General features: G+C 42.6%; 1 protein-coding gene across 2 annotated transcripts; it reads right to left on the bottom strand.

Annotated features, from left to right (window-relative positions):
• Positions 1-24,384: 24,384 nt before the first annotated feature.
• Positions 24,385-54,845, bottom strand: LOC143164736 (transcription factor SOX-3-like). Of its 2 annotated transcripts, XM_076347661.1 has the most exons (2): positions 53,860-54,845; positions 24,385-24,462 (listed from the first exon to the last, which is right to left on the bottom strand). In XM_076347661.1, exons 1-2 carry the CDS (start codon positions 54,791-54,793, stop codon positions 24,425-24,427), a joined length of 972 nt encoding a protein of 323 aa, XP_076203776.1. In that variant the 5' UTR covers positions 54,794-54,845; the 3' UTR covers positions 24,385-24,424. The 2 variants fall into 2 exon arrangements, with proteins under 2 accessions (XP_076203776.1, XP_076203777.1); XM_076347662.1 differs by lacking the exon at positions 24,385-24,462 and having other exon boundaries at positions 53,035-54,845.
• Between the last annotated feature and the right edge of the window lie 17,244 nt (positions 54,846-72,089).

The following is a 72,089-nucleotide window of genomic DNA, read 5'->3' on the forward strand; positions in this document are numbered from 1 at the left end:
AGCCAGCTGTCAACCAGCACCCCCAGGTCCTTTTCTGCCGGGCAGCTTTCCAGCCACTCTTCCCCAAGCCTGTAGCACTGCATGGGGTTGTTGTGGCCGAAGTGCAGGACCCGGCACTTGGCCTTGTTGAATCTCATACAGTTGGCCTGGGCCCATCGATCCAGCCTGTGCAGGTCCCTCTGCAGAGCCTTCCTACCCTCGAGCAGATCAACACTCCCGCCCAACTTGGTGTCGTCTGCAAACTTACTGAGGGTGCACTCGATCCCCTCATCCAGATCATTGATAAAGATATTGAACAAGACCGGCCCCAAAACTGAGCCCTGGGGAACACCGCTCGTGACTGGCCGCCAACTGGATTTAACTCCATTGTTTAAAAATGATTGAAAACTGGTAAGACTTTGGTGAGGTAAACATTATATCTACTTTACTGGCAGCAGCAGCAGCCTAGTAAGCACAGGGGTGGTGAGTGACTAACTAAAGGTGGTTGTGGAGAAGCTCTGCTCAACTTCATTAAAGGGGAAAAGCTGCACTAACAGCCCTGTAGTGTCTGCCCAGTGTCTTGGCTGTGAAGTCAAATAAAATGTAAAACTTTAGACGCTGCTTTCAAAAGTCTGAACTTGCGTCTCAATGGGGAATATCAAAATAAAGGAATTTGCCCCATTCTGATAGCAGGCAGAGCATTTTTTACCAGTCTGTTCTGATGCTGGCACTGAATCTACACATTTAGAGATTGCTATTCTGACAGGAAAATCCAACAAATGTTTGATGTTGGAAACACACAATCTAAAGTGAAAAAGGCTAAATGTACTGGGATTTGTGCTCATGAGTCACTTTCAAAGCTCAAAATGCTCAGTGAGTGAACAAAACATTCCAGAAAGTGCCGTGTACAGCATGAAGCATCCAGCTTCAATAAACAGATGATTTTTTGCCAGCTGATGAGCAGTGCCACGTAACTATTCAAACTTTTGTTTTGCACTCTGGAGAGTTTCATTTCATAACTCTGCAAGAGATGTGCATGAGACTCACCTAGAGATGAGCCAATAAAGCACTTCATTGTGTCCAGATTTTCCATGGTCTGAACATACCAAACCCTCATATTTTCACTGTGCAAAACAAACCAATCCCTCCTGCTTAGCATTCGTAGTTTTGAGGATAGGAAATCATTAATATGACAGTGGTCAGCTGCAACCTGCTTGTTGGAGCGTAAGAGAGCAGAACTTCAAATCTTACACCTTTGCACAAACTATTCACTTGGCAGAGCTGAGAGCAATTGGTAAGAAGGGAGAAGAACCAAGTCAGAGCAAGATAAGGGATACTCCAGGCCCTTCCCCTACTGAGCCATGGTTTCAACGGGAAGGAAGCTTGAGAGTGCAAGCAGGAAGGCTTCTGGCAGACTGACCGAGTCTGTGCAGCTGAAGCCTGCACCTGCTCCAGGGAGACTGCTATGCTGCCAGGTCTAGTAACGCAGACATAGTCTAGAACACTTGTACAGTGTGCCTTTACCTGTATCACTCAAGACATGCTCATTTTCTCAAAGTCTGCCTTTAAAAGAAGGCTAATATTAAATTTTACCATGGTTTTTCTCTGTCAATACACGTTTAAGATTTACAAATATCTATTTTTATTCTAAAAGAGCCTCAAATCCTGGAAATGTCATACTTCTTTACAAAGCTCTACTTCTGAACCTAGTTACCCACCACCATTAAATCTCTAAAATTGATACAGATTATCTAAAATATAGAAGCAACTCCAAAATGTTTCTAATATAAATTAATTACATTTCCACAGCAAAGTTGGCCCACAGACCTGTATGTAATTTCTAACAATAGCTGGTATGCAATTCTTCCATACAGAATTTGCTCTCTAGAAAGCCTCCAAATTAAACCTACCACGGTAATAGCACTGGGGGTAGGAAAAACGTTAGGAAGTGAGACTGTCTTCCTTGCACAAATAATTTGGGGTTTAGAAGAGTGAGATATCTCATAACATGTGCCAAAATCTTGTGGCCACTGTAAAACAAACTCTACTTTTCATTTTCTTCTAATGGAATGATTCAAAATGCATATTGATACAAAAAAGAATAGAGTTCAAGACTCCATGCAGGCAAACTATACAGTTCTTTTTCATAGATATGTTTACCTTTTATAAGTGTCTCACTAAGCTAAATGCTTTAGTAACTGTGGGCAGCTTCAGTTACTCATTATCAGATCTTTGATGCAATTCGCTAGTATTCAGCATGTGAATTTATTCTGCAGTTTGCACTCAATGCTTGCAGTTAGCTCAACATGTACAAAGACAAAATGCTGTCAACATTTATCTGCTGCTTTACACATGCCTGAAGCACAGCAAAGGGAAACTGGCAAGCATTTATATTCCTGAACACAAAACAAGCTACATATTAACTTGAGACAGTGCAGGATAAAAGACAGAGTAGCAGAGATGAAAAAGTAAACAGGAAGTGAAAGAGTAAGAAAAGGATAAGAATAAGAGACAAAAAAAAGAAAAAAATCCAAAACCGATTCAAAAGAGAAAGAAGGATAAAATAGAATGTATGGTCAAAGAGAGAAAGAAATCAAAATCTTAAAAATAAACTCAGACCTGTAACATACTGAGTTCTCCCAGGAACAAGCAGAGCTCCCCATCACTACAAAGAGGAGCCCAGCAGTAGCAAAAAGGCAGGTCTGACCACTGCCAACCTGGGTGACTGCAAACACCAGCAGTTTCAGCTCCGTTCTGAACATATAAGCAGGGAGTAAGAAAGGAACGATTGTCTGCCAAATGGGCATGCACAAACTTACACAGAGAAAGAAATTTGATTCTCAAACCTCTGAAAACTCACCAAATTGCACAGAAAATGTCCAGGTATCTCTGCAGTATAATAAAAAACATTCTGGTAGAGTTAGGAGAGAGAACATCACAGAATGAGTAACTCAAAGGATAAGCCGTATGGGTCCTGTGTAACTATGGCTAGTTCAAAGCACAGTTTTTCCTTGGAAATTGATACATCTATAGTAAAAATCCTAATGGGGATGTACAGGTTGCTTTTGTTCATCTGGAAAATTGTTGAAACGTTATTTCTGTAAGGTGAAAGCAAATATGTATTTTTAGAAAATCTCACCAATTCCAAATTCAAAGATTTTTACTTTTTGTTATACGTGGTGACAAAGGTTTTGGACTCTCAGAGTTTTTCCACTAGTAGAATTTTCATTTTTATTCCTATTCTATTCCCTCCTTCCTTTCTTAACAAACAGATTTTTAAGGAAGGAAGAAATAGATAAAAATCCACTGCGCTTGCAGAAGAGTTGAATCACTAATTACATCTTACAGACCAATCCTATAAGGTGCCAAATCCCGCTGAAGTCATCCAGCAGCACTGGGACTGGATGGTGCCCAGCACTTTGTTAGGAAGATCCTTGCCAGTATGGAAATGGGCTGCATTGTAATATTACATACTTGCTACTAGAACTGATCCAGAGAAGGTCTAAGTGTTCTCAGCTCTGATTACCTCTCATTGGGAACTGAGAGCACTTGGCAAGATCCAGCCTTAAAGCTGTCTGGCACATTACCCTATTTCATAGAGTGATTTATTTTACATAAAAGCATATGGATAGCAAGTGTCAATGGTGCAACAGTGCTAATGTCAGCTGATGCACCCATCATACATGAGAAGAAATGTGGTCTCTCCAAGCAGGAGATAGTCATGCATATGCTTCTGTCAATAAGATCCCACACACATTCCCGATGAGCACATTTATGAGCTCCTATTATCATTAGTGGGAGGGGGATGGGGGATGTCCATGTCTCTACGTGTTTTCTGTGCTAATCTGAGAGCTGGACCAAATCCCAGTACTTGGGTCACTTGTACACAGAGTTCTCATTGTGAATCAGGGGTAAAATGGCAGCCTCTCAGTTGTGCTTTGAAACTATGCATTTTTTAAAACTTGTGTATGCATAAGCCTCTTATTTAATGAATGACTCCCTTTGTATTTACATGTTCCACCATCCACAGAACAAATAGGGTTTAGTCATCTGAGAATGAAAACTTCTAGTCCTCAAGGGAGAGAAGGGAAAGGGAAAAAATAGTTGCAGCTATTTTATGGAAGTGGTAAAAAATCAATTAGCCTCTTAGTTTTAGATCTTACCTGATCTTCAAGGCATTCTGTGGCCACAAATGTATTCTTTCTTAGGTTACATATTTCACAGCTTCGATCAGAAAAAAATTCTGATATAAATGTAGCTGAAACCTATTGGTTTCAGTGCAGCTGAATTCAGATCAAAAGTGGTCAGAAAAGTTATTTTACGCTGCTCTGGATCATTATGCTAAATTAGAAGGGTCTTACCAGACCTGAAGGCTTCTTAATCTTACGTCTTTTTTATTCCTCCCTTTAAATTCAGCTGATAAATGAAATATGTGAAATAATAAATAAATTAAAAATATATGGCAGAAATAATTTCAAAGGATTTAGCAGCCAAGATAGGAATGTACTGAAAGCAGCATTTTAAGTTGTCTTGATTTCCAAAAGGAAATAGTTATAAATTAGTTCTAGGGCACTCTTACTCATTTATAAGAGTGGTTCAAGAAACTCTTCAATATTAATTAGTAGCCTGTGAATTCAGCCTATGCAATTATGATGAGACAGTTCTTTGGGTATGAAAGAACTAACTTATCATATTTTTGAATTCACCATCTATAAGCTTGAATATTTTTGTATTTCCATATTTCTCAAGTAGCACTTAATTTAATCTTATCCCCATTTCTTTCAATAAACCATTGTTGCGTCTCTTAAGCAGCACAGCTTCCTCCTCTAACTCATCTCCCCGTGAAATTGGTTTAATGAAGCAGAAAGGTATGAAGCATTAACAACACTGGAATTCATGTGGTAGCACTTCATTTTTCAGAGGCACTCACATTTCCTACCTAATTTATAAAATCAGCACACAAATGATTTTTATCACAGCCATTACATCAGTATAAATTACTGCCTTTTCTATAACACGGCAGTTAGTCAAACTGTTGAAATTATATCTATTAGTCATAGAGAGGAGGAGGGAAAAAGAAAAACCTGTAGGAAAGATTTAGTGTAAAATAAGGACTGATAGCAACCGTATTGAAACACTAATATTAATTTACCAAATGAGCCCGAAGTGTGGATATTTTGCAAAGGAAAATTAAAACCACACAAAATAAAGCAAATGGGTCAATTTGTAAAGAACCAAAAAGGAAACTCGGCAAACAAACTATGCTGTATCAGAGGCAGTCAGAAATGCAATTAGGAAGAAGTTCCTCACATCCAAGAAGGCAAGACATGCCTCACTTCCAGTCATAGCCCCACATTCCTCCCAAGCTTTCCCATTCACCTCATTGCTCTAGCACTGGTGTTCTGCATTTTGTGCATGGTAGCTCCTCCAAAATCATCGTTATCCTCCTAACTTCTTCCATGTGCACCGCTACCTACTTGCATCCTGGCTGTTCCTTTCCAGGCTAGTGGGAATCAGCCCCTACCACCAATGTTGCCACACAGCAAAAATATAATGATGCTTACTGGGAAAATCTTTTAGCGTTCTCTGCTTTCCCAGTGAGTATAAACTGCTTTTCCAGAACCTACATCCTGATTTGCAAATTTAGCCCGTAAGAAAATAACTGCTCACTGTGCAGATGCATCACATATACTTGAAAATACTTTGGTCTTGTACTGCTCTGTAAACACCACCTGTCTCCCGCTAGATCTGCTGCTGGTCTTACAAGTGTGTCCTGGGCCTCCTTTCCTGTTTGCTATTCTTCAAGCATGACTCCTTCCAAAATTGTTCTGTAAATTCTCTGTTACCTGCTTTGTCAGATCTCTCCTCCAGATCTGCCTACGTGAAATAGCCATCTGATAGGGGGCAGACAAAAGGTCAGCAGGAAATACTCTTTCAGAATCACGAAGATGTTGCAGAAAATCTAGTCTTCATATAACTTCTATTCTCACTCTCCTTTTCCCAATTATTTCCCCCGATGTACTTCCTCCCTCAGATCGAACAGGAAACGCTCGGAGGCAGGGACCACACCTTCTGATTTGTCCTCTCACAGCAGCAAACATAATAGGACACAAGGCTTCACAGGCACTGCTTGATGTCATTAGGGACACTAAGTATTAAAATCAGGTTTAAAAAAAAAAAAAATCGGAGCTGATTAGGTTGTCAGTGCAAGAGCATAAAACATGCAAGGTGCATACAGTTCAAGACACCTTTCCTAAGTGTGTTTTGCCTTATATTTTTATCGCCTTCTGTTTACAGTTTTCATTAATTAGCCTTTCCCTCTATATAACATCAGAGACTTTTTGCCTGGCTTTCTGTATTTCCAGCAGATGTAATACTGGTGTAGAAGTGTCTACTGATGGCACCTTGTGGCTAAACCAGAGAAATGCTTGGGAATAGGAACAAGCATGAAGTAAGCCAGGAAAATATCAAGGAAAGGCTATAATATGAAGAGCATATCCCTCCTCCCATAGTGACTGCTGCAAAAAATGGTGCAACACTGTAAAGCTTTGCAGTCACCTCCTTGGCAAGGCACTGCACAAACCCTGCCTGCCTGCCGAGGGCTCGAAGAGCTGCTCCCCTGCACCCCCCAGTCCCTTGCAGAGTCCGGGGTGCAAGCAGGAAACTTGGCCTAAAACCTCAGCCCAGCAGGAGGCAGCAGAAGGGGGAAGGGGTCCTGAGGCTTGCACTAGGCGAAGTGAACTGGCAAATCCAACTAATCCAGTGTGTGTCGGGGAGAAAGGACACAGGCTTTATCTACTACCCAGAGCCCTTGTGAGTCTAACACCAGCTTTGTTGGGTGCCCTTCGACTCTGCAGAAGAGAAAGTCAGCCTGAACCCAGGGATCAGTTTCTGGTCTGCACTGGTCAGCAAAAACACTGACCTCCATGGCAGCCCTTTCTGCATCCCTTTTTAGAGGCATTGCAGTACCTGCTGCCATGGGCTGGGATGTAACCGCTCTGAAAAGTTGATGGTATTGGAGAGACCCTGAATGCCTGCTGATCACTGTTTCTGGAGGCACACAGTGATGCATTTGGTCCGCATCTCTCTAGATTCTCCCCTAAAAGCTCAAGTCTGGGTGGCAGGTCCTAAATGGGCCCAGACCTGCAAGTCAGCTGCTAGTTTGCAGTCATGGCCAGGACTCAGCATGGTGTGACCACAGCCAGCAAGGTTGCTGAGTCCTTGCTGACTAGTTCAGGCACAAGCCCTGATCAGGACAGCCATCAGTGAGGCACAGCCAAAGCTGAGCATATACCAGCGCTGGCTCTGTTGGTATTATTGCAGTCATGTTCCCACACACAGAAGTAGCTGACAGGATTCCCACAATGTGATGAGTAACAATGGTGGGATTAAGAGACAACAAAGGACACAGATGTACCATACAGACAAAGGATGGTTAGCATCAAGCACTATCATGTGAGATATGTCCTAGGTAGAGAGCAACAAACCAGGAGGGTGTGTTAAGGTACAGACAGATGGGATACCTAAGCCAGCCAAAGATCTCCTGAGAAATGCTGTGACCACATGAAGAAAGCATGACGTTGTCCCAACCAGTAAGTGATAACAAAGCTGGTTTAAAACAAGGCTGCCTCTCATTTACCACGTTTTCTCAACTTTGGTGGAGTCCAATCATTTCTCTCCAGCCAACCCAAGTATTTATCCTGCATGTCTCTCTAGGTCCCACTCTGTTTTATATTATCTTTAATATGTCATTAGCATAATTCCCAGATTTTTTGAAGTCCTTTTAAGACCTGGCTCCAAGTTTCTGCCCCCAACAGCTTTCAGAATAAGTAAGCAGCATACATATCATTTGGAAAGAGAAACAGGAGTCCTGTGGTTTGCCCAAGATCACCCAACAGATCAGATCTCCTGCATTTCAGAGATGGGAACATGTAATTGCAGGATCTAAATACAAGTCCTCACTCTAGAGGAAAACCTCTCCGATGGAAAACCAGGGAGGTTCATTTCAAGTGTGAAGGCCTGGAAACAAATCATGCTACAGCTGGATATATGAAATCCTGAAAGAGTAACAAAAAAGGTGAAATTCATCTTTGCCAGGTAGACTTACAGATTCTCAGCAGTAATTCTCAACAGCTTTTATACACACAGATTTTGCATACAACTTTACAAAGGTATCCTGTCAGGCAAATTTTGGGTTTTCCAATCCAGCAGAGACAGAAGAATTCTCTTTTACTGATTAAAAAAAAAAAATAACTTAATGAAAAAACATGCTGTGATATGAAAAGCAAAATGACAGACTAAGAGACAAGATTCAGCAGTAGCTGGTGTAAATTTTTTTTTTAGAAAACCTTTTTTTCCTTCCCTATAAAACCACTTTCTGCCATAAAATGACTCTTGCAACTTTAGTACTACTTTTTGTCCTATCTCTACTTAATACTAAAAGGAAATTAACACCAACAGATAAAGAATAAAAGCCTCACATCAAGGAGAACTTTTACCTGGAAAAGAAAGAAGAGTGAGAGATTCAGTGAAGACCACAAAAGACTTCACTATTCCATATTACCTGGAAGATGCTCAGACACCACTGTGATAAGCAGCCTTACAAAAACTTGGGAAAGGTTGATGGCTGAAATTGAAATAATTTTTTTTTCCCAAAGTAGATGTTTTACAGCTTTTTTGAAATAGTAAAGCTAAAGGCTCGTCTTTACCTTTTTGTGTAAATAACTTCCTTTGCCTGGGGTGTTCATCATCGGTTTGACCTTAAAATGCATGGCAGCGTTCTTAGCAATATTCAATCAATGGTAGGATTAAAGGTGAAATCAGTTACACAGAGGAAGCCTACTGCTGTTTCACCAGTGTGGTGGCTCTAATCTCCCTCGGAGAGACTAAAGATCATAACTGATTTACTTCTCTTCCCTGGGGAACAATTTTCTGTAGCCTGAAGCAATCAGGAAACAGACTGAATTGGCTTTAATACCCATCTGCCCTAGGGGGGAGAGATTGTGAAAAGCTACTAGGTTGTTTCTTCTTCATACTTGTAATTAAATAAACTATGACAAATTTGACAGGCAGAATTTCTAGCAGTACCAGTTGTCTTAAAACTTCCTACTCAGTGTGTAATTGATATATAGCAGCTATTCCCAAGCAGTACTGGAGAATATTTAAACATTAAAATCAGTGATCTTCACTCTATGCCATGATTTAATCTATCGGCAACATACCTCTAATTTTCACACCTACCAAGAGACAAAAATAACTTTTTCAAAACTGTGATACATGTTTAAGCACAAGTACATGGGGCTTACTTTGATTTTTTTTTTCCTTGACTGGGATCTTTCTGTTATTTCAAGAATGCTAGGTATGTAAATGAGATGGTATTGATACAGTGGAGAAACAAATCTTAGAAGTGGTACCTAAAAGTTTTTATATCAGAGAAGGACAACATGGGACCATGAAAGCATTTTCATATAGATTAATATCAAAGTACATATTACTAACAGCTTAGTCAATAAACTTTCGTTACTACTACTTTTCAAAACAGTGCCAGAGACAAAGATGACAAGTTTTTCTCTGACAGACTTTCTGCAATTCAACACATTTTTCAGAGTTGTCATAACATAAAAATAATGAAATTTTACAAATAAAACCAAGGTTTGTATTTTATAGTATATAGAAAGCATAGGAGAGATAACAGGGTTGCTGTGAGTACAGTCATTTCAAATATGCTGCTGTCTACCTTTCCTATCCGTATTACCCCAGCATGAGACATTTTTAAATGCTCCATGGGGAAGGCAAGTGAACTCATGATTTTTCAGTTTATCGTGTTAGAACCAGAGACATCTTTTTTCACGAGCTTAGCTGAGAGAGTTTACAGTCACAGACAATTCTGATTTTTTCATAATTATTTAACTACTTTTAGGCTTATTCATATATTACTGGAGGAAAGCAAAGAATTTAAGAAATGCTTTGGTTTCTCTGCCCAGACCTGTTGTCAAACGATACTGAGGCCTGACATCCTGGCATTCAGAGGTAAAAGAATTGCTACTACGCCTTCTAAGTGTTTTCAAAGCACAGTACCAACCCTCCAACGGTGCAGAGGATGCCATTGCTTACCTGTTTCACAGATTAAAACATAGACGTGGAAATACAACAGAGGCTTTGCCAAAAACATGCACTGATATTTCTGCCCAGCTTGAGGCAACTCAGTGATAACATCCCAATAAGCGTCTACAAATCTGGTTATGACACCTTTGAAAAATAACCCACATCAGCTGAGCCATGCTTCCAAAAATCAGAATTACTGAAGAGTTTGCATATGAAAATATTTTAATCCTTTGTAAGACCAATGATGAGAAGCTGAATTATGTTTATCAATGTCAGGGGACAATACAGCAGAATTATCACCACCTCTTTGGTCCACACTGCCTGCTGCATCCAGTTACTAAGGAAATATAGAGGAGATGACCCTGGTAATCAGCTATCTAAAGCAGATTTACAGGCTTTAGTTTTAAACAGTCACCTATTACAACAAAACTACCTAGTCTACTCAAAGCTCTGAAGTTAGGATTGCTCTCTGTGAAGATGCCTGGGCTGCTACTCCTAAATACATTTTCCAAAAACTATCAGTCAATGTGCAATTACAGACTCTTAACAGCAACTTACACAACTATCTGAAAAACAGAAATTCTGTGCTGTAACACGCACCAACATGGTAGCATGGGACAGATTCTGCAAAAGAAACTTTTGTACTTCTCTGGTGCCTGAAAAACTGTGGAGACATCTGAGGGGCACCAGTCCTGAACTTGTAATTAATTCCCAGTGCTATTATGGTGAATTCTTCCCATCAAAGAAATAAAGGAGCTTAAATAAAACAAACAGCAAACAAGAACTGAATGAGAAGCTAAACACATAAAGCCACTCACCTGAAGATTTTTACTTCACCAAATTGATAGTAAGGAGAATTGGTGGACATTTTTCTCTGTACTTAGTTTTTATACTGTTCTTCCAAAACAAATTATGTTTCAAAACATGGCAAGTGTTTAAATTGGGTATTGTATATTTTTTATTTCATTAAAAGAACACAAATATTTAGCTACAAACACCTAAGACAGGTGAGTCAATTTCCTAAGAGTTAAACATTTACCTGTGTGTGATTAAGAGTGATACAAAGAGCCAACAGTGACTGCTAAAAATCTACTTCATGCTGAGATTGCTGATAGAGAAAATTATGCTGCAAACAAAATCTATTCTGTCAGTTTTGTACTAAGATTTGAAGAATTCAAATATATTCCAAGACTTATAGCTAGTTTAAATAAAATGAGTGTTGACATATAAAAAACCAGCCATTTTTTAAAAATTTCCCATTTCCCCTATTTCTGTTCTGCACCTGCTTTTTATTGCAATAGCCACAGGCTGTAATAAGACAGCAGTGTGGCTTCAAGCCTTGATACAAAGGAAGCTCTGTCCGAGCCAGTTACTCATCCACATGACATGATAGATCCCATTTCCTCCTCAGTCTTGCTTTCTCAGAGCAGTGACAGAAACCACATTGCAGAACTGTCAAGATCCTAAAACCTGATTGTTAAATGCCAATTACCTTGATTAGGTTTCCTAAAAAAAGAGTGAGAGATGCGGACCGAAGATTTACCTGCTATGCTCCAATTTGATAAACTGGAACTCAAGCATATCTTGTCTGCGCACAGATCCCACCCGTAGATCTGCTCAAAAAACATAGTTGTTTCACTTCAGCTAAGAAAATTGCACCCAGAATCAATCATAAGCTTTCCCATTATTTTTAAACAGCAGTTTGAAAGTCACGTTTCTCTTCAAAGAAGAATTATCTGTAAAAATGGATGTAAAGATACCTGGATTTATTCAAAATTTTCCAAGGGAAACAACAATACCATCTGGGTGAGAAATTTAAAATCAGACTGAAACTCATACAAAACAGGAGGCAGCCAAGAATAAGGCTGTTGGGCCTCTGAAATTCACAGGAGCTGGGGGGTGCTCAGCATTTAGAAAGACCAAACACAAGTCTTTATCCTTCACCTGAAAGGATTTGCCAATTCCTCTGAAGACCAACTCCACCACAATCTGCACGCAGAGGTTGGTGTTCAACCCCCAAATCTATTTACTCAGTGGCTAATGCCAGTGTGATGGTGACAAGAAGCTAAGGGAACGAGGTCAGAGAAGTACAACTGCTACCTTGGGGCACGACTCACCCACCATGACGGGTGCACAGCCCTTCTTGCCTCCCTGAGTGTAAGCAGAGAACGACATTGTGAGGGGCATAACATAACACCACGGATGGACAGATGTGGCCTCACTACTTCAGCACTCAGTCCTGCTAAGTGCTTGGCCTGTCACCTTCCTCCTTGGTTACTGGGCAGGAGGTGAGAAAGAGCATCAACACGCTTCAGCTGCATAAGCAGAGCAACAGCACACACATCCTAAGGCCTGGCTGGGAGGCAGAGCATCGCGGCAGAAATCATTTTTCAGTTTCTTTACCTACTGGCCTGGGATAGCCCTGGCCAGGGGGAGAAGGGGAAGGAGAGCACAAGGAAGCACCCTGGTTCTGGCTCTGTGGGGTGCACATGGAGCAGCAAGGAAGGGAGTGTGGCACTGAAGATCTGTCCCTGCACAGCAGACCACGTTCTTCTTCTACATGCGCAAGAATTAAATAATTCTGAAAAGCCTTGAGCTGGCTGTGTTTTAACCCTCAGCTCAAAAAAATCCATGCTCAGCTACAACCACCCTAGATCTTGGTCTGCAATGCACAGCTATCTTGGGTGACAGGGTGCCAGTTAGCATGACATTACCATCATTACAGCAAAATCATACTTGCCCTGCTGTGACCTCACTCTGTGGGATGTGTGGATCTACAGACACATCCCATGTGCAGTTCTAGGCAGTTCTAGGTTTCTCCCACAATCAAATGCAAGTCAGTTATTAATTCTTCCATGAGGTTAGGGGAAGTCATCGACTAGCTGAACTCATCTTCATTACAGCTTCAAGCTCTGACATCTTACTACAAATATTAAAAGTTCTAGCCTAAGTTAAACTGGGGCCTGGACTGTAACCCTGCACAGGCAAAGCAGGAGGAGCCAAAACCCTTTTCTATTCCAAGAGGATGTTTTCCTGTAGCAGCTATAGCTGAAATTCAGGTAAAGGCCCAAGTTAGCTGTGCAGTCTGGTAAACAATTGTGACGTGTATTTTCAAACAACAAATTTAACTGTAACACTTACTACAGTTCTGCACCACAGAGTACAAATTATCCCATCCTTCACATCAATATGCCTTTCCTGACCCTCTATTTCTTTTTCTTCTTGTAATTAATCACCTTTACTTTCTGTGTCCCCCTGGTCCATCTATGCAGCAGTGCTATGAATGAGCCACAACTGCAGTTGTAAAATGGAAGGGAAAGTTTATAATTTTTATTTAGTTCTGTTATGTGGCTCATTGTTGAACACAGAAAACCATTTTCTATAAAGAAGCGTTCTGGCTCATCAGCTGAAAATAATCTAATTATTGTCCCTTCAATTACATTTTAAATAAATTATTTTTAAGAGTCCTTGCAACCACTTTATCATACATGCAACTCCCGCTGCATATCAGGAGGTGGCAGACCAAACAGCTGGGGATTTCTGTATCCACTGTCAACCTGTTTCAGAGACAGTCTCCAGCACAGAAAAACACCAGACACCTGACTAGATGTGATTGTCCCCTGGGAAGAAGCATGCACTAATGTTTTGTCACCAGTGGTAAAATTTCAGCAAATTCTTCAAGACAGAAAGTCTAAGAACACCAACTGTACCCAGCCTGCAGGGTCAAAACTTCTCTCTTGTTCTCTCCAGAATGACATCTGGATATTACCACCAAAGATAGCTCAGTATGATTCATTCAGACTGGAAAAATCTACAGTTGATCTGATCTGATTCAGAGATCTTGCTAACAGGTTGCTTTAATGCTCCAAGCCCCAACCCTTCCAAGCAGGCATGTCAGAAATCTGGATCTGAATCCTAACCTTGGCATCCAGGAACACTGCTGAGTAACCTGACATGGAAGGTTGTATTGATCAATCATCATTTCACCTAAACTACCAGTGTTACTAAGTAAAACAAGCACTTTTGTAGGACTTGAGCAAGGGGAAATTATACAGAAGATGAGCATCAACAAAAGTTACAGTTCAAAAACCCTTTTCCTTCTGCAAAATAAGATGTCAAAAATACTACCACAATAACTTTTTAATAGCTATTCAGCTTTGTAATGGAGTTTTGGAGAACAAGTTTCTAAACTGCAACTCTGTTCTGTGGGAAAAAAAAAAGTTAATTTTGCAATCTTTAAAATCCTGGAAACATCAAAAAGTCCCTGCATGCATATCTCTGTATTTATAATGGGTTAATGCTACAAAAATTCAGATATTTTCCCCAGTTCCCTCCACCTTTGGCAGATAAAACAGGGAGATAAGAAAGTTGTGGTGCTCTTCTGACCTTCTGCCAAAGGTAAGGACCACCTGTCGATCTGAATTTCCCTTGCAAATCTGGTGGAGCTGCAATACTGAAACTGCACTGCTGGTGCCTGCTTTATCTCTGATTAGCCATCATTTGGGACAACTGTTCAACTGATGGAGCAAATGACTGCACTGAGCTGGCATTTCCTACCTCCCCATCACACAACTGTTTAGAATAATATCTCAGTGCAACTGAAATGCAGTTTTATTTCTCCTCTTTCATCCAATCCCAGAAGAATGAGAAAAAACTTTATACAAAGGTTTATTTTTATCTTATTGGAGAAGGATATTGTATACTCTGATGAACAATACTAGGATTAAGGTGGTCTCAAAGAGGTGTTTGTGGCTCAGGATATATCCACAATGCTCAGAAAGGATGTTTCTCTCCAAAGGGCACAATATTGCCCAAGAATATAGTTTTAGTCTGGTGGCAGGATTTCTCGGGGTTTTCTTGAATAGCTGCCAAAACCAGACCTAATGGTCTGCTGTCTGTATTAAATATCAACTGGCATTCCCCAGTTTTCCCTAGAGATGGCTGCATTTTCTGTGGTAGACAGAGCAATCCATGAGTACTGTCTGCCAGTCTTTGCTCCCTGAGATTGCGACACTGGAGTCAGGTTACTAGAGTGATTACAGGTATTACTTGTCATCTCCTCTCTCCTTCTCTTTATTTCCTTCTTTCACTAGAATTTATCAGTTTAAAATGGACCTGATCCTTTGTTTACTGTAGTGTCCAACCCTCAATGTGTGAGTGTGCTCAGACAAGTCTGTCTATTCTGCTGTTCCCGCTAAGGTCAGCTTCACCTTCTGCCACAAACTCCTTCACTTCCCTGCCCATCCTCTCTGCATGTGGCCCCAGATAACAGACACTGGGAAAGCAGGCTGAAAGTTTGCAGTGCCTCAGATATCTGGTCCTATTTTGTTGGTATAAGCAAGCTGCTCCAGTCCAGGAAGATGTGCAAAGAAGCTGTAGTGAACTGTTCTGTTCAAAAATGAACAATTGAGCCCTACCTTGAACTCAGTGGAGTTGATTCACAGCAGAACTTCCAATAGTTGTAACAAAACCAAAATACAATCTTAAATAGAAAGGTATCAGAAAGCATTGGAAGTGGGATCTGGAAAAAAAACCCTGTACTCATCTGCGTGACTCATTTAAGTAGTACACCAGTAATAATCAGGAATGCATCCCTTCTATTTATTTTTTTTTCCCAGAGGAAGAAATGACAAAACTTGAAATGCAGAGAGCTGAGTTCCGCACTTTAACTTAGTTGAGTGAACCCAGATCTAAACCAGGGTGATTCTTTTGATCTGCATTTCTGTCCCAATTATTTCTTACTTGTATGAACACAGCACCCATCAGCCCAGAGAAGTAAATAGGTCCCTGCTGGGCTACTCACTGAAAAAAGCAGAAACTAAAACAGTGTTTCCTTCCTCAATGATTTAGAAGTCAGTAATATTCAAACTTCAAGAATGAAATACATGTGCCAAAAAGAGATCAAAATATGCAAAGCAACTATTCCTTCTCCCATACACACTGTAGCCCCCTTTCCCAGGTAGTTCAAGGCATTTGTATCAATACTTCATACTGACAAGATCACTCTGGTACACAGACATACCATTCAATGTCCGTCTAATTTTTGCTTTCCATCACTTATTTTCTTACTCTTATTTTACTACATTGACATCATTCACTGACATAAATAGCATCCTCTCCAATGGACACAGGTAGCAGCTTCATACATGCCTGGGGCAGGGAACAGCTGGCAAGGGGTGATCCAAGGGGTGAAAGGACCCGGATACCACATTGCTACATCTGCTATATGCTTCAGTTTCCTCCCTGTACAGATGGGGTAATCGCCCACCATTGTGTATATCTATGGACAAGAGTGCTATAAAATAGTCAAATATTATTTCATAAAATTGGCTTCTGCCTGTGCAGGTGCTTAATAGATACATTAATTTAGCAAACATTTCTCCTGTTGATTCTCAGCATTAGTAAGTATTTTTTCTTAAAAAAAAAAAAGTCACTTGGAAACATTAGAAATATGCAGAAGATTATTTTGTTTGCCATATTCATGGTATTAAAATCTTTTGCTTAAGACTTCCATTCATTCAGATGAAAATAAAATATTTTATTTTTAAGACACGATATATCACACAAATTAACTATGGAAAAAGCTTGGGGAAAAAAGCACTTCTGGTGCTTTGAAATCACAGGAACTGTATTTTGGCTAGTATGGTCTTGTCAGTCAACTTTTCTTCCAACTGTTTTATGTACAGAGTAAATCTGTTCAAACCATGAGTCCCTGCTCTGTCAGATCTAAGCCCCAATATTTGCAAATACACATTTGACTGACAAGCCAATGAACAACATCCTCTTTCAAAAAATGTCCTTGCACACTTAAAAAGGAGAGAGGTGTGGTTTATACATTTCTGGTTTATAAATCAAATAGGACCCAGGAGCTAGTTAAATAAAATCTCCATGGAAACTTGTATTTCACACGGTAAGCCTGTGAAAGAAAAGAGCAATGACAGCTTAAGAAGAGAAAATAATTTTAACAGATATAACCTCCTGTAAAAGGTCTACAAGACAAAATGAATGAAAAATTCCACTTATAAAGCTGAAGCAAGCAGGTATTCACTGCAAATGTTTTGCCAGAACTGAGATATTTTTAAAATAATTAGCCTGAACCACCAGCAAGTTGTACACACAGTGGAGGACTCTTGTTTTGAGGACACCACCTAAATGGCAAAAGACATTATCAGTCTACTAATATTGTAAAAATAGTGTATGCTGAAATGCATTCTAAACTTATCATTACAGGTTCACCTTTTTTAATGTTTACAACAATAGCAACAACAACAACAACAACAACAACAACAATAATAATAATAATAATAATAATTGTGGCTGCAACTTCCTCTCCCTTTGGGAAAATTCACTCTGTCCCCAGACTTGTACTCCTTGTTGTATTCCCACAAGCAGTATCCACTATCCTGGAAGCTGCCTTTGGCTAGCTAGCCGCAGGCTGTGGTGGCATTTTCTGAGGTCAATGGTAGTGTTGCACAAAAAACAAAGCTCCTTATACAGAGTAAAAAGTTAACTGAAAGAGCTTACCCCACTGCTGGTTACCAGCACAAGACAGACAAGTATGAATGAAGGGGTAGAAGGGTGAGAATTCACAGGCATTGGGACTCAAATAGGGAGCTCAGTTCTTCAGGATACCCTCACTGCAAAATCGGTAGGAAACAACCTTAATTAATCACAAGCCTTAGTCCATAGTCCCAACTGTGTAAGCAAATCACAGTCTGCGGCATACACGTGACATAAATGTTCTGCTGGGAGATACCTGGCAGTAAGTAGACTAAATACCAAGGGTAATCCATGGTATGTACACACTTACTCAGGAAGAAAGGGTTTGCTTCTATCAGAATGGAAGTCTGAGAACAGTACTACATCCTAAGACATAAGATAACAAGAGTAATTACATTTATGTTAAAAAATGAAATCTGGCTTTCCTGTTCAGGCAAAGTTCCTTAATTACTCAAAATACCAGATAAAAATATTGCTCATGCCAGTCTCATCTCACAATGCATACGTGAATTGTGCATCTGGAGTCCTAACAATCACCAGTGTCAGATGTTTGAGGAAGCTGTTGACAGTTAGTTAAAAATAAGTTATCATAATAGTATAGAGCAGCACTTCACAATTGCCAAAATTGTTACAGTGCCACAGAAAGATGATAACATGGCTTTCAAACATTTTCTTGGAAAGGAGAAAGTACAGTTCTTTGATCCATGTCTGAATTATTTTTGTCAATAACTCTAATGACCTTTATAACCTTCTGTTTCATTTCTAGATTTTTCTGTGCATAAGGTGGCCATTCTGAAACGTAATATTAAGGCTATAACAGGAAGAAATGAAAAGTGTGAATAAGTGCCAGAGAATTCTCCCAAACTTTGGTGACTCTTCCACATCAGACACCATCCATATATTGTGAAGTATTCTGAAATTACGAAAAGTAAATTGATTCCCTCTGCAGAGACATACAATATTTTCCATCTATTGAAGCAGAGCCAGAGTCTCATCCTGGTAACTGGCCATAAATCTGAAGTGACTCTAGCAAAAATAAAAGGAACTACTTCAGATTTCTTAAAGAAAGAGAGAAGAGTTTTATCCTGTACCACATTTTTCCTTGATTTCAATAGTTAAAACTTACTTGGCTCTGTTCTCACAGCTCATAACAGACAGTGAATTTTTCTAATCTTTTTCTTTACTGAAGAGTAAAAAGCCACTGAACTAGGGGCTACAGCTAACAATTGCCACTAGGATGAGCCTGAAGGACTTCAAACATAGTATCTGTGAATGAAAGATGAGATCTTAATTATTATAGCCCTTTATTATAAGCTAGAAATTACCAGTGCAATTCTCTAATAGTTATCTGATATTCTTCAGTAATTTTAGATCATGAGGAAATATACTCTCCTATTCCAGCCAACAACATTGAAACAAATAATGCTAGGCACACTTTTTTTCTAAAATGTGACACCAAGCAGCTAAACTCACTATTGTGGTTATGTTACTTTTCCTTCTGTAAAAAATCCTAGAACTTCCTTCTAAGTTTTGATTTTATCTTTTTTTTCCCCTAGAATTAGTCTATCATGATTTTTGAACTAGGAATTAATTCCCAATTAAAAACTGGATTCAGACCAGTTGAGAGTCAGGCTTTGATCTCAGAAGATCACCTGCTTAGAGATGTAGGATTTTTGGTAGCTTTAGAAAGACTAGTTGTACATCCATTTGCAAGAACTTCAAATCTAATTTGTTAGAATTAATGTTAGAATTAACCCCTGAAACTAAGTTAATACAATTAATAAAAAACATGTATTTAAGGCTTGTGCTTTAGATAGCAAGACCATTTCAGACTAACTCCTGTCGCTGACAGTTTGCACTACCTTCTGTGAGTTATGATTATTTTTGTTTGACTTGCTGGACTCAAAATTCTCACCTTTCATCAGTACTTTTCAGAATGATATTCACCATAACCCTTATTTTCCAATAACCTTCTCAAGCTGACCATTTGGCAGAACCAAATCCCACACTGACAAGATGTATCTTGCAGGGTATCCTTCCATCACAGAGCAATACCTCACTGCTTCACCCACGGTATAGCAATGAGAGATTTGGAGGTGATGTGGGTAAAACCAGTGAATCCACACCTCCTTGCACACTGGCCCCAACACACGGGTCTGGTATGTAATGTAACACACTCCTCCCCTGGAAGCCAGGCTCCTGAGGAGGAGGCAGGTGTTCCTGCTTAACTGCAGGACTTTTACAAATGGATTTTTAGCAGATGGAGAACTTAACAAAAAGAGAAAAAATAGGGTGGGGGTTTCTTTTGATTTACAAGGGACAAGTTCCACTCTTCAAACACTGCATCTATGTGGAATGAGTTTTATGATGTGCCTGTTAATTAGCAGATAATTATTGAAGAAATATTTATCTTGCAGGAGTATTAAATGATACCATCGCCTAGCATGAATGACGGTGCAGGTCAGGCCTCAGTACTAATTGATTTAGCAAGGAATCCTTTGAAGAACTGAGGAGTCGCAGTAGCAGATACATTTGTAAGTGGAGAGACAAGAGCAGGGGATCAGCTTTGGGCCACTGTGCTTCCCATGTGACGATGTTGCCTGACTTCTGCTCCAGACAGTGGTACAGGAAGCCACAGAGTGAACTCTTTCAAGCCATGTGGCCTCTTCCAACTGCACTTGTGCCACTTCAATTAAAACATCAGTTAGCAAAAAACCCCTGTTATTTTCATTACTTAAGCTAACACAGCTTATTTAGACTAAAACAATAAATACTCACACAAGCCTTGATCAAAAAGGGCTACCAAACACTAATGGTGTTTGCACCATGATGCAGGTTGAGAAAAGAAGGGAGGGTAACATCCTGCATCTGGAATAGTTGGAAATGGAAGATGGGTCTCCACAGCACCACTTCCATTGATTCTCTAAGTACAGGGATTTAAGTTTTTTCCCCCTAATTCTGTTACAGAAATCTGTTGTATTCAAATGAAATAGATTATTCTTCTTGAAAGGCACAATTATCTGTTAATACATGGAAAGCAAAGGGAATTCCAGTTACCCTCCACATGTTCAGAATATCTCCAGCTCCTGCTTTCTGCATGAACCTAGAAGTCTTGTCAAATTACACCATATTAAAAGCGAGAGTCTTTTCTTACCTGGTTATTTCTAAGAGTCTTAGAGACTTAGTCATTAGCAAGACAGTAGGTACAATAAGGCTTCTGAAAGCAAATTCTTGAGGATTGAATTTATTGCTTTGTCACAGACTGCAGGTTTGAATGTTGCTTTACAGGATGGTTTCCTTCCAAAGGGGCTCGTTGGAGCATTTTGATTTATGGATGCAACATCATTCATGGACTCAGAGGCTAGCAGATTCAGTACTTTAAACTTGGGCTTGAGATCTCCTTAGGTACTTTTATTGCCTCATCACAGTTGCATTCAAATGCTTTAGAAACACCTATAAACTGCAACAATGGCATCAGTTACCCTTTTTTCTTTCATTCGAAGAGTATCTGGGGCAGACTTTAAGTTTTGTCGTTGTGTGTATATGTATATGAGCAAAAGAGAGAGCCCAAGAAGAAATGCTCAGGAAAAGCCATTTACATATGACAGAAGCCCAACCTGTCTTGCTTCCACAGCTCTGATATCCCCACAGAGATTTTCATATCACCTCACATTTTACCACTGCATCTTTGCAACAGAGCTGTCCTGGGGCAATGATCAAGCCCGTGCCGCAAAAGGACTTTGAGAGTTAAGGCAGAGACCTTGAACTGCACTTTGCATTAAAGAGTCAGTCCTCAGTGCAGAACATCAGGCTGATGTGCTCACGGTAATGATTGTTGCTAAGCAAAGGGAGCTGATAGCTGTCTTTTGTACTGAAGTTTTCAGGATGTGTGGCCTCGCTGAATGGTCGGGAGGTCAGGAATGCATAGGTCATCCTGGTCAGACCCAGGCCCAATTGAATGGGACACCTCTTATGGCAGATGGAAAGGGGAAATTTGCTGCCATGGTTGTAGGCATCTGTAGCAGCAAGGAGTTCAAAAGGAGCACAAGGCTGCATACGGTCCTATCCCAGTCCCACGCTTCCCCACCTTAACCTCTAAACACCTCTCCTTAAAGTATGCAGCAGAGGGATGTCTTGACTTAATACAACCTCAGCCCTGCCAAATTAGATTTAACATAAGGTCAGCCAAAACATCATGCTGCAAATGGGTGACATAGAGGAGGCAGAAAACCGATCTAGTTAATTACTTGCTGGCTCTTTATTTGTTTCACCAATTCTCCCACTCTCTTCACACTTCAGAGAAGTGTGATTATGCAAAGACAGTCACAGAAGATGGCTGAGCCAATCTACAGACCTACTGGTACTGTAATCCCAACGTCCCTGTTCCTATTATCTGTCACACAGTCACTCCCCATCATCTGTGCTTGTTATAATGCCCATGTTTAGAAACCAGATCAGTTCACTAAACTGAGAGAAAACTACTATCTTTTGGCACATTACTTTCTACCAAAAGCAGCCCCCACTGGGTCAGTAAATAACAGGACTGCAGAGCTGTAAGCAGGAGAGAGGGGTATAAGGATCAGCACCTCCCATTACCGCAGGGCTGAGAGTTTAAACTGTACCTGAGCCCTCTGACAATGCCCGGGGCAGGAGTTCTGATCACCAGGGAGCCGTCTGAGCTCAGAGGGGCTTCTCTCACTCAGTCTAAGAAATAAGGACTGACCCACTTCAGAATGTTTCCTTTACGCTCGTACAGCTCTGGGAAATAGGACAGACAAACACGCACAGGGATCAATAATAGTCAAGTGCTACAGTGAGTCCGTTAGAATCAGCCCATCCACGAGGGCTACAAGAGCTCTTTCTGTGCCTGGCTGTAGCCTGAGGCTTGGCTGAGATGGATCTGTGGCATCCACCCCAGCTCTTGACTGGCATATTCAGCAGAGATGGCTCTTGGCAAAAGTTTCCAAGGCCATCTCTTCAGACCACTAGTTTTTAGTCCTTGCTACCGGGATGTTGCAATGCTTTAGGATCAGTGTCCTTCAGCAAAACATAATCCAAGAATATTAAAAGAGCAGCACAGAGCTGTAGTTCTTCTGCCCTTTGTAGTAAAGGAAGTACATAGGGGGTTTCTGGAGTACGGGAGGCAACTTTCTTTCTGGAAACTGGAAAAAGAGTGGTATGAGTTCAGCGTATGAGGACTCCAGCTGTGATATGCTCAATTACATTAAGATTTTGAAGACTCACCCATGGGAAACCTATGAATACTTCAGAAAGAAGCCCAGTAGGTAGTCATCATCTGCACAAATGCCAAAGTCTCCCAAGGTGATAGATTATGCCACCATTTCATCTAATGTGACTTTCACGAGCATCTCTGGTGACTTTGGGTGTGATATGGCAAGGCAGCACCAGACAATGCCCTTCCCTTAGGGCTACACTTCCTTGGCATTTTGGGGAGCCATTCAATTAATGGATTTTTAAGGTGCGTGCACACACTGGTTTGGGGGAGAGGTGTGAACAACATTGCCTGTATTGCTATTTCCAGTTTAATACTAATAACTACAAATTTATTCTCCCGTGGACTCAGACCTTTTGCATGGGCAATAGTTTTAAAGAATGCAGATAATGAAGAATCTATTATACTACTGGGCGAGTTATTTCATCCGTTTTCACTATTAAAGACGCACAATACTTGATGAGCATTCTCACTTCAAGACTTAGGTGTTATCTACCCCAAAGCAGTGGGCAGAAGGGGAAATATGACAAAGTAGGGGGGGAGTGTTTGTTTTAGAGGGAGATGATACCAGAAATAAATAGAGGGTCTATAACACCGTAGTTGTAATAAGCTTTACAGCTGAAATAAAAATTTAAACCTAAACATACACATTTTTAACGCCAACTATTAGGGCAAGCAAAATAATTGCACCAGTGTTACCAAAACTTCTACAAATTACATGTGGCCAGTTTTCTTCTTGCTCAGTATGCTGAAACACAGCAGGACAACAGCAGTAAAGAAAGGCAGGCACACATGTGCTGTCTTCTAGAAGACTGTTCCCAGGGAAATCCACTGAGTTAGCAATTCTTGCAAAGTCAGAATTCAGAATAAGGTAGGAAGACTATGCTCATCAGAACAACAATCTGTATTTGTGCAAATTATAAGACAGGGAGGAAAAAAAGATAAATAGGTTAATCTGTTGTAAACTGATTTTGACCCTGAAGGTGATCACAGGTACACAGCATTACGGCACTTTAAACTGTTTTATGCAAAGCTTAAAAAAGACCCAGCAACAAACAAAGCTTTTTTTGTGTTTGCTAAACAAAGCATGAAAGAATAGTGACAAAAGTAGGAGGAGCCGAGTTTGTCCGGACAAAGCCAGGAGGAGGAGCCCTCATGCAATGGAAATGCAGTTCAGCGGTCCTGGATTGATATGCTCATCCTTTAAACCCCCAGGGCTGGGAGATCACAGGGCCTGAAGTCCATCAAAGAGCACTTCTCTGCATTGATCCAGTCTGGAGCGGAAGGCTGGTGGGGGTCTGCTGTTCTGTATAAGACTGCCTCCGAAGATAATCAGCTTTTCTTCCTTGGAAATTGGGGAATCCTAAACATCAATAAAGTGTTATTTCAAGTAAAACATCAGTCTAAACCTACAGAAGTCTGAACATGTGTCTGTGTTTTCTCGTTTGTTTTTTTTTTAATAAGAAAAAAACCCGAGTATATAACATCGGAGGAGGGTAAACATTTTACCTTGAAAGTATACTCTTAATGCTTCAGCTGTTCTTTCCAACTTGTCAACAGTAGAACCCACAATAGAGGTCTTTAAAGCAGTCTCACAAACTTTCCTATTTATGTTTGGATGCTCAAGCAGCACAGTAGCACCTGACCTAAAAAGAAAAAGGAAAAAAAAAAAATTAAAAATCACGATGACTCCCAATGACTTGTTAGGTTACCATGTACTACAGGCAGGCAATTACACATCAGTTCAGCTTCTTAGTTTAAAACACTTTGGGTCTGACAAAAGGGGAATTGGAAGCCTGGGGAATATTTAACACTGACAGCTAGCACTGTGACAGATTCACATTATCTTTAGCTTCCAGGTGATCAGCAGTTTGGCTGGGGAACCCCCGATGTACCTCTCACAGCTCTGTGTTTGGTTTGTTCCAAATTATATATCCAGCATACATATGTTAAAGAGCTGAACATGCATAAAGCAAAAGAAGTAAGTGGGAGTGAAATCAGACAATCTAGCACTCTCCAGTGTAACTAGAGACTGAAAGTCATTAATCAGCAGTTCATCTGACACTGGAAACTGTTAGGATATTTTATTTATTCAAGGGGAGCAGTGTTGAACAAACAGAGGATGATACAGGCTTTTCCATCACAGCATGTGCAGTCTCACTTGATAAAACTTAGGAATATTTTAATATCATTAAACAGCTGCATTTGACTAAAATAAATCAAATGGCTGACAAATCTCTGTACCCTAGAGATCCTGATCACTGACAAAACAATCTATGATATCCTGGTATTTGAAACTATTTAAGGTGACTGCAAGTATTGCAAAGAAATACAGCTAAAATTACCTCTGAACATTACCTTTCTGTGAGTATACCACAGAGAGGAGAAAGAGCAGCAACTCAGTTGCTTGCAAATAGTCCATTTCATGATTTTTTGAAATGAAAAAGGGTCGCAAAGGATGTGATTCTTCCAAAACACTCGGCACTGGTGAAGGGGTGGTGTTACTGGGATTAGCAGGCCACCAATCTCAGAGGGTTTTGGAAATCAGACACACACAAAGTACTTTGCTGAGCACATTTCAACCAAATTCTGTGTGAGCTAACAAATCCCGGGTATGTTAGAGATCTAAAAAATTAACAGTACAGATCAAAGCTCTCTTTTGCCCTCAGAATACAGTTGTTGATAATTTCCCTTTCACTTTCCTCCCCTCCCCTCCCCCCAAAAAAATCACACTACTGAAAATTAGAGAAGTAAGATTTTCTCTTTCTGTCATATACACACAGCCTAACTCGTAAGTGCTTCTTAAGGATATTTATAGTTGAAGATAGTCTTATCCTGCATAGGTAGAGAGTTGATTAGCCAACATTATTAATTATTTTTATCAATATCTATAGCCTTCAGAAAGTTTACTGATCTAGTCAGTATACAGAGTAGAAAATAGCTTCTATCTCAAAAGTCTAATAATCTCTGGTTTCTTTCGCAGAGGGAATTTTAAAAGTAGAATTTTGCCATTCAAATTATACTGATTTATGTAGTGCGGATACACTCACTTATGTAGCAGTGGCAAACTACACTGGAAAAGGGGAAAAAAAAAAAAGGTATTCTTGTTCTGGTATAATCACATCCACATAGGAAATCACACTAGTAAAATGAGGCAAACAAGCACTCTACAGACAAATATATGAAAAAGGTTACTGCTCATCATTCTGCCCCCAGGCATCTCTGCAACACCATCTGCCAAAGGTCATCACCTCCTCAGCCCTAGCAGCACTACTCACACGTTTGCTTCCAAAGCTTTTACAGTCAGAACAAGCCAGGTTAACTTGAACAGTTTAAACAGATTCAGGTTTGCTTAACCTAAAGCTAACCTGGAAGTGCTCTTGTAAGCAGCTTTGCTGCTGAATCTGAGCAGTGGTAACCTCGGGAAAGTTATAAACACCTGGTAGCATCTCATACCAGCACAGCTGAACCTAGAGAGCGACACACACATTTGAATCCTAATTAAAGCCAGAGATATGTGGGTAGGTTTCCCTAAAACACAAGCACATACCTACAGAGTCAGGTGGTTTGAGACTGGATGGATTGAAAACCAAGACATAAATGAGGAAGATAAACATCAGCGATCCCTATTGTTTCTCTCTCAGACCATTTTCTGCTAGCAATTTTAGAGCCATCAGTCTAGGACAAGTGGCTATAAGGAAGGTAACCACAGAGATGGTTCTACAGCTTGGCATGGAGAGGGCATTGCATACCCAAGGGCTTGTCTGAAAGACAAAAGCAGATAATTGGGATAAATTGAACTTACAGAGGGTGATAAAAGGTAGGGGGTCAACTGCTTACATGGGAGGATATGGAAAGGACTCTGATGAAAGTCATTAGAACAGTGGTTAAAGAGGCCAAACTCACCACAAGAATTTTGACTTCCTAATAATCAATGCAGAAAATCAAAGCAAGACATGTTACAGGGTGAAAGCACTAACAGAAACTACTTACCGAGCTTGAAATGAAATACTGAAGAAAATGAAAAAAATTGACTACTGTGCTCCTGTGAAGGACATGCTAATGTCCGATACAGTGAGCTCAGTTTTGAAATGAGCTCAGTGTGAATTAATGTGCATATATGCAAAAGTACTTAAAGGTGTCAGGAGGCAGCAATAAGCATGGGGAGATTTTGTTCTGGAGTCTCCAATGGAAGACTTCCATAATATTCCCACACAGAGAGAAATTTGCTTGATGGGAGAAACCAAATCAAGGCACTTGCTGCCATAATAGGAACATGAAAAAAATCCAAAACTAAAATAGCTGCTTCAACTTTTGTTAGACAATTATCATCACTGTGAGGATTTATTTGGAGCACAAGACAGCATGGCAGCATGCTATCTTTTTTGTTTAGCACAGTGCTAGAGTTAGGGTTCCTGCAGCGTGAGAGCAGACTTCCCTTCATTTCTATGGCTGCAAAGGGAACCCACTGCATCTGTAATCAGAGAAAAACACTCAGTATAGGTGATACCTCCCATAAGCATATTTGGCTACTTACATTGGTGCACCATTTTCACCATTTACAGAACAAAATAACTACTTGTTTGTGTTCATCACTTTTGACGAACAGTTCTGTGAAAGCGTCACTGCTCCTTGCTGCAATGCTCTGAAAAGAGGATGAGGAACCAAATCGTTTGTGATCTTGGGAGGTTTCTTTCAGCAATTTTCCCATTTGCTGATTCACTGAGATAGTAAGTAGGGGCTAGATGCTTCAGTTCCCATTACTAAGGGAGTGCAGGAGCTCATCGCTTTACAAAGGCAGGCCTAACAGGCTCATACTTAAACAATATTGACTTCAATGAGCTTTCTATCAGGCTGCTGTCATCTAGACATTTTATGTGAGGGAGCAATGCCCAGCTGTGTGCAGCAGTCCCAGCGGGCAGCACAAAGAGGAAGATGTGAAGATATTGAGAATTATAAGACAGTGATTAAAGGGAAGCGAAAACTGAAAACTCAACTGGAGGGAAACAAACACTGTCCCACTTAAGTGCAAGTGTAAGTAAAAGTAAGTGTACCAAATCTTTTTCTGAAGAAAGAGTATGCCTATTTTAAGTAGCCAAATCAAAACCGCCATGCCCACAACTGGACAGAAATGGGTGTACTACTAGACTTTTATTGCTTCAAATGACACGACAATATTTAGTTATAACTAAGAACAGCCCCAAAGTCTGCAAGTTTAACCTTTGGCTAAACATGCATACAGAATCCCATCTGCTTTGCACCAGTTTAGATACTCATGAAGCATGCAGCATGAAGTACTTTTCATTTTTGCTATGCTTGGTAAATTAGCCAGCAAGCAGAGAGTGGACAATAATAGTAGATTCCTATTTGATGACTGGATTTGATTTGATGCATCTTTTAGTGTTTTGATCATTTGGACTGAAGATAAGACGTACACAATTTGGTAGCTGGCAAAGTGGGATTTAATAAGTCTCCTGTAAAACACAGCATGTATGCAAACAGCCCAGAGGATTAGACTCCACTTGCTTAGTTTAGAACTTGGTGCAGCCAAGCTGAATAATCAAATGGAGGAACAAAAGTTGTGAATCCCCTCAATGCACTGCTTCATTAGGATCTCCTTACAAAAAAAGAAAATGGGACTCATCTGATCAGCCAGATTTTATGGCATCTGATTAGACCACCATTTTCTCAGCAGGTCCCCTTTCTTTAAACTGTTGACTATGGATAGCCTGCTGAATAGGATGAACTTTGGACCGCTAAATTGCAGCATTATGGTTATTTAGTGTAATTTATGAAAAAGAGAGAAGTCGTGATCACCTACTTCATATTGCTAATGATATCTCCATTTATCAGAAAAGGTGTGAGTTTGGATCATCATTTTTGCCTCACAGTCACAGAACACTGTCCAATTAGATACCAAAAAAATTGTTTGCCAATGGAGCTGTACGAATACTAAATTAAGATTTAATAGTCCTTACATAATCATTTCTTACTGTTGACTGTTTGCTGCCTTGCATTAAGTTCCACATCATCTCAGCATGTTTACTTCAAAGTTTCCTATTCGTTCAGTATTTTCTATTTGCATTTTACTGTCACTAGTCTAAAAAATAAAACGAAAGGGGAAAAAAAATCTGAACTTGATTTTTCTGCTCTGCAATGTTTCATCTAAACAGCAATTAAAACCATAACAAATTAAAAAGATGCTATGAGAATTATATTATGGTGATGTCAGTGTAAAAGTGCCCGCACCCTGAAAGAGATAAATTTCCAATTACAGAAATTATCACATTGTCTTTTTTCCATAACAAATAAGGCTGCCAAACACTTTCCACAGAGGCAAATTTCTAAATTGCTGATTATTACAGGTAATGATCTATTCACTATGTCAGCTTCCTAGCCATCCTTAGAAGCTGGAGTTATGCAAGTTAACAATGAACTATCAGGGAGGGGAGGAACAACACCCGTAGGTGATGCTACCAGGCAGAAGCCAATTACATAGGCATGGCAGAAGCCGAGTACATAAGGACTGAACATGTGTCCTGTCTCAGCTCCACGCAAACCACTGGAAGAGGTTCTTGCCTCCAGCCCACTCACAACTAGTTATATATTGCTAGCTATGTAACAGCTGTATAGCTCTGTACTGGTAGCTGACACCTGCCCTGCTGCTGCCAGCAGGAGGTTGTATGGGCACTTCTACTCCAGCCCCAATGAGCCCTAGAAACACACAGCCTTCAATCCAGCCAGGTTATTAGACTGAAAGATGTTTGTGCGGGAGTCCCTGGCACAGCTCAGCCTGGAGCAGGAGGTCTGCCTAGAGCCTAATTCTGAATCCAACCTCAGGAAACACAGTTTTCTTGCGACTTGTTAAGAAATGGCCATGGGGATGTTGTTTTGGAATGACTAGGAACTAAATGTGCAATAATTATTCCAGCACCACTTCTGGGATAACAGTGTGAACACTTCTTTTCTGTTCTGGCTTGAATCCACTTTGGAATAGTGAATCTACTCATGCAATTCTTCTAAAAGAAGAATCTGTTTTGTCAGCTTCCTCCTGCAGTCAAGCCTCTGCATGGTTTATCTGGTCCCTTCTCTGCAGATTTTTCTGCTGTCACAACTCAGATTCAGTATCCTCCACTAAGGAAAGTTTTTACATGGATGCTCTCTAAGAGTCAGCAGCTTTCCCTATAGCCCTCAGCAGGACCTATTTGCTCTCTAGAATATTTTATTAGCATGCTGACTATTTCTGCAAGAGTACAGTGGGATTTTCCCGTGGGTCACAGTCCATATTTGCTGTCACAGAGACCTTGAAATCACTGTAGGCTAAATGCCTACAAATCTTTGGATTTTTATTATTAGAATCAAACAGTAGCAGACACTGTGAAACACCCCCAGAGCGCACTCAGGTGGGATGGAGAGAAAAAGCAGCAACAAGTGAGGATATGTCTGTCAACCCTACACCACAACACTACCCCTCAGAGGCAGCAGAGTTCATTACACTGGACTAAGACGTTGAACAACTGAGAACTTCTATTTATCCCCCATCCCAAATTGCTATTTCTCATTCAACGAAGGAAAGTTTGCTGCAGCAATATTCCCAGGGAAAGACTTTTTCTTAGATTTGCTACAGTTCAGATCCATGAAGCCATTAGTTGTTAACCAACTGTAAAGTTATCAGCACAGCTCCAGCTACGCAATGTAGTCTTGTTCTTTGTACCCAAGAGAGGTCCTAATTTGTACTCCTTCTTACTCTGTACATGTTGTTCAAGCAGATTCTCAAGAGAAATTGTGAGAAACTCTGTACGGGGTAATATTACATGATGACATGTCTCCAATGTTATTCACTGTAATAGATACAACATTCATCCAAGATCAGCCATGTAAATAAATGTGTCTTGTACAAAATGGCTGTTTGTTAGGAAAGTCAACAAGGGGTTTTCTCAAGCACCAAATGCAGCTTTCTAACCGGCTCTGCCAAATAAGATGCTGATGCCTCCCATTTGCAGTGTGCTCAGTAATAACAAGTAGAAGGGAGGAAGCTAGGTGAAAACCATTAGTTCAGCTGTCAACGTATGTAAGTGTCCACAGGTGTTATCAAGTGTGAAGAAGCAGTGGCAGCCATTTGACATTGCTGCCTCCATGGAAGAAATTTTTACAGCAGAGGCAGAATTTGATAAATTGTGCCGGTCCCCTGCCAGAATTCATCAGCTCCTGGGATGTGGTATCTCTGAATAAAAGATCCCCTGGCAAGTGAGTAGACAGAAATCAAGGACAACTCTTGGGCAATACGAGTAGGCAGCATGCAGACCTTCACATCTTCTGCAAGTGGCAGGAGATTGAGCTCTGCTAAAGCTCTCCAAGCCTCCTCTCATTGCAGTATTTCTGTGTTGGTTGTTAAAGACCAGCATTGCTCTGGGTACAAAGTAGAGAAAATTTTCTAAAAGCCTTCAGTTGAACCTTCTATTGATGTTTGTGGAAGAAACCTTCCATCTCAGTAATTATCTACTTGTGTTGCACTGCTAGAGCGCTCAACAAGCTCAGCAGCCCCTCCAAGGGACCTCAGCACAAAAAAGATGGTAGTGGTGGTGACACACATTACAAAGCTGAGGATGAAAAGCAAGCAAGGTTTAGAGGTAGTTCATTCTCTGGGAATTAGTTTTTTCAGGAAACAGGCTATATGAAAGCATGACTGTTCCAGGATAACTTCCGTTGCTGGAATCACAGTAGTATCACCAAATGAACCTTGGTGACAGGAACATAAACAGCAACTTTTTGACAGTTCTCACCTCCGCACATACACTATTTCCCATATAACACAGAATAAAGAGGTAAGGGGTTCAAGTACTTAGAAATGATCCTTGGTCCAGAAATAGATTTTGAGTTGTATCCTTTATATGGTCTTGGTAATATGTGATTGTCATTTAAAAAGCAGGTTTTCAAAATGGCTCAGATATGTTTCAGTAAGACTTCTTTTCTCCCCTGTGGAAAAATGCAATGTGTATTCTAACAATTATTACACCTTTATTCTGTGCATCAACTCTGTTTCTAAATGTCTGAACTGACAGCATGTCTGGTCACATGAGTCCAGTTGACAAATTTGGCTAACGGTAACGCTTTAGGACAAAATTATGAAAAAAATGACAAATTAGCAATGGCACCTAATCAATAAATGACACAATATGGAATCCATGAAGCTGATAATGCAACCTCACAAGTCTCTCATTTCATAAAATAAATTACCAGAGCTAAACATGTGCAAGACGATGTCTCATTTCCAGTTAGTTTTCTCCCAACCAATAATAAATTCATCTGGAATTACACAGATTACAGTTCTAAAATGATCAGTAACACACCATTTTCAGAACCTGGCTACTTTTAACCCTAAACCAGCCATTAATAAGTAGCCTACAAAGTGCTGTTGCCTTAAGACACCCTTTGATGCAATATGGTGTGCTTCAGAAAAACTTCCCAGCTAGAATATTATCACTACACTGAGCAAAAACCAGGAAACAGAGTGACAGATCAGTTTGACTTTGCTAAAGGAACTTCATAACTTCCCCACTTCATCTAGAAAAATACTATCACAGCACTGTCACTTTGGGAAGAACTCTTAAAATATTTCAAGATTTAACTGGCTTTCAAATAAATTTTCTGTCATTGCAGTCAAATGCTCTGTTAAAGTACCTCGGTAATAATACTGTGAAGTCTGAAATTACTTACCTTTATTCTTACAACTAGCTTTGGTGACTTATCTAACCTCTGCAGGCTGATATTTCTCATGATGTGGTTTGCAGAAAAAAAAGTTCATCTTCAAAAAATTCTGAAGAAAATCTGTTTGATGATTTTGAAATGATCAGACAGCAAGCTGAGTTAATTGCAGCAGAGAAATTACATTCAGGTGTCCCCCTTCTGATATTTTCTGATCATTCAGAGCAAACCTAGATATAAAGAGCCCAAATCAGCCGTGTACATCACGCGCTGAGGGAAATGTGCTTTGTCAATTTACTTATCTGGAGAGGTACTGAAGGTACCCTCCACTCTGGTGGTTGGCAGCAACTGAAGGACTCTAAAATAAACTCCTTAAACTTTCTTTAAAAAACAGTTTGCAAAAATCAAATAGCACAGTGAAAATGTCCAACACAATAGACGCTGGCATGCTCAGAAGGACAGATGAGAGAGACATTTTAAAGCTACAAAGTGGGACTGTTAAGAACTCACTCAACTAATATTATTCATTATTTCCAGGAAATGAGAGGAAATTGTTACACCAAAAGACAGTGTGTTCTTGAACAGTAAACAGGTTAGACAGTAAGACACACAAGAAAGTTTAAAACAAAAAAAGAAGAAAAGAAAAAGAACATGGGTCTCCTGCATTATATAAGTATTGGGCCACTGTCTGAGACTAAGGTACTCAAGTGCTATTCCTGCCCCAGGCTCTGGCCAGTCGAGGTGCCCACAGCTCTCCTTACCTATTGTTTGTAAAGTGCTCTCGGCTATTGAGGAAAAGCACTATGCAACAGGCAGATTTTTGCTGCTCCTCTCCCCTGGTCTCTGACACATACCCTCTCAGGCCTTTCTCCTCCTTTAGAGATTGCAGCCATTACCTACAATCTTTGGAAGAGAAAAGAAGGAACAGAATTTTCAGCTCACACAATAATTAAGAGCTGCCCATCACCATATTTTCTTGGGACTGCGTATGGGAATCAGCACATACTTTTGCATAAAAGTACATACAGTTGAATGAAAACAACTACAAGAGCAGAGTCCTATATTGCCAGCATGCATTAATGTTGTTTTCGGTGAAAAATTTAAAACCTTGCTGTTTTGAATACAGCAGCAATGAATACAAGTCTGTTTTTCAATGTGTTTAACAGGGGGAAAGGAAACATTTCATCTGAGGGAAAAAGGAAGTGTATTTTACTGTGGCAAAAAGAAAGACTTGAAAAATAAAAAAATAGAAGTTATTTCTTTAAAAGTTATTTAAAACCCAAGAGACTTTGAAAACAGAGGAGTCTGCTAAAAAAAGCATGCTTTAACGTTCTGATAAAGAAGAATAATGATGTCGACTCACATAGCCAAAACAGACCTGTTTGCAGCAAGGACTATACTTAGCCCCCATCGTGAAAAGCCTTATGCATACGCCTACCTTTACTGGTAAGAGTACTCATATTCCGAAGCAACAGAAAAAAGCACAAACAATAAATAGCTGAATAAAAGATACTCTTTTGCTTATCTTGAAAAACTGGCCAAACACACACATTGATATATTTTTAACCAAATCCCTTAAACACACAATTCTGACTATTACATTGCATCTTGAAGCACAGAGCATCACAACCTCCCCACCCACACCTACAGACATGATTTCATAAATCTGTGCTACACTAAAACAGTTCACACAACATTCCTTGCTCACAACCACTCTCCTCTTGCACTGGTAACTTGCAAGAGTTAATCCAGCTGAAAAATCATTCTGGAAGAAAAACATTAGTTTACAGCAGCATCAGCTCCTTGATCCAGGTGACCATAAGAACATTAGCCCTGGCACAAAGCAGAAGGCAGCACCTTTGGCTGCAGCTCAGACTTAGCATGAAACTGTACCCCAAGGCCTCTGAGCCCTACTGCCGAGCACTGCCATGGCATGAACATTAAGTCAATAAAATAGCATATATAATTAACAAAATGCCAGCCCAGCACTTGAGGGTGTTTGGCAGGAGGATATCATTCCTTCATGCTTGGACTCATACCACCCAATATGTGCAATGATCTCCAAGTTAAGTAGCCGTAGTATATTTTGGGTCAATTTACACACACCTCTGCACAGGACCAAAAAACCAACCAACCAAACAAACTTTTTTCAATAGATTTTACTATCACCTAGGAAAAAAGAAATAATAAAGTGCCCTTCATTTGCAAAAATACTAATTCAGTATGTGCGTCCAAACTCAGAGGAAAATCTTTATCCTTGGCAGAGACAGGTGAAAACTCTGCCCAAAGTCACCATGAAAAATTAGCTGTTACAAATACCGCAATGGTAGCTTTGCTAAATCCTCTACAAAGTATTTCTGTCTTTCCCATATGCCCCTGTCCAAGCAGTCCCAATTGTTACTCTCTAAACAGACATATGTTTTTATATGTATGACTGGGAGAAGAGAGATTTTAAGTATGATTACAAATCCTTTGAAAATCTAACCTCTCAAAGAAGTTATTTTCCAAGCCCCTGGAAAAGGCTGTCTCCAGCCAAACATTCAGAACAATGGGAGGTGCAGAATATACCCCTAATTTATATTCATTACAATGAAATGTGTCTCTATCACCTCCTGTCACCTTAATGAAGGGTCAATTTAAAAATCTAATTGGGAGCTAAAAGTGCCGATATCTGACTGGAAGTAAACCTGCACAGAGGCAAAATAGCTGCTAAAAGCAATGGGCTAGATCTGCAGCTCTTGATTGTGCTCAGTAACTTATATCTCTGCTAAAGTAATGCCTATCACCTACACAGTGCTTTCAACCCATAAACACTTTATAAAAGTTAGAATGACAAAGATCAGGAAACTAAGGCATAAACGGGTGTGGGGCGGGGGGCAAATGTCACTTGCATAGCAGATGTAACAACTGATCCTCTAGAAATGGCTAAAAGAACTTGTAATTACCCTCCCAGGAAAAATCCTACACATACTGCTGTGTATCAGTCTGGACAACCACACCTACCAAAAAGTCTATCCCACATTTTTCCAGGTTAAGATTTTCAGTTAATCTTAAAAAGAAGCTCTTTTGTACCTTTAATATTATATGCAACACACCGAGTCCTTTGCTCACCTATCTAGCAAAGTGCCACCCTATAACCATAGTTATGGGCCTTTGCTTCTAGAAAATCCTATAATCCTTCTTCACATCGCTTTTAGAAATCTTGCTCCTTCGTATTTTTTACTGCTTGTATCAATCTCATGCCTTGACCAATTTTGGCAATCACATCATTTTTGAGAGGTTTGGTTTTGTTCTTGTGCCTCTGTGAATTTTTTTTTTTTTAATTATAGTACAACAGGAGGCATCACTATGTTAAGACACTGTCCCCTCTGCAAGGAAGTGCAGGTGAGGCCAGTGTGGAGAGCTGTTGCCGAGCAGTACTTTGCTAAAGTCTAGGCTATCATAAGAGGTCTCTTCTGATGTAGCTCAGGACAAAGCTAATGAGCCCTCATCAGCCCTAACCAACCCTCAGCATCTTTTTTTCTATATATCCAGTCACATCTTCATTAATCCTGGGTAGAGGATTAATATTAATGTCTCCTTTCCAGAGGAGAAGGGCCAGGGGAGAGATGTTTCAGGGTTACCTGGATATTGTCTGCTTATCATCAGGACAGATGAAAGCAAACACGCTGCTTCCGACCCTGCTCCACCCCTGGGTGGAAGAGAGCAGAGGAATGCAGTCACCTCCCAGCAGCCAGACGGAGATGGGCCTCCACCTCCTCCCTGGCAAGCACCTTTCATGGGGACTTCACAGATCAGGGTGTCCCCCCTCCCCCATCTTCTGATCATCACAGATAACAGTAACACCAAGTACATAAGAAGATTGCTTTAGGGCTCAATAATGGGTTTATCACACTCAGACGTCACAGGTTTGACACCTCGCCCGGGCTGGCAGTGTCCCCTATGCCTAGTCAGCAGGGGAGAACAGTGGATGATTGGGTCTCCAGTCCGTGGGCTTGGGGGAAGCCTTGACTCCTGCTGGAATTGTTCAACCAGGGCTGCTTATATACGTGAAATTCATGTGAAATCATTCTCAATACCTCTGAGTTTTCCCAAACACATTTCTGCATGGCAGGCAACGTTGCTAGAACAGCATTAATGATCTGCTTGCTTATTAGTCCCTGGAATGGTACTGCCTGTTTGCTGGTGCAAACCTCGCTATGCTCAGGGCACTGGCTGGGAAACGGGGATGGCAGAGTGTGGGGCAGCTAAAGCTACCCCAGCACACCGCAGCACAGCCACAAGCCAGGCAGCTGCTGAGCTCAAGCATCGCACATTTTAAGGCAAGCTAAAATCAGTCCATTTCCCTCTGAAATGCCACTCTACCGAGTACAGCAGCGCAGCAACCCATCCATGAGCTGCTGAGCTGCCTGGGCAATGTGGGTGGGGTGGACAGCTGGGAGTGGTAAGCTGGTCCACTGCCTGCAGCTATGGATCCCCTTGTCAATCCCTTCACTTAAACAGCCATCAACATGCGGCTGGCCTCCATTCATTCAGATCCTGCCTGTAAATCCTTCTGAGCTGAAACATTTACGTCCAGATCGTGACTAAGCCTTATTTGCACTTCTACATACAAGGATGAGACTTTAGCACCTTCCTCCGTGGCCCTCACTAGCGCACCAAACACAGAAGCCACAAGGTGGAAAAGCTCGCTGCTGTGACTGCCCAGGGGGGCTGCACTAGTGACCTGGATGGGGGGGACAAGGCATCAATCCTGCTGGTCTTCACTGTCTGCAAGAATTTTCAGAAGCACCTTGGGCTCCTCTGGCCCAAGTTTCCTAGCCTTAAAATTGGAATTACAAAACTAACTGCCTCCACAGTATTCCTTGAAAAGCACTGTACAAGCCTTACAGTTTAACAGTACCAAGGTTGTGTCCAGTGGCACACAAGATGACAATTTCATGTTCTCATGTCTTTGCAGCAACCAGTGGGAATTGGCTGCACTGTACTGTGCAGATCAGTTCAAAGTCAGGTATCGAATAAATCATATCTGCACCCAACTCTTCTCAATTATTTCAGCACAAGGCACTAATATTCACATGCTCTTTGCTGCTGCGAGTTCTAAAAAGTTACATTCTGTGCTGTTCATTTAGGGACTGGAAAAGGTGCTGTAAATCCCTGAGGGCTCTGATGCACAATTCCCACTGCATTCAGCAGTGGAAGTTACAGAGATGCTCCCTTCAAATGCTACGTAAGTATTTTGAGCTATGAACAATAAAGCAGGACTAACAGTGGTTTATGCTGATAAACCAACCTGTGAATTGCAGCAGTTCAGGAGCACATCCCTGCTGCAGTTCAGCTTTAGGCAACAGGTAATCTCAGGCAGAGGAGCAGGAAAGGCAGCTGAATTGTTCAGCATGTGCCAAGCTGTTGAAGAGGGTGTTCCCAATGCGTGTATGACCCTAACTGCACTGAGGCTGAGCTTGGTAGATACCAATGAGGGTTATAAGTTTGATCTATTGCTTGGCATCACAAAGAGTCATCGCATATAGTCAATATTTGTTAAATTAATTGCAATTATTCATCACTTAAATTGTCACAGCATAATAATGCCTTCATATTTTTCATTACAATACTTAAAATTCACTTTCCACAGAAGTGTCTTTGTTTAGAGGATGTAAAGAAGAAAAAAAATAAAAACCTGACTTTAATGCTTTTTCTAAGCCAAATGGGTTTTATTTATTTTACAGCATCATTCCTAACACCTTCTCTAACACTTAAGACTATAGTGTATATCAGTGGCTGGTGTCTAATAAGTTAGCCACTGGTTGTATTCTCCAACATAAATGTAGGTCCCCATCACGCAATTGTGTCTTTTCTGATATGTCAAAAAAAACTCACAGTATTTTAATTTCATTACTTTTACACCTGCCACAGTGGGCTTGGAAAGCACATCTCTTTTTCCCAGAAGGAAGAGAGGAATTTACCAGAGAAGGTTTAGAGCCTAAGAGAACATGGGTTTTATCTTTGGGGCAAGATAATAGAAGATGGGTGTGAAAATGTTTGGCATCCACCAGATACCCAGAAAGCTAGAGAAAAAAAATATTCAGCTTGGAAATAAAGAGAAAAGATGGTCTGGGTGCTGAGTCTGGAAGCTAATAAATAACTGCTCTAATTTAGCCCTGTGGTTCAAGGTAAAGATTTTTGAAGATGAACTTTTAAATTACATAAATCAGTTCAGGGATGCCTCAATCAGTTGCCCAGCTCTCAAGGGTGAAAAAAAGATACTTAACACCTGTAGAAAGAGAAAAAAAGTTAAGTTACTATCTTTGGTAGAAAAAAACAGATTTTTTAATCTATTAAAGAAGATTAATAAAATGCAGTTTATCAAAAGCTGTACTACTTCAGCTAAAGGCATAATCTTAAACTGAGTTATCTTCTGTGCATGAACACACCCTCTCTTTATGCATTCAGGCTCTAACATTTTGGCTTTATCATCTGTAAGCCTACACAAAAGCTACATATTTCTAATCTCTAGGGATCTCTTATCATTATCCAGGGATGTTGTAAGACTGCTAGGATCCTGGGCACCAGGAGTACAGGTACTTGTGGCTGAAATCACTGAAGTCTGCACAGTGATTTGAGGTCATTCCTGGGTGGAATGTGATGTGGGAAACCAAAGCCTCTTCAGATATGAATGCAGATGCAGGATGCCATCTGACAGCTTCCAGTCCCTCGATGGCTCACTCGTTTACTGCAACTGATGGGGCACTCTGGCATCCCTGAGGTTAACCCAGTGATAATTAGGGCATTGTGCATTTGCTATCACCTTGTGTGATCTGCCATTTTAACTCTGAAATGTTGAAAATCCATCTAAGGGTGAAAAATAGCAAACTCATGAGTTCTCTTACGAGCCTACTTCATACTGCAACTGTGCTTTTCAATGCTGTACGGTGAACCAGGCTGACCAGCAACTATTACAGAATTGAAGAAGTGTTAGAAAAGAGTCACTTAAAAGCAATGTGCTCAGAGTCACCTTTGACTTAAGATTTCCACAGCACTATTAGCCTTGCACTGTTTCTTTTTCCCTTACAGCTACCGCTAACCGTCTCCCATTTTTAGGTTTTTCCAATTCTCCACTTGGTTGATGGATCATTGACCTTCTTTTTCTAGCCCATGGGATCAGAAAACAAGGAAGGAGGTGTGGTGCTGTGTAGCAGCACTTGGAAAGCCTTGGACTCAAACAAGCCTTTCTATATGGCACACTTTGCAATATTTTAATTTTCTCAAGTAATCTAGCACACCAGAAGTGCTCACCATCACATGGTGGATGGATAGCTGTCTCACTCAGAGAGGAAGAAAGCATGAAAGACAGCAGACCTGCCAAGCAGTTGTGAGCAATTGATCGTGGAGGTTTCAGGCTGATCCTGAAGGGTTAAAAGTGCTCTTTTCAACAAAGATTTTGGATCCACTAACACTGGCTGCAAATACGATAAACTCGAAGGAGTAACATGTGGCAAACACCATCATAATACTTTCTCTGACAGTCCTGTTGGCTGCCAGAGTACTTACAGTCCTGTTGAACTGTTCTTCTACCAGAAACCTGAGCAAAGCTCTTCCACACCACTCTCCATTCATGTACCACACAGCAGTCATTGCTCACCGGGACACTGATAATGCTTCTTTAGCTGAGTAACTGGCATAATCACTTTTCACCTCCTCCAAATTAAGTCAGCAACAACTGGTATAGGATGAGCTTTACTGCTCTGGAAAAAAAACAGACTTAGTTTAAGAAAGGAAACCTCACTTCATAAGACTTTTTTCTATTTATATTTTTAATAACAGCAGCATTTTAAGGCACTCTTTTCCCCCTTCTTTCCTGAAACAACCTACAACAACTTTAATTCTCACATGTAAAAGGAACTTTTGGTGGTTTTGCAGAGTTCTCCTGGATGATATTGCAGTTGTAATCCTGTCACACTGTAGGCCTTGGAAGTGAAACCTAAAGTAAATTTTTATTTCAGCCACACCTTTGTAAAACTAGTTATTCCACACTAAAGCATATAGCAGAGATGGAAATCTTGACCATTAGTGCTAGAAGCAACAACTCTCACACAGATGATAACCTCTGGGTAGACTCCCAGTTGTGACCCATTGCTTACATAAAGCTGTCTTACTAAAGATGTACATCATGCATGTGAAAGTATGTAATTTCAATTATAGTACATGGTTTTAGAATAAAGAATCTGGACCACAATACAAAAACTATATTCCCCATATATATTCCACCTCCATTCCCACCAGTGCAGTAGCTGACCTCCCCCAGCCAACCTTTTCCAGGCACATCACCACTCCAGTTAGCAACTCAAAACACAGCAGAGATGAGATGAAGAGATTAGCACCCAATCCTGCATTCCTCCCACACCCAGAGCTCCCAGCCAGAGGGCGGATAAAGACAAGGGAGCCGGCTCCCAAGAGTAGTTATGTTTGAAACTGCTCAAATAGCGTTGCTAAATCATTAAGTCACTGTATTTTAAGACTTTTGCAGGATGGTGGCTGAGTATGTGCTTGGCTGTTTATCCCTCTGCATGTGCTTGTGTCCATTCCTGATGATCCATTTAGTAACTGGCTTGCAGAAATACCTGATGTCAGTTCACTCCAGGCAGTATCCAAAGCAGACACAGACAACAAATCCAATGCCCTTTGCTCACAAAGGACCAGTTCACTATGTTTTAAAGTCAGGTTGTATACTTTAGGCTTTAACGATGATGCAAGCAAGCAGGCAGCCATTATTATGATATTTTATCTGGTTGTATATGCAAGGAAAATGGATTCTAAATTGTGATCTGTTCATTCAGAATGCACAACATTAAAGCCACAGAATTTAACTGGGACATTTTGGTAGGATGCAGTACGGAAGGGTCACATAGAATGAAAAGGCTGAATAAATCCCATGGCCAATTACATGGTCACTGAATCATGAAAAGGCCAAGCTCCTGGAATTTTGCAGCTGCTAGTAGATTCAACGGATGCATCAAACCAGCAGCAAACTCAGCTACCAGTTACCCTTCCACAGAATTGATTTGAAACAAAATAAACTTACATCAAATCCCCACAATTTAGAAATTTTGCAAGGGAACACTGATAGACCTTAATTCCCATTATCTTTCCTTCTCTTTAGGATTCATCTGGATACTTTACTGCAAAACACATAAAATGCTTTTTGTGTTTAATGAAAAGCATGATACATGCTTCAAGAGATTATATTTTTAGTGAAATTAAGCCCGACATTTAAGTGTAGTTGTTTATTGGGAGGAGGAAGGGTATCTTTAATTTAAAAATACTTGAGTGAATTTGTATGGCTGGTTTCTGAAGTTCCACCTAGCTTGTAGCATGAAGCACCTCCTGCAAATTGCAAACACACACAGGGCCTTGTCAGCACCAGAGTGGGTGTGCAGATCCTTCAGATCTCCAAAGCTGTCACACAAAGCCTCCAAGAAGGCTCAGACAGTGCTGAGTGGCTGAGCCATCCTCACACACTACTAGTTTGGCTGTCCCTAGATAAGCTCTGGCAGTTCACACTGGGGAAAAATAGGAAACAACTACATGACTGTTCACTCTCCCTCCACCAGGGTGACAAAGCCCATATGACACACCAAGAATACCAGCCCTCTATCATAAGTAGTCCAGTGTATCTGAAAACACAATTAGTTTAAGCTAGTATGCAGTGGCTGAAGAGCTGGTATATATACACTTCCCTCTCCAAGGCCAGTTACACTTAGCAGAGGTGTAAGGAGAAAATTGGGAGCAAGTCCCTCTTAGGGCTGCTGGAGCTCTTCTGGAGCCATCATCAATATAAGGAAATGCTGCAGACAGGACAATAATAAGCCCAGTTCTGAAACTTCTCTTCCAAACAGTGGGCAGAGCATCAATCTGAGACAAGGGATGACTACTGGCTCTGCCACTGTTTTACTGGGTGTCCCTGGACCATTTTCCTAACGTAACTGAGTTGCACTGATTTCCTTTGCAAAGTGCTTTGCGATCTAACAGGGAAAACAACCCCAAAATTAGGAATTATTATCAAACCACAAGTTCTGTCCCAGTATAGCACTCCCAGGCTTCCACGACATTCAGGAATGCACCTGATCACATATGTTTCAATCAGAGCAAATAAATTCTTTTACAAATGACCAAGTGCTGGAGCTCAGACAAAGCCCAAGTTCACGCAGGAGAACAATACAGAGAAACTTACTGGAAACACAGGTCAAACTGACCAGCCTATGTTAACTGCCAGTGGTGACTCAGAAATTACATGCAGAGAACAGCCATGAAACACTGATCTCCCCTTCTTCCAACACAAGATTCTTCTCTGCAGTTCACAGTTATTTTATCCAGTCCTGCTTTAACATCTGAAACATTCTCCTGGAGCAAAACTTGTACGTCTGACTTTCATTTTCCTGGCATTCCTTTGATAAAATCCTGCTTAAATCTAACCCATTTTTCCTGGTTGTGTCACAGGGCACCACCCAGCAGAACTAGTTTTTCTTTTTGCATCCTTCAGCTGTTATGCAGACTTCTTACTCCCTTCACTAGTCATCACATAGTCCCACATATATCCACCTCTTTATATCTCTCCTGAGAATGTCTTCTAGACCTCTTGCCCCAAAGTAATTTTTTTAGCTGCAGCTTCAAACTTCTCCAACTGCTCTGTGTGACTGACAATGTGGCGCAGACATGCATGCTACATCCCAGGTACTGACATGTGGGAAGACTGCATCAACATCCTGGTCACCTTCCCTTTACCTGATTTAGTTTTCTTTAATTGAAAGCACATACTCTTCCTGTACGTCTGTACAGTGCCTCTGTCACAGCCATGACATTTGAGAGATTCCTTAAAGGCAAATGACAAATCATTATTGGATTGTGAAATCTGCCACCTTCTCTACCTGCCAGCGAGGACATAAATCCACAGACCCCAAGGATCTCTGATTTGATAAAAATAGTTTCCTAGCCTATTGGCTCTAAAGACACCTCAACAATGCAATCCTAACTAGTTCTTTGGTATTCAGCCATCAGAATCATTAGCACTAGCTAGGTATTATCTTCCCTTTCCCTCTTACCTCAGAAGCCTGCAAATGTTGAAGGTACTTAAGGCCACTGAAATAGAAATGTTGTGAAACATTTAACAGCTGATACTACTGACAAACATTCCAATCTGAAGATGATGCACTTCACTGGACCAAGGGAATGAGAATGTGCTCAGACAAATGTTTCAGGTGAAAAAGTTGCTATTTTCAGTTTATGATTAGTCAAATTTTCCCAGAGAACTATTACTAATGTCCCTCTTCAGGTTAAGTTTAACAATGAATATGAATGATGCTATCAAATAAAGAAGTGGGAATATGGCAGCACCATTTGTGGGATAACATGGGGACCTGATAGTATACATTTGTTTTCTGTATTACTTGATCCAACAGTTATTTAAGTAATTTTTATGTCCTATAGTTTAGCAAAAGTTATTGCAGGGATACAAGGGAATGTACATGAACACGTGCATTTATGCATAATCTACTGATACTTCCTGTGCCAAAGGGTATATGTTCATATATGTATGCCATATGACACATCCAAGTAACCACAGGACCTTCTTTTAGTAGTTTACCTATTCTCTCACATCATCTGTTGCGGTCATGCTGCTCCATGCTGTGTCTTTCTTAAGCTTTTAGACTGCAGCTTGTCAGAGAAGATGCTGTAGGGGGAATCCATTGACTGTACTGTGGCCAGGATACAATCCTAGTATATACTTAGATATTGTTATATACTTATATATTTTAAGGTCAGAAGGGACCATTATGATCCTTTACCCTAACCCCCTGGGGCACAGCCGAGACTATTAAATTTTGCCCAGCAGTTCCTGCAGAGGAGAGAATTACTCTTGCCTACTGCATAAGTGAACTCTACTGAGCCCAACAGCTTGTTATTCATACTGTAAGGCAAGCAGCACCTACCACAATTTGAGTGATGAAATAAATAATAATGCAGCCAACCAGAATGGGAGACAAACTAGAGAAATCCTCATCGAAATTCAGCAGATCTGGGCTAGCTCCCTCCCAAAGCTTCCCTGTCCTCCCCTTCACACAGAGATTTTAGGGACAAATGCCAGTAGATCTCTATTGTTTCTGTTCATTCATTAGTTACAACTGATTTTTCTGTTGTATTCACACTTCAAGGTAAGGATAAGCTAGATTCTGGTCACGTGCATACTGAAAAAGTAACTATGAGATATAGAAAATACAGATGTATTTTAAATACAAAATAACATTGCATTGTTTTCTTCACAGTTTTAAATAATCCTTGGAAGTGAAACATACATGTTTCAAGGTGATAAACTCCTTTCATCCCATTATCTTTGGGCCTTCCCCTTCCATCTCCATTAGTTGTATCATTCTCCTTTTTTACATCTAACCTCCCTGCCCAGCCTTCACTAAATGGACTCAGAAAAAAACCCTCTTGGTACTATTTGTCACAATGCCATTTTCTATATGCGTACTTCTCATGTCTGCAGCAAGAGAATGATATTTGTGATTAAATCATAAAAGCCTACTTTTAAATTGGCACTCTGTCTCTAGTCCTCCCTTCCACATGCACCACTGCAGATCACGAACACTGCCTTATAAGGCTTCAAAGAAAAGGAAAGGGTCTCAGTTTAGCTGGAACAATGCGTTTCACAGAGCCACAGCTTTCACTTACCTCCCATGCTGTGGGTTACTATTTGCTTTCCCACACTTCCCTTTGGGCTGCCAGTCTTTGGAGCTGGAATTAAGACAGGCGCAAACGGTGATTAAACCTGCTGAGATATATGAATGAGGGTGATCATCAAAATCACTCCTAGTGCTTTAGAAGTTGGGGAAAACAAGTCCTATTCCTCTGAAAAGCTCGCAGTCTAAAGCATGTTAAAATAAAAAGTGCTTAAGGGTTATTTTTGCAACAAAATTTGTGATGCAATTTATTAAAGTCACCTGCTCCCCTTTTGGAAGCGTTCTTGTTTCTCATGAAGTAGGCAAGGTAAACCCAAATCCTCTCCCTCCCACCTGAGCTGCTTAGCCCTATGCTTATAACCCTGATTTTCTTATGACTTTTTTATCTCCCTGATGATGAAGCTCTGTTCCACTTGCTGCTTCTCTCCCCAGTGCTTCTATGGGCAAGCCAAGGTAGAAATCTTAAAACCTACAACTGACAGTGGTTCTTATTAGGAATTGTTCAGGAAATTCTCTCATGGGTTGGTAACAATCTCAGCCATCACAGTTTTGACACTCACCAAGGAGGTTACCCTATGGACTGCTTCTCATTCAAGGACCACATTCACCTATTTCCTTGTCACAAACCAAAGCAGACAATCTAGTGCTATAACCACAAAGCACTTTCAGAGAAAGTTAATACACCCTTACTTCAGCATCAAGTTGTCCTTCTTCTGGCTTCCATCCAGACACAGAAACTCCAGCTTCACTTAGCAATGTTTTCAACCCAGCCTGGCTTGCCCGCAAGGGAATACAGACAAAAGGACATTTGCTACTCATCTACCTACTTTGCACTGAAGATGAAGCAGATCAAGCACCAAATGTCTGCCAGTGCCTTCCCAGCACCACTCCTGGGCAGTATTTTCCATTAGTCCCCCTTCCTCCTCTTGAAGCCCTATACTGAGCCAGGTACAGAGGTGCTCAGCACCCAACTCTTGCAATATCATGATGTCAGCAATATCTTCGTATCTTGTCAGCAACTGGCTAGGGGCTACCAACAAGTTTCTGGTGTGAAGCTGTTTGGAACTACAATTCAGTGAAAACTAGAGATCAGTGGTTCTGTTAGGAAAAGAGGGATTTTCCCATGATGAAACCACAGTGTAAGTAGAAATAAACTTTCTCAAGATTGTGTGTATCAGAGCAGTATCCTGAACTGACATTCTGACAGCCCAGTGAAAATGCATTTGTCCGAAAAAGAGTAGGACCGCATGGTCAGTACTCCCCTAGATGTGGAGGCTATGTTCAAATCCAGTTTCTGAATCTTGGCAGGATCGAGGAGAGATGGAGCCAAGCAGAACCAGAGCACAGGAATCAGACATAGGACCGCAAAATCTCATCTAATGCTTGTTCAGTGCTATTGAAATCTGCTTAGGCTGGCCTAAATTCTAGTCCTTTCTTGAATAATTGAAGAGAAAATGATTGTGGGAGAAGTTTCATGTAACAGGAAATCCAAACGACCTGTCAGATTTTGGCAGTGCCATACTTCTCCATGTAGCTCACAAGTCTCCTCCTATCATTAATTGGCCTGTCAGTCACCAAATAACAAAGTAACTCCAGCACACAGATGGACAGGCTAGAGGCCAAAACAATCGTATTTCCTACTCGAGAATCTCCAGCAGGAGATCTTTTAATGCCACCACAGTCTAAATTCTTAAATAATCTTTTTGGTTTACTGCTGTCTAAACAAAAAACAACAAAAGAATCCTTATTTCCTTTAATGATTAATCCAAACTTATTAGTACCTGCTTACACAGGCCTTTCAAATTAAAACATCTTGTTTTTGGCTAGAATTATTCCCCTTTGACACAAGTACAGACTGAAATCTATTGAGAGAAGGAGCAGAAGAGTTATTGGAAAAGAAAGCAAAATACTTTCAAGAAGTTAGTCTCCTTACTTTGAGAATAGTTTAAAAAACCCTTCTGTTATAACATTGCATGCTCTGCACAAGATCAGCCAAGCCAGAAAAACTTCAGCTGTTCTTAGGACATTCCCTGAGAGAACACAGACAGGGCTAATCCTTACTGCAGCAACCCACGCGGACCTGCTGAATGCCTGGAAAACTACACAGAATTACCTTGATGCGTATGTTTGACAGTTTGTATATTCAGCTCCTTTACTTCCTTTTACTTTAGGGGCATAACAATTAATTTAGTTACTATCCCAGCTCTGGTATGCTCATAAAAAATTCACACCTGTTTCACAAATGTTCACCTGTTTAACAGACTAAAGTTTAAAAGAAAGGAACTTTTTGCTCAATAATAAAAGTGTAACTTACTTTTTAAAAGGAATTCCTACTATGACATTTGCTGTTTACAGTCTGTAAAAAGAAAACTGCCCAGTGAATCTTAAAGGGAAAAAAAAAGAAAGGAGGGAAAAAAAAAAGGAAAAGAATGATTTGGATTACAATATCTTTTCTTAACTTCGTGGAAGAGAAGCTTTTCTGACTAGGCAGCACAGTACAATGAAAATGAAATCAATGCCAAGTGCCTTATCCTGAACTCTGAATGGGCAAAGTTCCCATTGACTTTCAAGATTTCTTCCCTTGCAAATGGTATTCAAGAACAGTCGTTACATGCACCTAAGGCACGTCCACCACTATGTTCTGTCTCTCCCCTTTGTGTCAAGTAGATGTATAGAATTTTTGAAATCAGCACAGCAAGCTGTGAATGATGATGCATGAAATGAATAAGCTGAGTCTAGTACAAAGGGGAAATCCTGAAGGCTTGGTGCAATCACTGCTATACTATTTCCTATGGCCTGTATAGAAAAGATGCATAATATTCTTCACGGAGACAAAGAAAAAAAGCTCACCAAGGCCAGAAGTCTCAATCAGAAGCCCCAGAAGAGATAAATGACAGAAGCTCACAAGTTTTTAACATTGCTTAATTCCCCTCTTATTCTTAGGCCCTTCCCCTGACTCTTTTCAAGCTCTGGGCTTCTGTGCACGTGGAATATACACACAGCAATTTGGTGCTCTGAGAACCTGGTTCACTTTGCATTTCTTTGGAAGCAGCACAGCTTATGCAGTAGTTTATGTTTCACACTTCTCCCCATCAGCCAAGGTGAGTTTGCACCAATCCACCAGCATGTGAACTGTGATGGCCAAAGCATAGAAAAAGGCGTAGTGATTTCCAGAAGATCAACTGAGCAAACAGCTCTGGGGCAGTAATGTGTTAAAACCCCACAACTGCTTTGTCATGTGGACATGAATCGGAGACTTCAGTTACGTTAGCACAAGCATTTTTAAACCAGGCCAAATCATGCTCAGATTGATTTAGCTTAATTCTATGTATTACCAAATAAAAGTAACCTGGCATAAATATGGTATAAGTGAACTTAGCAACAACAATAAAGATGAACATCCTGAGCATAACGCTGACTTAAATAACATTTAAGTGATACATACTTTTTTTTTAATCACAGAGGAGCTATAAATACATCTCTTTATGGATTTACTGTGACACCCCCCCCCATTCTCTTGCTCTCACACAAACACACTCACTCACATGCATTGCAACCTCCCATGCTGCACTAAGTAGGTATACATCTCATTTTAGAAACTTGAAAACTGAGGTATAAGATGGATAAAGAGCTTCTGAGGATGTCTTTGGAGGAGGCAAATCTGAAATCCTGTTTACTTGACTAGCAACACAAAGAAGTTGGCTGTGAATGGTATTCACAGCAAAGAATAATTAATTCCTCATCCTGAGGACATTCTGTTGTGAAGTAAGTCACTGTGTTGCAATTATTACTGCATCCAGTGGCATCAGTAAAAAGTCATGATAGAGAAGCATATGGGAAACTATTCTGGAAAACTTAATCTGCATTAATGACTAAATTACCTCATGCAAACAGGTCTGCAATAACAGCTCTCCACTCCTTCCTTGAGAAATCTTAAAAGAAATGGATTCAAATTTTATCTCTTTCTCTTTAAGATTTCTGTGTTTTGTCACTCCAGGTTTACCATAGAAATAATCTGAATCTGCACCATGTAAATTAACTGGACTTGACTACAATAAATCTAGGTTAAAAGTATACATAAGTAGAAAAGAAGCCATATCAAACTTCTCACTTTTTGCAGGCATTGGGAATAGCAGCAACATTCCAGTCCTGAACATCACCTAACTTCATCTCTTCTGCTGTATTCATTCCTATGAATTCTTTCTATTCAGTTAGAATAGAATAGTTAGACAAGTTCCTATCTTTCTAATGTTCCTGAAAAGTATACTTTCTTAGTCTCATGTTTGATATGGGAAAGCACTGATTCATAAATGCTTTCATAAAGTGTTTATGCTAATCATATGCCTTTTACTGAACTTAATATTAATCTCCTCTTCTAGCAAAAAATATTAGAAATACAAAAACGTGTGGTTGAAAAAATATTCTTAAAATACCCAGATTCCTCTGCTACTTATTAGAATTTACTCCCCAACCAGACTGTCTTGAAACTTTAATTTAAAATATTTTCACTTACCAATTTTTGTTGAAATAAATTAACTCTGCAGCTCTTTGGTATAGGAAGGAACCATCAAAATGTAAGCCAATACACTGGTTTTTGACAGACTAACAGTAGCACCAAGTGGGATCTTCCACTCTTCCATTCAAAGATGTGTTAACGCAAAAGCCTAAATATTGTCATTACACTTAAATGCTAACGTTATTATCCTCTCCACGGCTGATGTTCAGGGATAATGAATGCACTTGCATCTATTCTAGAGGTTCTAGAATAAGGCTGTAGTTTTTATAACGGTGCAAATAGTTGCTAATGATTTTGCACGTGCCCTATCTTGCACAGTGCTGTGGATTTTGTGGGGCGAGGGATCCTGTGCAGGCACATTTTCCACAGAGCCAACATGTCTCATACATAACTGTTTGTAACTTCACCTGCTCTCCCTGAGAATGTTAATGGCTTGATTCTGATCCCTCCCACACAAGTGGGAGTGTGAAATCCCGCACGGGCATTGCTCAAAAGGCATTTAATGCATGCAGGATGTATGTGTATGTCCAGAATAAACTGAAAATTTAAAAATGAAGTTCAGTACAAATAAAACAGACCTTCAATAATTCTAAAGGGAACATGTTTCTGCATTTGTTCTTGAGGCAGATTTCTTGAGTCCAAGCAAAGGATCTAACAGTGCTCTTTGAAAAAAAGTTGTCTTTCAGGCAATGTCTCCCTCTATGCTGTTGGCCCTCTGATAGAAAATACACTCGTCTTCGGGGAAGAAGAGGCTGTATCTGTACTTGTACTTATGTACAAGGCTGGGTTTGTTGCTTTCGGCTTGCAATGTGTCTCTCCCCCATCCAGTGGTGTGTGCCTGTTTACAACCCTTTCCACAAGCTCTGCCCACAACTTACAAACTTCAGGATAAAGTTCAGCCCCAGGAAGCTGAAAACTGCGTGGAGGATTTTGTCTGGGCATCTCCAAATCAATAGCTCAGGAAAAGCATCCACAAGCCAAACCACTGAGATGAGCTTTCAGAGAGAACAAGGTAGTTTATACAGAGGCATCTCTCTGTGACCCCTCAGGGACTTGCTCACAAACTCTCCTTAGGCCCCCACTTATGGCAAACGAGGAGGGTAACTCGTTAAATACTGCAAACCTTTGAAGAACAGCGTATCTCCCCTTTCATGGCAGAGAATCCACTTCCAGAGAACTCAGATGAAGAGAACTACTTATAATGGTGCAGCTGCAATTCCAACTCTGAAGATATCAAATACAGTTCCAGTGCTGGCAGCAGCTCACCTGCTCAGGAGCCCTCACTTCTGTCAGACTTGCACTGCACGCCTGTCTGGGAAGGCTGAGGGAGACCTGTTTCAGGGAACAGGATGGTCACACTTCCCCTCCCAGAGCTGTCCTGGCACTGCCTGTTCTGGAGAGCACTGCGGAGCAGTTTGAGCCCCAGATGAGATGAAACGGGAGCTGCTGCTGCCCCCCCTGCAAATCTCCATGTACTGTACCAACACCACTGGTCTTGACCTTCTCTCAGACCTCCGGGTACGGGACTGCTTCTCCCCACAGAGCTAGTAACAGGCACACTCCTACCTGAAGGGTAGCAGCGCAAACAGGAGAAAGCAATGCCACAGGTTTGCCCGATTTCACCAGAAATGTTATGGAAGGAGTTGAGGGTATTAAACACATTGGGTTCTCATTTGCAAAGTGATTACCCCCAATTCTGGCACGGCAGTTCCTGAGTAGAGGGGACCGTGTGTGGTGCCAGGGGCTTACCACACGGACCAGAAGGCAGATGGCCCCAGGGGCTTGTCTGTGCAGAGTGCAGCGTGCGTGGCCCCGGGGTCTCTCCCCGGGTCGAGGACCTGCAGCAGCTGCTCCCGGCACTCCCCCTTCCCCGGGTGGCCAGGAGCCAGGCACCCCGCACCAGAAGAGGAGACTCTCGGTGTGATTTGCAGAACATTGATTTTCCTCCTGAAAGAGCCGGAGGAAGGCCCTGACCGAGCCTGGACGTGCTTCCCGGCAGAGGACAAGGCAGGCACCGCCGCCGGGGCGTCCACGCTGCGGGACCGGCAGGCAGCGCGGGGCCCCTGGCCCGGCCGGCGGGGAGGGTGGAAAGCGGCGGGGAGGGTGGAAAGCAGCGGGGAAGGGAAAGCGGCTCCCAGCGCCCCCGGCAGATCTCGGCCGCCGCAAGCGGGCAGCGGAGGGGCGCAAAGTCTCCCCGAAGCTGCTCTTCATAAGGGGCGAGCAGAGCAGGCCCCTTTAACCAAAACCAAACCAAACAACAAAAGCCCCCTCCCGTTCCCTTTCCTTCTGTACTGAGACAAACGGCGAAAAGGTTAGTCGAAGCCAAACGAAAGGCAGAGGCTCGAGGCGGGGTTGCGCTGCGAAATGCACCGACCGCCTGGAAGGACGCTCTGGCTGCGGAGCGGCCGCCCGGCTCGGCGAGCTCTGAGCCCGGCCCGCGGCCCCGCCGGGCCGCCGCTCGAAGCCAGGAGGAGCCGAGGGCACGCTTGGGGCGGTCGGCCGGGAGCACGACGTTTGCCGCCAAGCAGAGAGAGGGGTAAGCGGTCTCCCGCTCAGCCGGCGGCCCCGGGGCTCCGCGGGGGCTGCAGCTCGGGGCTGTTCCGCAGCGGCCACAGAAATACAGACAGGAATAACGCAGACCCCTACAAAAAAGGAAAAAAAAAAAAGGGAAAGGAAAGAAAAGTTGTCCAGACTAAAAACACGCTCGTCAAACATACTGAAAAGATTGAATTATTTACTTCCTCTGGGGACTCCTGTAACCATTCATTTTTAATAGAGTCTAATTAAGAGTTCCCCAACGGGTTTTACTTTTGTAAATATTTCAGATGAGCTCGGGTTTCTAAGCAAATCGTCCAGAGCAAAAAAACCAGAGGCGCACACGTGTAACCCCGTTCCCGCCCCGTCGGCCGAGAGAAACCAGCCGGGCGGACAGGCAACAAGTGGCCGGCGGCTCGGAGAGCAGCAGCTCCAGTAGCACAGCGACGCTTTTCGGGCCTGGGTCCTGCTTTTCTTTAGAAGAAAATCAACTCGATGGAGCACTCCTCCCCCCCGCCCCAACCAAAATACACCACGGCGCGGCAGCCGCAGAAACCCGGCCGAAAAGCGATGGCAGCTCCCGGGCTCCTCGGCCGGGCGGCGGGACCGCGGCTGCTGCGGGGAGCCCCGGGAAGGAGCGCGCTGCCCCGCTCCACGCTCCCCGTCGCCGCGGAGGGACCGGCGGCGCGCCCGCCCCCGCACAAACCGCCCGGAGACTGCCGACATGGCCGATATAAAATTTATTGATCTCTCTTCGTTTGGAAGAAGGAAGCAAACGAGGACTAGGGACAGGGAGAGGGAAGGTGTTTCGATGACTTTTTTTTTTGAAGAAATCCGGTAAACAAAACTAAAACGTTTCTTCATCTGATATGTCAAAACATGGTTCACAGTAAAATTCACAAACCAATTTACATAAGTTTACAGCTTAAGAAAACCCAAGACACACAACTTACTATAAATAAAAGAAATGCGTTTGCGACCTGCACAGCTCTCTCCCACCTCCCCTTTTTTTAAGGAACAAAACCCTAAAGTTAAAAAGTCGTGAAAGCTACAGATCGTGGATAGAAACCAAGCGAGGCTCGGTAAGGTGGGAAGAACAAAACACTTAAGAAACCACAACGATAATGTGAACAACTGAGTTTAAAAACAAAAGCCCGCCGTTTTTTTTTTTGTCATTGCAACGCTAGAAATCAAACTGGAAGATGCAAGATCTTTTAAAAACTTTTAAGCGAATAAAACAGTGCCCAACCTAGCAGAAACCAGGAAAGAAGTTGCCGTGGTTTAAAAACTTCACAGCGGCTTCTAGGAGGCAGGAGTTGTGATCTATTAAAATAACAGCTTGCTCAAATATTTTTTTTTGTAAAAAAAAAAAAAAGGACACAACTAACGGATTTCCTTATTAAAATTTCTCCAAAGTTAGTATTAAGTCTGCTAAGCCGAGCAACACTGCCGTACGTCCCGGTGTAGTCAGGGAGCGGTGATGGGTTAGGGATTAAGACGGGGAGCCGTCTGGAGCAGCCAAGTTTATATGTGAGTTAGTGGTACAGTACCATTCACGCCAGTCCCGGCACTCTGGTAGTGCTGGTGGACGCTGTGTAACCTGCTGCCTTGCAGGGCGGAAGGGTCTGTGGCATCCCCCCCCGGGGGCAGGTACATGCTGATCATATCCCGCAGGTCTCCCAGGCAGGCCCTCTGCGAGTGGGAAGTGATGGCAGGAGGCGGCGAGCTGGGCTCGGATTTCACCACCGAGCCCATGGAGCCCAGGCTCATGGCCGTGGAGGGCTGCTGGCCGTAGGCGGCGGGAGACATGCTGTAGGTGGAGGCGGCGTTCATGTAGGTCTGGGCCGTGGACATCATGGGGCTGTACTGCAGGCCCGTCATGTCGTAGCGGTGCATCTGCTGCAGCTGGGGGCTGTTCATGCCCGGGTGCTGGCTGTAGCCCAGCTGGTCTTGCATCAGTGAGTAAGCCCCGTTGGTCCAGCCGTTCATGTGGGCATAAGTGTCAATCCTCTGCCCCACCCCGACGGGGCTGCTCACTGCGTTGCCACCCCCCGGGGCCAGCAGATTGCCGGGCAGCGAGTATTTGTCCTTCTTCAGCAAGGTCTTGGTCTTCCTTCGGGGCCGGTATTTGTAATCCGGATACTCCTTCATGTGCACGGCCCGCAGCCGCTTGGCCTCGTCGATGAAGGGCCGCTTCTCGGCGTCGCTCAGCAGCTTCCAGTCGGCCCCGAGGCGCTTGCTGATCTCCGAGTTGTGCATCTTGGGGTTCTCCTGGGCCATCTTCCGCCGCTGGCCCCGCGACCACACCATGAAGGCGTTCATGGGGCGCTTCACCCGGTCCTGGTCCGAGCCGGCTCCCGCCCCGTTGCTGGCCCCGCCGCCTCCGCCGCCGCCTTTGCCGTTGCTCCCCGCAGCAGGGTTGCCCCCGGCGCTGCCCGGCGTGGGCTGCGGCGTCTTGATCTCAGTCTCCAGCATGCTGTACATGGCCGGAGCCGGCAAGAGGTGCGCCAGGGTGGCGGGCAGGCGGACACCAGATCGGGGAGAGGAAGTTAAAAAAAAAAAGGGGGGGGGGGGGGAAGAACCTGCCTGGGCGGCTGCTGCGGGAAGAGGAAGTTTTTCTGCCTCGCGGGCGGAGGCGCCGCTGCTGCTGCGGCGGCCGCGCCTGCGGAGCGGTGCGGAGCGCTTCCCGCGGGCAGCGCCAAGCGATGCGCACACCAGTCCCCGGGGTATTTGATTGACGGGCTATAAATGAGCGGGCGGCAGCCAATCAGCGAGCGGTTCCCGACAGCCCCGACGCCGGTAACTGACGAGCCGGGGGGTGGGGGGAGCCAAAAAGTTGGCGTTTCGGGGCTGCTGGCGCCGGCCCTCCCTGCCGCGTCCCCGGGCGCCGCTGCCCCGCAGCCCCCGGGCCGTGCACCTGCCCCCGGCTCTGGGCTGGCGGCCCAAGCGGCGGGACGGGGCAGAGGCGGGGCTGCGCGGTGCAGAGAGGCCGGTGGGGCTCCCGCAGCTGCCGGCCGCGCCGCGGGGGAAGGAGCGGGCCCGGGCGCCGGGCGGGCAGGGGCTGCCCTCCGGGGGCGCGGGGAGGCGGGGCGGGGCGCCGTGCTGCGAGCGGGAGCCGTGCGTTTGCTGGGCACAAAGAGATTTGGGGCTCCCGGGTGGATGCACAGCCCTGTGCCAAGCCCGGAGGAGCTGCCTGGAGACGGAGCGAGCCCGCGCTGCACGGACACCCCTCCCGGAGCGGATGAAGGCGGGGGCACGGACTAAACTCTTCCATTTCTGAGCCCTCTCCTGGGGGAGAACCCGCACCGCCCTGCGGGGACCGGGCACGGCCTCCGGGCACTCCGTCCCGGTGGGAGACGGTCTGCCCCGCGGCAGCAGGCCGGCGCAGCCCGGGGGAGGCGGCGGTGCGGATGCGAACGGGGTCGGGCTGGCTGCCGGCAGGCGCTCCCGGCCATCCCCACCTACGCCCACCCCATTGCCACTTGAATTTTTCCACTCGGCTGCCCCAAAGAGAATGGGGGGGAGGGGACGGCGCTTGCAAAACCCCCAAGTTTCATGGCAACAGCGAAGTTCCCTCCGTGTGAAAGAAAACTTTGGCGGAGGGTGTGTGAGTGGAGTGGAGCTCACTGAAGCTGTCAATCACGGGCTTCCCTTTCCGTCCCTTCCTTCCCCTCCCCTTCCCTTTCCCTTCCTTCTTTCCTCCCTTCCTTCCTTCCCCAGAGGTACGGACACCCGCACCTGCACGGACAGGGCTGGCATCTCCTTGAAAGCAGCGCGGGCACAGAGCTGCCCAGTCTACCTCGCCCTGCCACTGCAGGGCTGGCGAGGAGACGGGGCGCGCTGCCCTATCCCTGCTCTTCCTCGTCCTCTCCCTGCGCCCCGCTCCAGCTCCGTCTGGGGAAGCCGAACGGTTCTCCCGGCCTGGGCGCGCTGGGGGAGGAGAGGCAAGCCGAGCCTGGGGTCTGCTCGGAGCCGCGCTGGGAGAGCCCCGGTGCCGGAGGAGGTGGGCAGCACCGCCGGTTCCGCCAGCGTAGCTCTGAGCAAACTGCCCCGGGGGCGTGTGGGGCGCAGGGGAGGGTCGGGGGGGCTTGAGGTAGGGACGTGTCTGGGCATCACGTCCCGTGCTGGGGGGCCCGGCGAGGAGAGATGCTGCCGGCGCAGCTCCCACGGCTTGGCAGCCTTTGGTGTTGCCCCAAAGAGAAGACCGCGAGGAAAACGACGGTAATCGGTACAGGGGCAGAGGACACCTCCAGGGCAGGGCTCCAGGCTGGACCCGGAGGCTGAGCCCAAGCCAGTGCCACCATCCCCGAGCCCCCTCCGCTGCGGACGCCGGGGAGGGGCTCCGGACCGGGCCGGGGAGGCTTCAGCAGGGCGGGGGACGGGACTGCTCTGCCCGGCGCCGCGCAGCCCCGCTCAGCGCTGCCCGGGGTCGGGGGAGCCAAACGAGCCGGCTTAAAACGGCACTGGTGGTACTCTGGAAACAGCACGGTGTCGTGGTGGGATTTTTATTTGAGTGGATCTGAGCACTACTGTGATTTAGCAGTTTAAGGTGTCACTCGTTTTGTACGGATTTGTTTTTCGACAAAATCATCTGTTGAACAAAGTCGAAGGGGAAATAAATCCCACTTGCGACGAGCTATGGTGCAGTCAGCATTTTGTCTTTGTTGTTGTTTGATTTGCTGCTGGTGTGTTCTTGGGTGAAGTAAAAATTTTGCAGCCCAAGAGGACAGGATGACAGCAGAAGGTGTTGTTTCAGGCGGTATCACACTAGAAAGCACACTTCAGGCGTAGTTCGCTTGTAACTTTTGCAACATATTGGAAAAGCTTCAGACGGCTGTAATTAACCTCAAACCCCTCCAAATATTTTGACCGCTCCAGTCGAGGTTTAAGACGTGCCAGGCTGGGCTGGAAAGCAGACTGATATATATATCCTGACAATTCTTTGAAATTACTTTATATAAACGTTTGTTGGAGGGGCTGAACGCGCTTGCATGCAACAAAAAATGAGGTGGTATACGGAATTAGAGGACATGCTGAAAGCCCTGTGAACAGCGTTTCCTTCGATGTTTAAATAAATATTACAACGTTAAGTTTCAGACTCTTACTTTGTCTTTCAATTTGTCTTTGCGCTGCCTGAGACTCCACTTATATAATTTTTTCCCAAAGGCCACGCTATTTAACGCTTTAAGATCCACATTGTTTCAAAGCAAGACAGCATCTCTCTTGAAACAGCACTAACGTCCTTGCAGATGAACTGAACCTGACTGAATAAAAAGTAAGTATAGATTCGTGTATTTCCACACTTCACAAGTCCCTGTAATGCTCCTACTGCACTAGGTTTCCATGCCGCACATGTTCTGAGGAATACTTAAAAAATTGGCTGATTTCTATTTCCAGAAGAAGGGGTGAGCAGGGACATGCTGCTCGAACTCCTCTGCCTCGGCATTAGCGATGGGTGCGCGTAGGAAACTCAGTAGGATTTCTTGAGCGATTTCCGCACCCGAGAGGAGAGCCAGAAGCCAGGTCCTCTCCCAGGCTCTGGCAGAGACCCGTGCTTGCTCGTCGCGGTGCTTTACCTCGGAGCCGTTATTTGCCCGCCCGGCGGGTGAGCCCCCTGCCCGGGCGCGGCCCCGCGGAGCCCCGCAGGCGCTGCGCACCGGGGCGCGAAGCTCGCCGGGGCAGCCTGGCGCTGTCGCCGCTCACAGTCTCCGCCCGCAGCACAGCCGGGGCGGCTCCTCCCCACCGCACACCCCGCGGCTGCACGGCGGCGAGGCGGCACCTGCGGCCGGGTGCCCTCCTGGAGGGACCGGAGCTGCGGCTTGGGAAGGGCCCACGGGTGCGGGGCGAGAGGATGTGAAGCAAAGCACGGGGCAGAGGAGGGAGGCTCGGAGCTACTTCCAGCGCTGGCACCCCACCGCTCCCGCAAACGCAAGCGGGGCCGGAGAGAGTAGAAATAGCGCCTTCTCCTCCCTCTCTTGGTCTGAAAACTACAGATCGCCGGTGGGGCGGGGTGGGGGAGAGGAGGAAGCGAGGCAAGTCCCGCTATACCAACTGCTGCTCCTTAAAGTCACCTGAAGAGCGCTTTAAAAGTTCCGATCCCACCACCCCCTTGGCAGCCACAAGCGAATTCAAGCCTCCGCCTGCTCCTCGGTCCAGCCTGTCCCGTGTCCCAGGAAAGGGGACGGAGCCTCGGAGCTGCTGTAAAGTCGGAAAGGGGCAGAAGGCAGAGGAGGACCCAGCCAGCGCAATAAACGGGGTGGGGAGAGCGGGGGAAGCCTCATGCCTGGAGCCATTTTCTTAAATTCACTCCCCGGCGGCGGCCGGGACTAGGGGAGAAGCCGTCCGGGGCCGGAGAGCCCCGTGTGTCTGGTGGGGGTCGGGGAACACTTGGGGTCGTGTAAATACAGTTGTCAAAGGCAGAGAAGCCCACCTTTTTTTTTTTTTTTCGTTTTGGTGACAAAGGAGCGTGAGGCGAAATTAGGAGTTTACAGCACAATCCAACTTGAACGCGAGAGAAACCCCACGCTTGAAAAGGCACATTTGAAAGGGACCGTCTGCTTCTTACGCAATCAGCGCTTAATAAGCAACAGCCATTAATATATGTTAATTGCAGCTCCAGCAGAGCTTGGGGGAATCTTGGAACCGTGTCAGAGAGGATCGCTGGCTTTTAAAGAATAACGCTATGCAGCAAACCGGCCCCGTTTAATCCTATTATTAAAACATCCCTCCTGGTCCCCAGCCTAACTCCCGACAGAGATCAGCGAGGGCTTGTCCTCGAAACTTGCCTAGACAAGGGAGCTGAGCACCCCTTCGGTTTGGACCCTGCTGACCCTCGCTAGGATGATCCTCTGAAAATGCCTAGGCTTTTAGCGATGCTTAAGATAAAAGTTCATGTGCTTTTCTGCTTGATCCCTGTTTTAGGCTCGAATCCACATCCTCCCCCAGAAGTTTCCAGCATGGTAACGTGGCTGCTAAACGGATCATTTCAGGCAGGTCCTGCAGCCCAAGGTCGTTAGGAGATTTTTTTTTTATTCCCCATCTAACGGTGTCACGTCAAAAAAAAGGCTCGAGATTGCCTGCGAGGCTGCCCGCCTCGCTGCGGGGCTGACATGGCTGGACTGACCTTCCAGCCCAACGAGAGGGAGAACAAATCATTAGTTCCAACAAACGGGCTCCAACTCCTTTCTGTGACTTCCCCAGTACCTCGCTGCATGGATATCGATGCTGCGCTAGAGACTACAGTTGTCCCTGCTGCTCACGTATACGGGAAAGCAAGGGATACTTTTGATGACATCATTAAAAATAGCAACATTTAAGAACAAAAATCTTAAGTGCGTGGGTAAAACCCGGGCAGCGTCGTTTGGGTACAGATAGATTCCTTTGAACTCAGCCTCCCAGTGCATTCAGGAGGCAGCGGCGAATGTTGTTTTTAATCACTTTTCTCCCCCAGCTGAACTTTTATTTGGCTTTTGACAACAATAGCGGGCTGCAAACAGACCTCTCGGAGCGCCCGCTGAATAGACCCTTTTCGAGCCCGGATTGTTTCCACCGCCACAAAAAACAACCAGTAGCTCCGTTTCTTAATTGGGTTGTTCCTGGCCCTCGTTCATTCAGGTGTTCGCGAGGAATTTGTTTATTAGCCTTTGACAAACAGCTCCTCCTGGCAATCGCCTCATGGGGTTGTCTTCAGCGGGAGCGAGGGGGGATGCGGCGAGGGGGGGCATTGCTAATAAGGACTCCCTCCATCTCCAAGTTACCAATTAACAGAGTTGTAGAGGGGACCACCAGCACAGGACAACTCGCCACGGCTCGCTGCGGAGCCCCGAGGAAACGATAGACTTAGCTCATGTGTTTTCACGCGAAAACACCGAGAAAAAAACGAGCATGAAAAGTGATGCTAAAGAGACCACCGCTGCCCCCTGCACCGGCGGCTGCTGCTGCAGGGCAATCTGTGCCGAGCCTGGCAGGAATCTCTCTCCCAAGAGAGGAGACAGTAATCGGAACTTTCTGCAACTTCCCTCCGCTGTTACAGTACCAACTGCACAGTACTCCCGAAAGGGTTGTCAAGCACTGGAACAGGCTGCCCAGGGAAGTGGGCATCCCTGGAGGTATTTAAAAGACGTGTAGACGTGGCGCTTAGGGCCACGGTTTAGTGGTGGACTTGGCAGTGTCAGGTTTACGGTTGGACTCGATGATCTTAAGGGTCTTTTCCAACCTAACGGTTCTCTGATTCTGTCATCCTAACATCTCAGCTCCCGCACAGTTTATCCTTCCTGACCCTGCGCACCGGAGGACACCGCACCGGGCACTTCCTAGCGCCCTCATTTCTCGGTCTCCCTTGAGCCCTCGGTGCCGGCGGCGGCAGGGCTGCCCCGGCCCCCCGGGAGGCGAGCGCTTCCAGGAAGAGCAGCCCTGCGTGCTCGGCGGCCCCGCTGTCCCCTTCTGCCGCCGTGGCCCGGGGACACAGCCCTGTGCGGGACGGCACTGGGCTGGAACGAGCACCCCACGCCGAAGCGTGGCGCGGGGAGACGCGTGGGGAGGGGGCGCGAGCGGGAGCAGCCCTGCCCACAGCACGCTCCTACCGGAGAAACCCGGCTGCCGCGGGCACCGCCTGCGCGCTCGAAATGCGCGTTCGCGTGGGGCAGTGGGGCTCCCGAAAAGAAAAGTCCCTTCCCCCGCGTCCCGGGCCGCTCGCCTCAAGCCGCCCGCAGCAGCTGCCGCAGGACGAGGGGCCTCCCCGGGCCGGGAACCGCCTGTCCCCCCCGGTTACTTGTTGCGGTGCTTTAATGACTCTTTCCCCGGCGCCGGTGACAACCGAGACGTCGCTGCACTCCTCCTTCAGAAAAAAACAAACCCAATCATCTCTGTTTTGCTCTTTTAAAACTTCGTGAATCTTTCCTACAATGTTTTCTATACAGATCCAGTAACCCACCTTATTTGCTGGTAATGATGGCTAGGCTCCTTTTTATGAGTTAGATTAGAAATCAGACATAATTGTAGAACTCTAACTTGCTAATTAGCGGCAAATAAACTATTCATTAGTGGCAAATTAAAATCAAAACACACCTTATTCCTACTCCCTAACATACAATTTTGAAGGCACATATTGTTTCAAACGACAGCCTGTATCACTGGCACAGCAAATTGAGATCCTGAAAGGTTTCTCTCCAGGATAAATAATTAAAATATATTCTACTTTAATTGACATTACAGAGGACACAAATGAGGTTTTCCTTTTAGAAAGAAATAGCAGTTTCTAAATAAAGCTTTGCAGGCTGCAGAATGGAGGTTTCAACCAAATGAATAGTCATTACTACCTTTTCAATGATGTGGGCCTTTTGATCAGAAAAGAAATTAGCTCTAAAGGACAGACAATAGGAAGCCTGCCCTGCAATAGGAAGAAAATTAGATGGCTAAGGCTCTTAACACCTATTTCTATAAACCATGGAGCTTCTTGCTTTTCAATTACAGCTGTTCATTTCATATAAGGAAAGTGGAAAAACACAGGGGGAATATAAACTCTGTTGCACCAAAAAAGCCCAAGATAGGGCAGGCTGGCAGTCTTCCCATTTCCCTTTGTTTTTATTATAATCAGTTAACTAATATTATATATTTTATAATAGCAAGAGTATCCAGTATAGCATCCTCTAGGTCAATCGAGCAATCGATATTCAGTAAAGGAACTAGTAAAACATGAGAAACTTTAAGTTAGGTAGTTGGATGTTTCCACTGCATATCAAATAATACATTTTGCACGTGCATCTCATTCTTGTGCGCATTTTTCAGAGAAAACAAAACAAGACTGAAGAACGAGGAAAACAAAATGCTGAATAACACTGTGCTGTCTTTTGGTTATCGTAAAGTAACTCCAGTTCTTCTGAATTGAAACAAATGTTCTTTCATTATACTCAGGACTGAGGGATTATTTCAGACATGTTCTCCCCACATTACTTTTAACTCATACATCTCGGTTATTTTAGAAATCACACTCTTACTTTTAAAACTTAAAATTAACGTCTTGCGTAATAACTTTAAAATATGGGTTCTCCTTCAAATTATTTCGTTTGAACATTATATTTGAACATTGTTATTTCTCCTGAATATAAAACTAATATAAGTTTTCTTATGAATTTGAGACACAATCATAAAAGCACACTTTTCTTCCTCTACCATTTCTCCCTAGCCATGCTTTTATGATTATTTGTAACAAGTAGATGATAATTTATTATTAGCCATGATTTGAACATATAATAGTCACAAAGCTTTATCATAAACAAGTCCTGTTCTCATATTGACTCAGCTAGACTATGGAGATCTCTAACAAATAACATAAAATCACAGAGATTCGCCCCCCCCTTTATTTTTTCCATTCTATCTATCTATCTATCTATCTATGTATATTTCATTCTTTCTCCTTTCTCTCTCCTTTTTCCTTTTCCTTTTCCTTTATCTTTATTTTTCTGTTTCTCTCTCCCTGTTGTACTATTTGTTTAGAAATAAGGCTACATGGCTAATTCAAAGGGGTGATCAAATATATATGAATTGGTTTTGCTGTGATAAGGTGTCTTATAATTATCCTTTTCACCCTCAAACAAGTAAGTGTTCAATAAAAATTACTTTCTTTGTTCAGAAAACTAAATCACATTTGTCTTCTACCTAGAAGTGATTTTAATATGAAATACGAATGACAGCTTTTTATTCAGTGTCTGTATCCCCCTTCACTCCTGCTTTGACCTTGTGATATATAGGAATAAACAACAAGAAATAGTTTAATCTGTTAAGAATGATCTCCTAACTGAAAAATTGGAGTCACTAATGTCAGTATTTGAAGTAATCTCCCTGCTTGTGAGTAGTTAGAAGATTATGATTAATGCATAATCTGCCTCACTTTTTACTGGGTCAAAAATTCCATTTGTTTTGTAAGATCTTAATTAAAATTTCACTTTTTTTGAAATGAATTTGTCTGAGAAAAGTTACCCATACTAGCTAGTGGGAAAAACTTCCCTCCATGCAAATAGGCAGCTCAAGTGTCACCGAGACTTCTGCAATTCACAATACAATACCTATATCGGTGAGGAGACAAGAACTTGAGAAAACCCAGTACTGGTGCTGCAATTCTCAGTCCAGACCTCACAGTGATGTTTTACTTCTGATAGTATCTTCAGTCCATGTAAACAAGTGGAGGGTAAAGAACTGTCTGCAGGAGAACAAATGAATCTAAACTGACCTTGACTCTCAAAATCTGGAAATCTCACCTAAAATTGTTGAAGTATCAGAGCAATGAGATTTTGGAGCAAAGTTCTGCTAAGAATAGAGAAGTAGGGAACGTAAAGAGCTTTGAAAACTAGAGTGAACAGTTTGGTAGTGGGGCTATGTTGGAGGGGTTGGACGTGATCGGATCTAAAAGACATCAATACAAGCTCACTGTTAGCAGGGAGAGGTTTCAATTCCTTTAGCCCCCCCAGTCCACCATGGAGAAGACGTGGCCAGCCATGAGAGCAACTCACCAGACTTGAAGATCCTTTCTGCTCTTCTTTTTCCTAACATATATTGGTAAATGAGGGCAATATGCACTCCACAGCCTTTTGTAAAGCAAATGTATGCATATACAAATATAATAGGTATAAAATAACAGAAATAGAACTCACTGAAGAATCAGTTATTATATGGACTGTTTTCATGACACAAACACATTTCTGACCTGAACATGAGTCACAAATAACTACACCATTTAAATGAATATTCAGCACTCATCCTCTATTTCTAGAATAGCTCAAATCAATTACCTGATATTGAAGGTATGTCCCAAGAACTGCTCAATTCCCAGTCTTGCTGAACAGTGCAAAGACTCAAGACTAACCACCATCAGAATTCTCTATTACTGCTTACTTATAGATGCAATGACTGCTTAGGGCTATGAACAATGGAGCATATGCTCAAGGTTCCTATTACCTATGTTAGTGGTCAAGCTCTTCATTGACTCTGTAGATAACACCGCTTCTCCTAGTAGGGCAAGTACAGTTGGCACTTGCAGAGGAAGAACTTATGCAATGACACAGAAGTTAAGTACTTGTGAAACAGGTATTTCAAGGCCATTTTTGAAACAGGTGGACCAGTCACACAATGTGCATCTAGAGGGACACAGTGGATCTTGCTGCTGGTGCACCCATCAACTTTCTCATTCAAAGAATCTGATCAAAACCCAACTCTCCTTGGTTAAGAGGCCCTTTTGATTCCACTAGATTCCCTTCTCTGGACCTATCAGGAACATGTGCAGGGTAATTACTGGGAGATGGTGCTCCTTGCTCCATGGGACAGTGATGAGGTGCAGGAGTGTAAGGTGTTTCCAGGTGGATTAGACATTGGGTCTGAATGTGGGTGAGGGTCACAGGACCCTCATCATGTTAGAAAAGAGAAAAAAACCCACCAAACACAACCTTATTCTGGCAGAAGAAAACAAAAGGCTACTCAGTGAGTGTAGCATGGAGGGGAAGAGGGGATTCAGTATGCAGTCCTGAGGCTACTACCTGAAGAGCCCTGTTAGGAAGTGAGGAAGAGGGTGCTGTGTGATCCAGGAGAAGCTACAGGGGGAAAAGGCTTCAAAAGGAACCATTCAGTGGCAGAGAAGGGAAGCCAGGTGGGAGACCATGTAGTCTGTAGGGCAGTTTATGTCCTCTGTGGCATGGTTGGTTTTCCTTTTGCTATCTTTTTCTGTTGTCAGCTGACACTGTCTTCCTGGCCCACCCCATTCACACTTTTGCAAAATAACCTATCAATATAAGGTTCAGTTTCTTTTTGAAAAGGATTCCATGACCCCTTGGAAAATAGTGTAATCTCACAAAACTGTCATACTTGACTTTGATTTAACGTGATTTGAAGGCTTCACAAACAAAGCATACCTAAAGGATGTCCAGTGAAGTGTTAGGAATTAGCATTCTGAAGTATATTGTACAGAGGTTATTTAATCCATAGGATTGTCCGCTCCTATTTATTTGTTAGAGGATATTTGGATTGGAGCTGAAAAATAATTGTAGGTTGATAAGAAAACACTTGGTATTTATGATTTTAATCAGTGTTAATGCAGACTTGATTTCTGTATCTGATTTCCAATTTCTATACACAAACTCTTTATAGACTCAAGCCTGCACTATTTGCACACCAATGGCTCCCAGTAAAGCTAATGGAAAATTAGTGGGAGGTAGTTGTGCCTTCGTGTTGCATGGAAAAAACAGACTGTTCTTATTAGCAGTGATGCTACTTCTCATTGCAGGTTCAGTCAAGCTAAACTGCATGAAGAATGGCAGCTAACTCACACAAAGCATTGCAACATTCATATACAGTCTTTAAATAAAAAATGAGGACCTTACTTTTCCATTCTCCAGATTCCATAAAATAAAGTGAACTGCAGGTTCTATTTTGATGCTTTCATGGCTCTTCCTATCATGGTATTTGAATATATTACAATAATCAGTGCAGTTTTTCCTTAGCAGCATTCCATGTGAGGTGAGGAAGTACTAGCTCTATTTATAGATGAGGGATTCAGACAGCGAGCATAATAGTAATACATGAAAACTTTCTGAAAGGCACAGGAAATATGTGGAATCAGATCTCTTCAGCTAGATCAGATTAGCCCAGGGCTTGGTCATCTGCATATCTGTGACAGATCATGTCCGTAAATACTACAAGCTGAAAAGGACTCAAATCAAACCTGAACTAATGGAAAGGGAACAGTCAGATCTACATTTTGTAACTCACTGGGAACAGTCCAAATGAAACACCAGGACAAAAGAATCCAGAGAATGGAGAAAATGTTATCAATCCTATCTAAAGCTCTACATATTTGTAACTCGGTTAAATAATATGTAAAGAATACGTTTTGAATGATCTGGGGACTAACTAGGGTGGCATGGAAAATATTCTATTAGAGTAATTATAGAAAAAAAGATGAAACTTTCCAAAGAGTAGAAGTTAGTCTGCAAAAAACATTTTTTTCAAGCTCATGCAAGACATAGTTAAGACAGATGGTCTTGGCTCACAGCTAGGATGTCTACTGAAACACAGAAAACCTGCACCTTCGTGTACCAGCATAAATAGGCATAGTAATCACACGTCCCTCCTTAGCAAAGGTTCCGTGGCTTCTGCACTGCTTGGTTAATGGGATGATTTCCTAATCCAGGCGAGGGCACTCTGTGCTTCTTGCAGCGTTCAGGTGCTTCTCAAGTGCTGCCACAGGATACACAGCTACCAGGTAGAACATTGTCATGTAAGGGAAAAGTGTTACTATTTTTCCTATTCAAAACTAATCATGAGCCATAGAACATATTTAAATTTACAGTGTTATTATTCTTTTGGATTTCCTTAATTTGTGTCTGAGGAAATGAGAGCTATAGAGAAAAGATGTCTGCACTGTTGTATAGCATGAAAATGCACAATCAATCAGAATTAAGCAACAATCATACTTCCCAGACTAATCATTTTCCATTGATAACTGTTACACCATGACTGTAGTTTAATCAAGTAAAGACATGAGCTTGAACGAACCACACATTTTTAACGTTTACTACCTTATGCTTACCTGCACACTTCCAGATTGAAGGCTGATGTGAGACCTGCTGGATTTACACTTACGCTGTTACAGCTTACTTAAAAAACTTTGTTTGAAGATTAAGAGCAAAGCCAGGTTCCACTGTTTGGTGACATGTGCTGACTTCCTGCTCAAAAAAGGACAAGACAGCACAGAGGACCTGAACTGGTCAAAAGAAACCCCTCTATTTCTAGGTCTTTGGGTCTGATCCCAAAGGGCTACAAAAGAAAATAACTGTCTGGTAGGTGTTGCTGGCTTATGTACACTGAGCTGGAAATCCTTGGTTCTCTTACTCTATATTCATTTTTGCGTCATTAACTCTTAAATAACTTGCAATTATAACTCAGTGTGCTGGTTTTGGCTGGAATAGAGTTAATTTTCTTTACAGTAGCTAGTATGGGGCTGTGTTTTGGATTTGTGCTGGAAACAGTGTTGATAATACGGAGATGTTTTCATTGTTGCTGAGCAGTGCTTACACAGAGTCAAGGCCTTTTCTGCTCCTCGCACCACCCCACCAGCGAGTAGGCTGGGGGTGCACGAGAAGTTGGGAGGGGACACAGCTGGCACAGCTGACCCCAGCTGACCAAAGGGATATTCCACACCATATGACGTCATGCTCAGCATATAAAGCTGGGAGAAGAAGAAGGAAGGGGGGGATGTTCGGAGTGATGGCGTTTGTCTTCCCAAGTCACCGTCACGCGTGATGGAGCCCTGCTTTCCTGGAGATGGCTGAACACCTGCCTGCTGATGGGAAGCAGTGAATGAATTCCTTGTTTTGCTTTGCTCACGTGCGCGTCTTTTGCTTTCCCTATTAAACTGTCTTTATCTCAACCCATGAGTTTTCTCACTTTTACTCTTCTGATTCTCTCCCCCATCCCAGCCAGGGGGGAGTGAGCAAGTGGCTGTGTGGGGCTTAGTTGCCGGTTGGGGTTAAACCACAACACTCAGTCATCATGAACTGAATGTGGTAAGGGGACTGTACATAGTGCTCCTGCACATAAAGAGCCCTCAAGTTAAATTGCCAGGAAAGTGTGGATAAACAGGTCTTGGTTCTGTTCATACCATTACATTTGTGATGAAATAAAGGACTTTTGAGGTGAAAAAAATGCTAATCAAGTATTTATCCCTATTTCTGTGTTAACATCACACACACACAAAAAAGCAACATTTCCACATTCAGAATTATATCAGAAAAATTGTTGCCACAATATAAAATGGCATTAAAATTTTCCTGGTCGTTTATCAGCTTCTGGCCCTGCTACCACTACACATTTGATCTATTTTCCACTGAGCTAATTAGTCAACTAGCAACATGAACTATTTATTTACAGACTTGAAGAAATACCCGACCCTTGGCTTATTGCCTAGAATAGAGCTGAAATGGTTATACTAATCACACACCTGCCATTTTTGTCCGCTACATGCTTGCAAAATGAGAGGGATTTTTTAAATTATGATTTTTACTTATGCTCATGGCATCAGGCCAGGTCATGCATGTTTGCTCAATAAGATGTTTCAAAACCATGACGATTACAGCTTATATATCTCTAGGTCATGAAATATCTAAACGATGATGATAATAGATACTTGTAACACATTGATCAATTATCGACTCTGATTACACTGACTGTTAGTGTGATCAATACTGTTTAGCTTTTCATGTTATGCCTGTCATGTTCCCAAAATTCTAGTGTTTACAGATTGGACAAATATATATGTACACATACAGACACACACATTGGTAGGCACAATCACAGAGCAACTTAGAGCAAGAGTAAGACAAAACTGAAAAATCTCTTTCTATTTTGTTTATGTGGTAGTTGTCCGAGAGTGAATCAGTATTCCCACTTAAATAACAGTGAAGTTGCAGGCTAGGCACTATACAGAATAGACCCTAACTTATTAATGGCAGAACATATTTTGTTCTGTCATTCTTTTCACTTAGATTTAAGGTAATATTATATACAATTATCAGTCTTTCCCAGTAAATTGTTCTGTAAACAAGTCAGTTTGCATTATCATTTCTGAAGTTTGAGGCATAAGAGTAGGACAAATTTGAGAAGACTCTCTGTTTTGAATTATTCTCTGCTGTGTTTCTGGGGAAAGGGTAGTTAAAGACAAACATGATCAAAATTATAGACAATAAGGTATATAGTCTTCAGGATAAATTATCTATTGATGTAAATTTTACAACGTCATTATACCACTGACTTTACTGCACCTGCAATTTACAGCATAAGAAAACACAACCTACTGCTTTTTTTAGAAAACAGATAAGTAGTCCCTTTACTCCGTCTTTATAAAATGGATAGAAGAATGATAATTTAATTAACTGAGGTTAACACTGATGGTATGATTTTACAAGTCACTTCAGTTGGCTGATTAAAACTGGTTAAATTAATAAATGTCTCCACCTGCATATGAAGAATAGGACTCCATAATGTGAAAATTAAAAAAAAAAAGAAAAAGAAAAAGGTTGCACATAGCATATTTTCACTTGCTTTATATGAATTCTGTGTAACAGGAATGTGTTTAGTGATGTTGCTCCAGCTAATAGACTAGTGCAATAGGTGCAATATTTTGTGCAGTAGCTTCTTTCTAAAAAACTAGATGTGTCCATGTAAGTGAATACCAGATAAATTACGATAAAAAATGTAAATGGCTGAACAAGAACAGGATTACACATAATAAGGTAAAACCATTTTAGTACAAATGCCCAAGTGATATTACCACTACATGGGATTTTTTGGTCTTTAAGACATGCAGCAGTGCTTATAATCTGCATGTGAAATTACCATGATTGTGTGTGCATATGGGGTATTAGCAGGTGTGAATGGCCAACAAGGTAGTTGTCTATTTGCATGTGTGATAATGATAAAAAGACACACAAATTAAGCTCACATCTGCTTAATCATTATGTAGCCAGGGCACTTTTGTTTTGAGTACCAGACCTACAAGGTCCAACTGTAACATGCCTAAAGTCATATTAAGTTCTAAACTGGAAGAGTTGGTGTAAACACAACTGTCACTAGGTTGCCAAAATGCATACTAGATTTTTTTTTTATTATTGAAATCAGGCTACAGCTTACTACCACCTTACATACTATTGATGAACAAATGGTGTATGATGTATAACTGCAAAGTTTGATAGCAATATCAAGAAAGTTCAAATATGCGTTCTGCCTAGATGAAGAATTTAATCTTGTTTGTTAGGTATATTATCTTTTTTGTTGTTGTTGCTCTTTGAGAGAAAATATTCTATTTTAGGACATTTCTCATGTAGTCAAAATCAGTTGCATCAGAACAATTATGTTTGGAGTAGCATCATCCAGTTTTGTGGAAAAACATGAACTGAACAGGAGCATAGCCTCTTAATAAACAAGATTTTTGAGTGCTAATTGAGATCAAGTAGCAAACAGTAACTAATCTGAAATCTAGTAATGCTTGCATGTGTTATGTAGTTAAAGACTAATAGATACAAATGAAGTTAAAATGCCAGAAGTGTTTTGGGGGAATTTGACACACAGCTTCCATGAACTTCAGGCAATGTGGGGAGGTAGTAAGCACAGGATATTTGCTTTTAGCAGCAGACTACATAAAGGAACTCAAGATAATTGGAATTATACTCTCAGTTCTGAAAAAGTGAATAAAAATGCCATCAAATACTGCTTTTCAGTTGCTTACTGATTCCTAATTAATTTCACTCTTGAACTGAACATCTTTTATTGCATTTTCTGTTTTTTAGCTAACACAGCTCAGTGTCCTGCTCTACTCTTCTTCTGAGAGTTAAATTTAACTAAGTTACTGGATGACAAATATGTTATTGTAGTAGGTGTCATATTACCAGTAGTTTGATAAACAGTCATCTCTATTTTTATTATTTAGTTGGCCGCTGAGATTATCTCAAGGAAGTAACTTCCCTTTTTCTCTACTCACATACTCTGTAGTATATTCCTATTGTTCTGTCACATGGGAATTTAACATTCCCAGTCTTACAGCACATGTTTTCTTAAAAATATTTACTGATCTTTAGTTCTGATATCAGGATACCAAATGCCAGACTAAGAGCATTCTGATATGAGTGTAAATCCAATGATACAGTATGACTATTGCTGAGTTACCTTACATTTATCTCAGTACCACTGAAATCCAACCAGAAACTGGAATCTATTTTCCCTTTGAATTGGATCCAGATTTTCATTAAGAATGTTACTCAAACCTACGGTAGGATTTAAATCAGACCTTTTAGATAGGATTCTAGATATCCTGAATCAACGGCAAAATTTCAAGTAGGGAATCTGCAGACTGTTGTTACTTGAGAAGATCTAGCCCAGGCAATTCAGGTCTATAAGCCTCTTTCCCAAATTAACCCTGCATAGACATACAGAACAGCACTGGTCTCCCAGCTCTGGTCCTCGTCCTGTCTCTAGCACAGACTCAAGCTTTGGTAAGGTAAATACAAGATGTGTTACTGAAGGAAAAGACCCTTATGTCTGTCATTATGTGTTGATTTTAAAAAATCCATTAACAAATTGCCTTTAAGGAAAAAAAAATCATAATCCTCCTTAATAGTCACCAAGCTGTAAATGAAGCTTAACAGTAAAATTCGATTAAAAAAAGGAGAAAAGTTACACTTCATTTTCCTCAGGAGTTACTTACAGTCATTTTGAAGTCAGTATACTTTAGCTAGCTACCTAAAGCCACTAGTTATCTATATGAAAAGAGTAACTAAATTATAGGCGTTTCTTTATTCCACCATAAATTGACATGTTCTAACAAGACAGTTTGTTTGCTTTTATTGTTCAAAAGCTCCAAAGTCTTTACTGTCTGCTTCTCCACTTGTCTTAAATGTTTGATTAAGCACTGTGAGAATTGTCAGTATTGATAAACTTCTTTCCAGTACATTAAGCACTCTAATCCTTTACATTCCTACTCTATCTCCATTGCCAAGTCAGTCAGCTTCCTTAGCACTTGATTTTAGGCCAATATTTGCATTAGAAATGGTCTATAAATAAAAATTACTGCAATAGCAGGAAAAATTCTTTTTCTGCATCTGAAGAATTCTAACAGAAACAGTACGCGAAAGGCTCTGCTTGTTCTTCTGTAATCACAGGAATTAAATAGCTATCTAGTGAGCTAATTAAAAGGGGTAATTAAACTCAGCATTTTTTTTCTAGTTTTCTAAAAATCTTAATT

The sequence above is a fragment of the Aptenodytes patagonicus genome, chromosome 9 (assembly GCF_965638725.1).
Source record: "Aptenodytes patagonicus chromosome 9, bAptPat1.pri.cur, whole genome shotgun sequence".
Lineage (NCBI taxonomy): Eukaryota > Metazoa > Chordata > Aves > Sphenisciformes > Spheniscidae > Aptenodytes > Aptenodytes patagonicus.

Excerpts from the sequence above, each read along its gene's own strand:
- LOC143164736 (XM_076347661.1), bottom strand. The coding sequence starts at position 54,793 with ATGTACAGCATGCTGGAGACTGAGATCAAGACGCCGCAGCCCACGCCG. Across the intron at positions 24,463-53,859 it reads TGCCGGGACTGGCGTGAATG|GTCAGGTGCTACTGTGCTGC; the intron begins GTACTGTACCAC and ends TTTTCTTTTTAG.